Source organism: Ursus arctos, unplaced genomic scaffold, assembly GCF_023065955.2.
Source record: "Ursus arctos isolate Adak ecotype North America unplaced genomic scaffold, UrsArc2.0 scaffold_13, whole genome shotgun sequence".
Taxonomy (NCBI): Eukaryota; Metazoa; Chordata; class Mammalia; order Carnivora; family Ursidae; genus Ursus; species Ursus arctos.
The window spans coordinates 62,486,348-62,558,436 of NW_026622797.1; positions in this window are offsets into that span (position 1 = coordinate 62,486,348).

The following is a 72,089-nucleotide window of genomic DNA, read 5'->3' on the forward strand; positions in this document are numbered from 1 at the left end:
TATACATTTACATATCTTTTGCCTAAATGTTTGGGAATAAGTTGCATATATCATTATACTTTACTCCTAAATTTTTCAGTGCATATTTCCTAAGAACAAGGACATTCTGTTTCCACCCCCAGTATGGTTACCAACTTTGGTAACTTGAACAGTAACACAGAATTTAATCTACTGTCTGTATTTCAATGATGTCAGTTTAGCCAGTAATATCCTTTATTTATTTATTTATTTATTTATTTATTTATTTATTTACTTACTTATTTATTTTATATTATGATATGTTAGTCACCATACAGTACCTCATTAGGTTTTGATGTAGTGTTCCATGATTCATTGTTTGCGTATAACTACCCAGTGCTCCATGCAATACACGCCCTCCTTAATACCCTTCACTGGGCTAGCCCATCTCCCCAACCCCCTCCCCTCTAAAACCCTCAGTTTGTTTCCTGGAGTCCATAGTCTCTCATGGTTCATCTCCCCCTCTGTTCCCCCCCCCTCTATTTTTCCCTTCCTTCTCCTACCGATCACCCTATTCCTTATGTTCCACAAATAACTGAAACTCTCTGATAATTGTCTTTCTCTGCTTGACTTATTTCACTTAGCATAATCTCCTCCAGTTCCATCCATGTTAATGCAAATGTTGGGTAATCATTCTTTCTGATGACTAATATTCCATTGTATATATGGACCACATCTTCTTTATCCATTAGTCTGTTGAAGGGCATCTCAGCTCCTTCCACAATTTGGCTATTGTGGACAATGCTGCTATGAACATTGGGGTGCATATGGCCCTTGTTTTCACTACATCTGTATCTTTGGGGTAAATACCCAGTAGTGCAATTGCTGGGTCATAGGGTAGCTCTATTTTTAATTTTTTAAAGGAACCTCCACACTGTTTTCCAAAGTGGCCAGTAACAGCCTTTAGAGCATTTCTCCAGTTTAGGATCTATTCTAGGATCTGATATCGTATTAAGTTATCATGTCTCCTTAGTCTCCTTGAATCTATAAAAATCCCCGAGCATTTTTATAACTATTATGATATTCACATTTTTTGAAGAACATAGTTGATGGACTATTATTATAGTCCCTTTGTCATCAAAAATTCTCTTTCAGGAGCTGAACTTTGCTCAAACTCCAAAGAATATTTTTACATATGGGAGTCTAAGGATTTTTAGGGTCACTCAGGGCAGAATCAGGACATAAATAACAACACTAGAGATAACAGGATGTGTAGAGGCAATATTCAGGGGGTGAGGGAGACATCCTGCCATGAAGGAAGAGTAGAAAAGGAAAGAGGGGGGCTTGAAGTATAAGTCCTTTGATATGGAGGACTTTGGAGAGCTATTGTTACAAAAGAAAAGAGGAAGGAGCCTGTCACTCCAAGCAAAGCCTCAACATGTAGGTGTGTATCAGTCAGAGTTCAACCGGAGAAGCAAACTAGTAGAAGATATATATTAAGAGACTTATTGCAAACAATTGGCTTACAAAACTGTGGATCTTAGCCAGGCAGTTCTGAAATCTACAGAGCATGCCATCAAAATGGGCAGGCTGGAACTCTTGGACATGAACTTGGAAAGTGCTGTCTACAGGAAGAATTTTTTTTTTAATTTAAATTCAATTAATTAACATATAATGTATTATTGGTTTCAGAGGTAGAGGTCTATGATTCATCAGTCTTATATAATACCCAGTGCTTATTACATCCCATGCCCTCCTTAATGTCCATCACTCAGTTACCCCATCCCTTCACCCCCTCCCCTCCAGCAACCCTCAGTTTGTTTCCTGTGACTAAGAGTCTCCTATGGTTTGTCTCCCTCTTTGGTTTTATCTTGTTTTATTTTTTCCTCTTTCCCTATGATCCTCTGTTTTGTTTCTTAAATTCCACATACCAGTGAGATCATATGATAATTGTCTTTCTCTGACTGACTTATTTCGCTTGGCAGAATACCCTCTAGTTCCATCCACGTCTTTGCAAATGGCAAGATTTCACTTTTTGATGGCTAAGTAATATTCCAGTGTGTGTGTGTATGTGAGTGCGTGTGTGCACCACCTTTTCTTTATCCACTCATCTGTTGATGGACATCTGGGTTCTTTCCATAATTTGGCTATTGTGGACATTGCTGCTATAAACATTGGGCTGCAGGTGCCCCTTCAGATCACTACATTTGTATCTTTGGGATAAATACCCAGTAGCGCAATTGCTGGGTTGTAGGGTAGTTCTATTTTTAACTTTTTGAGGAACCTCCAGACTGTTTTCCAGAGTGGCTACACCAGCTTGCATTCCCACCAACAGTGTAAGAGCTTTCCCCATTCTCCACATCCTCCCCAACATCTGTCGTTTCCTGACTTGTAAATTTTAGCCATTCTGGCTGGTGTGAAGTGGTATCTCATTGTGGTTTTGATTTATGTTTCCCTGATAGCAAGTAATGTTGAGCATTTTTTCATGTGTTTGTTGGCCATTTGGATGTCTTCTTTGGAGAAATGCCTGTTCCTGTCTTCCACCCATTTCTTGATGGGATTATTTGTTCTTTGGGTGTTGAGTTTGATAAGTTCTTTATGGATTTTGGATACTAGCCCTTTATCTGATATGTCATTTGCAAATATCTTCTCTCATTCTGTCAGTTGTCTTTTGTTTTGTTGACTGTTTCCTTTGCTGTGCAAAAGTTTTTTATCTTGATGAAGTCCCAGCGGTTCATTTTTGCCTTTGTTTCCCTTGCCTTTGGGGATGTGTCTAGCAAGAAGTTGCTGCAATCGAGGTTGCTGCCTGTGTTCTCCTCTAGGATTTTGATGGATACCTGTCTCACATTTGGAATGGTTCAATAATCTAAAATGCAAATGGATGATTTTTCTTTCAGCATGTTTCCATTCAAGATACTTTAAAGAATGTTTGATTCCAGCTTTCTAGGGTTATTTCTCACAAGCCTTCACATGTATCCTGTGATTCATAATTAAATTCTAAATTCTCTTGACAGATCCCAAAGTTTCCCTTTCCTGCGTCCTTGCTCATGCCTTTCCTTGGACAGTGTTTTCATGGCCTATACAATTGAAGGTATTACAGAACCTCACCCAATTTTCAAGGCTCATTACACAAGCCTCCTCTTTCCTACTACCATTTTCCTGTTTTAGGCCTTTGTCAAGTCTTGCTTGGACCTAGTTACTGATTCTGATTCCATCTTGGTATTATGTAGAATTATAACTTCTGCTATTGCCTAGGTGTTTTATCAGTATAACAAATTTTACCTTGTAACTCCCTCGATTAAAATGTTCCACCAACTACAGAAAAATTGCAGACTGCTTAGCATGAAATGAAGAACTTCACAATTCAGGCCAAAGCATGTATATAATCTCATGTCCCAAAATGCCCTGAGTAGAAATCTCCTGCTGCATTAATCCTGAATCACTTGTAATTTTACTTTATATATCTTGCTATTCCTTATCTCTTTTCTGTGTAGTGCCTGCTTTCTCCATTTCTGCAACTGGAGAATGTTCTTTTAAATTTTCAAAACACAAACCTGTGTTAGGCAGAATTCTAAGATGGTCTCCAAGATTTCTGCCCCAGTCTACAAATCTTGTATAATCCATTGGATTTAAGAATATAATGAATTTCATTTCCATAATTAAGTTTTGTGATATGGTACAGCTGGCTTTAAGAAAGGGAAGTTATTCAGTATCTAATTAGGTGAATTCTTAAAAGACACTAGGCTCTTCTTGGGGTGGGGGGAGAGGAAAGATAGAAAGATTAAAATCATGAGAAGGGTTCAACGTGAGGGAGATTCTCCTTTGACTTTGAAGTTGGAGGAACCATATGGCAAGGAATATGAGTGATTTCTGAAAGCTGAGAGGCACATGGATGACAGCTGGCAAAGGAATAGGTCCTCAGTCCTACAATTGCAAGGAATTAAATTTTGCCAAACCACATGAGTTCAGAAAGAGAATCTCAAACTCCAGATAAGAACGTACCCTGGTCTTTATATTTAATACCTTTTTGTGAGACCCTGAGCAGAGAACCACTTTAGTTGTGACTGGAGTTCTGATCTGGAGATACTGTGAGATAATAAGTGAGTGTTGTTGTTGTTTTAAGCCACTAAGTTTGTGGTAATTTCTAGACAGCAATAGAAAATTAATAATATTATTTCTTAAGAGACCTTCTTTCCATCCTAAGACTGGGTTAAATGCCTATCCTTGGCTTTCCTTTTAATTAATATCATAGTTAGATATGGCTCCTGTTCCTCACACACTAAAAACACCAAAGAAAAACCAAACCAAACCAAGCAAAAAAACAGACTGGATTCCAACTAAGATTCTTTGTATGGCACATGTAACATTTGTAATTAACTTGAACCAAATAATACAACGAAGAAACAAAATATCACTACAGACATAGATGCATACAGAAAATAATATTATTTTTTGGCTTTCTTTAGCAAAAGGTTTGCTTTCTTGTTGGCAAGAAACCTACTAGCCCCCAAATATTGGTTTCTAATATCTTCCTCCAACAACAGCAAAAAATCATGGCTCCTTGGAGAGATGACTGTTTCTAGGACTAGGGCAGGCAATATACAAGAAGATCATGAAGCATCTTATAGTGCCAAAATTAAAGTACTAAAAAACAAGTAAGCAAACAAACAAACAAACAAGAAAAAAAAACAAAAATACAAAAACAATCGATGTAAGAAAGATGTTAAGGTTCAAAGCCAATGGCCAAGAAAGAATTCTTGAGACGTCTTTGGTGCAAAAAAGGTGGTCTGATTAAAGCACAAGGACAGGACCCTTGGGCAGAAAGAGCTGCAGTATAACTTTCAAGTTGGGAGGGGGTTAGGAATAGTGTAAGCCTCTAAGGAATCTTGGAAGTCAGGTTTCCAGGACTTTGAGGGGGCTAGCTATTGTTGGGAAAAGGTCATTTATTACTGTCCAATAAAACCTTAGTCATAAGATGCTTCAGATGTATAACGGTGGGCCATATGATTGGGGGATGATTGCCAACATGTATCTTGGGAGGTAGATATAAAGGAAGTTTCCAAAGGAATTTTTACATGTTAAAAACGACTTATAGGATCTTGTTAATGGTGTGTAAGTAGTAAGGAAATTTAATTTTTCTTTTGCCTTTGTTTCCCACATTATGTCCTGTGCAAAAGAATTCCAGATAATTCATGTGGATACTCCACAATCAAGGAGGAGAGGCATAATTCTTTATCCTTTAAATGGCATGACTTCCTTCAAAATATCTTCTTCCAAAAAAAAAAAAAAAAACAAGAGTGAGAAAAAGAGTAACTTTATAATGGAGAAACTGCACAAACTTTACCTAAGGCAGCTGAGCAAGGTCAACATCAACAGTGATAGGTTATGTTGATAGTATGTGTCCTTGGTATAATGTGATGAAAATGACGCTTAACCTCTGTGGTCTTCCTCCCCAAAATACATAACCCCAGTCTTACCACGAGGAAAACAGACAATTCCAAATTGAAGGACATTCTACAAAATACCTGAACCGCTTTGGTTGTGACTGGAACTTTAGTTGTGACTGGAACTCTTCAAAACTGCCAACGTCATTAAAAGCAAGAAAAGTGAGAAACTGTCACATCCAAGAGGAGCTTAAAGATCATTATACATAACGTGATATCCTGGACGGGATCCTGGGACAGATTATGAACATTAGGTAAACTAAGGAAATGTGAATAAAGTATGGGCTTTAGTTAATAAAAATATATTAGTATGGTTCATTAATTCTGAAACACTTGAGTTAGAAGTTCATAATAGGGGAATTTGGATGTAGGATATATGGTAATTCTACACACTATCTTTGCAATTTTTCTATAAATTCCAAATCATTCTAAAATTGTAAGCATTATTTTAAAAATTGTAATTTTTTTCATTATGGTATAGTGAAGGGTGAGATCAGAGGAGGAAGTAACTATCTTTAATTATACAGGAAGATACTGTACATAACTAGAATACATTTTTCAGCAGATTAGACTGCCTGTGGATTCTTAAGTGCTCACAAGCTGTGGTTTACAGATGACAATGTGGGTGCAATTTTGTGCCAGAAATTTGGAAAAACCTTTTGCCAATATTTCATTGATATACACGTAAATTTAGTTCAGAAATATTTGGATCAGATATCCTTTATTTTTGCTGTTTTACAAATAGCCACAGAACCAGGCTATGTGCTTTCTATTGATGGAAAACCACTAACTGAGATGCTAATAACAACCTAACAGGTTTAGCACTTATAATCCTAAGTACTTGAGACAATTCAAATGTGAGAAATATACAATTTAAAATGAGCTATTCCTTTTGTTTTGTTAAAAAGAAAATCACAGGCCCAAAATGGCATTGCTTAGGCTGAGTCCTCAAACGGGGACTTTAGTTTCAACCTCTTCCAGAAATGTAGTCTTAACTGGTCAGTCAGGAAATTTTTTGGTCAGTGCCAGAGGAGTAATCTGCCACTTGGGCCCTCTCCATCTCCCCTCAAGGACGATGAATTAATCTGCATAATAAGATCCCTTGTCCCTCCCCCTAGGGGAAAGTTGTCTTGCCCCATCAATCCTTTCATTTGCTAATAACTTTCTTCCCCCACCCTCCTTTTTTTCTTAAAGATTTTATTTATTTTTCAGAGACAGATAAAAAGAGAGAAAGCACAAGCAGGGGGAGCAGGAGGCAGAGGGAGAAGCAGGTTCCCCTCTGAGCAAGGAGCCTGATGTGGGACCCTATCTCAGGAACCTGGGATCATGACCCAGCTGAAGGCAGACACTTAACTGACTGAGCCACCCAGCCATCACCCTGACCCTCCTTCCCCTATAAACCTTCAATTGTGTAAAACTTCTGGAAGCTCCCCTCTACTTGCTAGATGGCGTGCTGCCCAACTGATGGATCATTTAATGAAGCCAATTAGGTCTCCAAGTTTAGTCGACTGAATTTTGTTTTTTAACAGATTATATTTGGATCTATATGCATAGCCAGTTTTCTTAAAATTTCTTTAAAATCTGCTTCTTGAGAAAAAATAACACTTGTTTATATGGCTTCAATAAGTTTTGTATATATATGATAAAGATAAATGCTGGAAACAGTGATCCATTCTGCACTGAGAAAATCAATAATAGTTATTAATAATTATTTGTGAAAAGCATTCAAAAGCTGAAACACTGCTTCTTTTGGATTGTAATGCTTTTAAAACACAATCCAATTTGTTCCAACCTCCACCTCTCAGTATATCTAGTTTCTACCTATTCCCTTGTCATCATTCTCAGAAGATCAGTCAGTTCCATCTACTACCTGTCTACTGTACATAAACTCTAATACTCTAACTGCGATGATGAACTAAATTGATATTCAGCAGCGACAGAGGTCATGTATAATGTACTTCAAAATATCCTGCACATTAAATTGTGAAATAAAGAGAAAAACTTATTTCTGTCCCTGAGAGCAAGGATAAAATAATATATAGCAACACTGAAACTGATAGTTAACATATATTGTCAATAATAGTAAATGTACATTTACAGTTGTATAAAAAGGAAGAATATATACCACAAAAAAATTTTCTTTTCAATTCCCCAAGGTCATATGCTCTTCTGTAATTTTGCCTATGGTAGCACTGCCATCCTCCCCCGCCCCCCACCTTTCTCAGCTGACATATGGTTACTTTAGATGACTCTCTCATCCCACCTCCCAGGTTCTGTTGCTCACTAAACCCAGTTGATTATATTTCTTAAAGGTTAGAAATTAGGAAAAATTGAGGTGGCATTGCATGGCATTTTAATGTGATTTCACAGGGATATCTTAATCTTGTTTTAGCAGAACTACCATCCTGCCCCCCTAGGTTCCTGGAAGGAGATAACAAGGAATAACGGGAAATGGAATAAAAGATACTTTTATTGTTAGGCTTGCTTGTACCAGAAATGCCACTAAGGAATTCTGATGTACTGAGCTAAAACATGTAACTTAGCACAAAAACTTCAATTTGGGCAACAGAATTCTTACTGTGCTTCTTTGCTCAGGCACATAGTATTACAGCTAATCCATTTTGTTTGCAGTTACTGTCCCATGATCCTTCAAGAGCTGTCAATTCCTAATCAGTTGGAACAACTAGGGAATCTAGATGATGCCCACACACCCACAAAGATATCATGGGGTTCTAGGCATTTATACCCAAAAAGGTTGAGCAGGAATCTAGGTGGGAGGCACCCCACTATTCCAGAAGCTGGTGGGCAATGAAAGCAGAAAGATATCAGGGGAAATTATTTGCCATATATTTTAACTGAAAAAGGACAAATATCCGAAATATGTAATGAAGACCCACATGTCAAGGGGACAAAAAAAAAAAAAAAAAAAAAAAAAAGATGAGAAAGAAAAGGAAAAAAAGAATACAAGTGAACAAAAATAATGAACAAAAATGAACAAGCATTTCATAGGAGATGAAACAGGAATAATCTATTAACATAAATAGACTCAACTTCCTTAACAGTTACTGAAATTCAAATTAAGACCATCATGAAAAATTATTTTATAGTCATTAGATATAAAATTTTTAAAGTTTGATATATTTGGCATATATTTGCATACATGTGAGGTTTGATTTAGTCTTCTTAAACACAGACACACACACAGAGGATATTAAAAGCTGCATGAAAGAAGACCAATAAATCAAGCATTACGAAAAAAGTAGAGGCTATAATGTTGGCAGAATGAGGCATTCTATGTCTAGGTGCACTTCACATTAATGTGAAAAGTGTGGATGGGTGTAAAAATAGGTATGTAGAGAATTTAAGGTAAGTTTTGCCAGAAGATGTAGATATTTCCTGGAGAATTTAAAGGAAGGATATTAAGTAAAGGAAGATAGGACTGGGGAAAGAGTTACAGTTTTGGATAGCTGACAATTATTTTCTCCCACAGAGGACATTTTTCAAACACCCATTTGAGTATATAAAATAAAATATGAAATCAAACCCAGCCCATTACTTTCATTATGGGATGTGAACTTATCATAAGTAAATATGTGTAAATTGTATGATGTATATGTCACTTTATAGAGTAGTATGAGCAAGAATAACTTAACTTTTACCTACCAATCATTACTATCATTACTTTAAGGGTATCTGGGATTTGTTTTATTCAGTTATTTTAAGATATGCAGAGTAGAAAAAATTGTTGTGAAGAAGTTGTTTGATTTTTTGTTTTCGTTTTTTTTTGCTTTTGTTTTTGTTTTAATATGCACAGATCCCTGTAAATAAGAGGCACGACATACCAAAGAGGGCCCATTGAGGAAGCACTGGGGCAGGGTGGGTGGACAGAGAGAAACTGTAGGCTGGAACTTTTCTTGTGGCTATAGCAGGAAACGGAGAAAAGCAGGAGTTTCTTACTGGTGTATGCAAGAAATGAAGATAGGTTTAAAGGGGACTGGTTATTTCATAATATCAATTGTGTGCCTCTCTGCAAGGGGCACTAACACAGCTAGACCTAAGGTGGTAAACAAGGCTGATGGCTGGAGTAGGGTCCATGGTAGGTTGCCAAATCATCAAATACGGAAACTAGAAACATGGTTATTACAGTTATCTCCAAAGAGGATCCAATTTCCCCCATTAAGAGTTAAAAATCTATCCCTATCTTATCCTTCAAAAAAAGAAGAGAAAGAAAGAAGTAAGAAAGAAAGAAAAGGAAGCAAGCAAGAAAGGAAGCAAGCAAGAACGCAAGAAAGAAAAAGAAAAGGGAAAAGGGAAAGAAACTAGTAATATACTAATTCTCTTTGTTTATTTTTCTACTACTCATATTTATCCTCTAATCCTCTAATTTTACTCTTTTTTCTTTAGGTATATTGACATTTATATTTGGGTTTTCTCAGTGAAAGTTTTTCCTGGGTCAGGAGTTCAAAATTGGGTCTCTGCAAAATTTACTGTGGTTCCATTCACTTTGCAAAATGGACTTTTCATCTCTTCCTCCTGAATAATACTGAGTTTAGAAACAAAGTCAATATATGCCATTAAAAATAAAGTCATTAATAGGCCAATATTTCTGTACAATATTTAATGTGCATGCTACATAAAAGAGAATTTAACAAGCAGTTCTATTTGGAGTTTATTGATTTTTAAGGGAAAAAAGTTTCATCAGAAGTTGTTGGTATGATTAAGTGTAAACATTAGCACTGTATTAGCAGAATGAATAGTAATCAGAATAGAACATCTCATCATAAAGGTACATTAAATGACAGAGCAAATATAATAATGAACTCTGTACAATAGCTTTGTATGTTTTAGTTTTATGTTCAGGACTGTTCATTCCTAAAAAAGAAATGTACAACATTTCTAACTGGAATTATCAGAAATGTCCAATATCTTTTACTTCTTGGCTGGATGAGTTTCCCCGTGACTGATAAGCTGACTTCCAGGACTCACACCAAGCTTAAACACTTTCTTCCTGTAAGCTGCCTTCCAGGAACTCTCAACTTGGTCTTGGTTTGATCTCTATTTTACATTCTCTGACTCTTACATTCTTGATTTTTTCCAACACTCTGAACTTATCTCATTGCTCACTCTATATTTATTTATTTATATTTATATTTATATTTTTATACTCTTAGCAAGGATAATCTTTTTTTTTTTTAAAGATTTTATTTATTTATTCGACAGAGAAAGAGATAGCCAGCGAGAGAGGGAACACAAGCAGGGGGAGTGGGAGACGAAGAAGCAGGCTCATAGCGGAAGAGCCTGACGTGGGGCTCGATCCCAGAACTCCGGGATCACGCCCTGAGCCGAAGGCAGACGCTTAACCGCTGTGCCACCCAGGCGCCCCAGCAAGGATAATCTTGATCCGCTTGTGTGGAGATATTCTTTGAATGCCTCTCCATCAAATTTTTAATAAATGTCATATTGATCTTTTTTCACCTCACCATTTCTCTTCAAATCTCTTCTCTTTCTCATCCTTGAGGCTTTTCATGTGATATGCTTTAATGTATCTTCTCTTTCTAACCTGTGCCTCCTAAGGAGGTTCATAGAGATGTTAACATAATGACTAAGGACAGAAAGATAAACTGCTGTATGTGATTGTGTTGGGTCTTAGATATATTATCAAGAGGGCTATTTTATTCTCAGTAGGCTTTGGGAGGCATAAAAAGACCTTCTGTATTTCAATGGTACTAATAAACACGTAGTTGAAAATATGTGAATAGTGGGTAACCATCTAAAATACATTCTTAAAGGTCCTCAAAATCATTACCATTACACAACCACTGTTTCGTAGCTGGGAAATCTCTCCTAGGATTCTCTAGTGATCGGTACCATATACTTTATTGTATAAGTCTATCTAATAATAACATTGTACAATATTAGATAACTAATAGTTGGGACACAAGACAAGAATGTATTTAATGAAAATGTAAAGATATGTCAGGCACAAAACTCAGGGTATATGAGGATGTAGAAAGATTGGAGGAGGGTAAGTTTAGGTAGCATGCTGGGATAACAGTGATATGACCTGAGGAATTCCAGACAGAAGCTACAATGGCAGCACCCAGAGATATCAACATCTCATGATTCAAATTGTGTCACAATTTTCCAGTGTTTCAGACCAACTGAGCATGGCCATATAATGCTTTTCCAGGGTATGATATCATAGAATAAATTATTTTATATTACTACTTATAGAATATTTATGTTATTTTCTAATATGAAATATCTCCACTAGATTACAATAACTAAAAATATGCTTCACATTTTAACATTTTATCAAAAATCATATACTAATAAATATTGCACATATTATAAGCATTTATAAGAAGATTGATTTATACATTGTGCATTATCCTCTTAATTTTTACAGTGATTACAAAGTTGAAAAACAAAGTAAAAATGAATGAGAAAAGAGCATGTAAAGGTAAATAAGTGGCCCTGCAATCACTCAATTGAAAACAATTGTAACAGTAAAATAAAATTAAAAGAACATTTAAAAAACACTGAGAAGTATACAAAAGTAGAAAGAAATAGCAGCGTTTGATCTCAAACAACTTAAAATGGAAGGGGTAAGAACTGAATCTTCTTTTCTACACAACATTGATCAGCTCTCAGAGCTACAATGGACTGGAATTTACAGACATCAGCGCTGAAGATGTTGGAAATATAAGTTGAGGGCTGGAAAAGCAACTGGTTACATAAAGGGAAAATGTGGTTGTGCAGCAGTCACAGAAAGAATGAGACCCAATACACTACAAGAGAAGAAAATTACAAGTCCATATCTCTGATGAACATAGATAAAAATACCTTCACCAAAATATTTGCAAACCAATTTCAATTAAAAGGATCACACACCATGGTCAAGTGGGATTTCTTGCTGATAGGCAAGGATGGTTCAGCATACGCAAATCAATAAATGAGATACACTGCATTAACAGTATAAAGGATCAAAATCATAGGATCATCATAATAGATACAGTAAAAGCATTTGGCAAAATTAAATATCCTTTCATGATAAAAACTCTCAATAAACTGAATATAGAAAGAACAAAACATAATAAAGGCCATTTTTTTATAAACAGAATAATAGTTAAGAGACTTGGAAAAGTATACTACACAGAGAACAATTATAAGAAAGCTTGAATTGTTCTGGGAAAATAAGCTTAAAATCAAGAATTACTCTAAGAGTAACTTCACAATGGTAATGAATCAGTATAGTATGGCAATAGAACACGAACCATGTTAAGACTAGTGAGAGAGGTATGTAGATTCTGCTACAGAAATTCAGATACTTCAATTAAGCTGAAATTAAAACAGACTATATAGTACCTCAAATAGTGATATAACAAAATTGTATGTGTGTGTGTAATTACATATGTAATTGTTCTGTGCCTTTTACTGAAATATCATTTCACAAATTGTATGTTAATTCAGTTTGGCAAAGCAAATATAAAAAAGATGAAGAGCACGGCTTTTTGAAGTTGTGTCAATCGTAGTTTTAGGATTTTGTAGAGAGCAACCTTGAGGACATTTCTTAATCTCTCTGCATCTCAGTATCATCAAAGATAAACTGTGAAAAATGACACCCTCCTTACGTGGAAGAGGTGTGAAAAATAAGTAAAACACCTGGCATGGGGCTTGACACATATCATCACTTAATGAATGTCAGGTTTCTTTTCTCTCCATGCCCCTTCCCCCAAATTAAAAATGCTAACATACCTAATCTTTACAATGATTGGTATGTTTCACGTATTTTTCACATATATCAAAATATCTCTACCATTTGCTGTAAAAATTATTTGCTTTCTGGTCTAACCCCAGTTTCTGTAATGCAAATAATTTCAATTGACAATTCCGTAAGAATGGCAGAGTTCCGGTAAAATCAAGTCTTGTTCAAGAGTATAATAATTGCTAAGATCTATTTTTTAACTGGAATTTAAGCAGTGATACAATTAACTTGAGGAAGGAAATATTAATTAATGAGCAAAATAACTTCAGGTCTAAGTCCTCAGATTTAGCTATGGTCAAATAAAGTTACAGGCAAAATCTCTTAGAAATGCTATGAGAAAGCAGAGCATAATTATTCTAATTGGGAAATTGTGGCTGTTCAGGGAAAGAAAATATCACAGTAACTATTTTATCTCAGCACTTAGAAGGTGGATATTATGTTAATTGTTTATGACAGTAAAATAAGCGTAAGGAGAAAAACTTAATTTTTGATGTTTGATCATTGACAGCTTTCAAGCCCCACACTTTCCCCTTCCCCGTTCCCCTTACACCTGAACTAGTCTGCAAGAAAGCTGTCCCATGTCCTAGCCAAAATAAAACCAAAGTAACCAACCTCCAAGTCTCTTATTTCACTCCAAACTTAATCTGTGTGCTTCTCTTTGGAGAATCTTTTTGCTGTTTATTATGCAAGTAATAACTTTTTTTTCATACTCATTGGTGTCTATGTGTCATTTGCCTGACATCTGTATAAATTCTTAGTCTAGGGGCTGTTCAGAGGTCCCAAATACAACAATAAGATAAGCAATATGCCAGCTGGAAAACTGATTCTCAATTTCTTCATATTCTTTGGCCTTTATTTTTCTCCTTTCCTCAAAAGTGTAAGTGTGGCTTCCCTATTTAATATTCATTTTGGTCACTTCAAAAAAAAATCTGAAATCATTATATAGTGCCAATAGGGAGCAAAACACATAATTACTAAGAATAAATAAATAAATGAAGTATGATTATTTTACACATGCTATGTGATATAGTACTTCACAGACCAGTCTCCTCATTTGTGTACTCAGGGAAGAGACTAGTTCCAATGTATACAAAACACAAAAAAAGCTAAATGCTTTGTTACTGTTGTTTCTATCATCTTGAAAGGCAAATCTGTGGACATGTTTGTGTACTGAACTAAAACTGTCCCAGAGGTTTAACAGGAGACATATGGGGGCCAGATTGTACCTGTCAAAAGTCACTATTGAGAAAGCACTGGCGTGGGAGAATGTATTAATGTTCTTAATTGTTAATGTTTGTTTTGTGACCTTCCCATCAGCAGATATGTGTGCCTCTACTTACTGATACATTCTTCCATCTCTCTAATGGCTCTGCCTCTGTAGCTGCTGTTAGCACCAGTTATTCATCACTGCAAGTGGAATATGTTCTACTCCTGACATGGCCTTCAGTTCAGCTAAATGTGGGCTGGAACGCTTATACATCCAGGCAAATTTCTCATTTTTAATTTTCTATGTGGTTTAATACTACCACAAATTTGAAATTAAGAAACAGAGACTTCTTCCCTCTTTGGAATTTAAGAGAAAAAATATTTTCTGAGCTAAAATATAAAGTAAGATGGAAGGCAAACTTACCTTAAGTGACAGATTATTATATATTGGAATCCATTATTATATAACTTAAATCAATGCTTCCTACACTTAGGTGGTATTAGAAATTAAATAAAAATACATTAATAGGGCATTTTTATTCTTAAAAAAAATTAATCATATGGCAATCCTCTTACTTACAACATTCATGTGATTCCAGCCCATACATTTTTATGTTCTTAGAATGAGTTTTTTGCAATATTCTCTTTTCCTCACCATGTATACTTTTATTCCATTTCTCAGGTCTAGGGCTTTATTGTATAAACCCTTTCATTCAATTTCTTAATGATTTCTCTACGACACCTGTTTTAACAAGCCTAAACTGACTAATCTAAGATGCTCAAAAATGTATATATTCATTTCAGTAAAACATATATACAATAATTGATTTTAAGAAACATTCCTTTTTAGAATGTATTTTTTTAAAAGACTGCGTAAAACCATACAAAAAGGATAAGTTTTGAAAAAAAAAGATGGCAATGTTGTGGATATTTTTTTAAAAATGACAATTATCTATGCACAAATATGAAAAGTATGAATTTGCAAGTTCTTTTTTCTTTTAGATTCAAATTATATGTGTGTATTTTAATGGCCTGACTAATATCCATAGTTTGTAAGGATGATTAAATGAGTAGAAGTTTTTTGTTGCCTCTCTGAAACTTCATTTTTTCATTGGTATATATTCTCCACAGTCAATTCTGATCTGGATTTGAGGCATGATGAGAACTCTGTCCCACTGAATAACGAGGATTTGGGTAGGAAATTAAATGAGTGGGCCAGAAACACAGTTTAGTACAGTATATCCCATGCTTAAAAGAATATAGTGTGTCAGTGAAACATGGGAGCAGAATGTTCTAGGCATAAGCAACATATGAGTTCACGTGGATGGCATTGCATTTATTCCATGTCACTAATTTGTTTAGAACAGAACCTTGTTCCATTAGTTCATGTAGAGATAATTCATAACATTGCTTTGTCTCCTACAAGATGGATGGCAAAGTGAACAGGGCTTCAGCAAATTTATAAGCCAGCTTTGGGAACAGGGCATATATAAAAGAAAGAAAAAGCATCCACTTCTAGCAGAATGGCAAAGGTTAAGGGACAGTTGAAGCCTGGGAGAGCACATGTCTAGGGTTCATCTTATACCAATTGGTAATCTGACCAAAACTAGGTCTTCTCAGATGGTGGCCTTGCCTTCCCTGGTACCGAGGACCTGAGCTTATGGATTGAAGACTCTATCTCACCAGCAAGTCCAGTAGCCTGTATTTCAAAGCCATCTGTGTGTTTTTAAAAAGTGATTAAAGCCATAAGTAACTGGAAGAGAAGGAACATATCCCAAAGGATATGGAGGATGTTGGGCAAATACAAACATGGTGCTTTATTGTCAGCTCTTTTATTACCGTATCATCTTTTCAAAAGATTTGGTGCTTTTAGAACAGAAGCTTTTTTTTTTTTCAGTGTACATTTTACTAGCAAATAAAAGACGTTAATATATTCCTATTACTGGCATAGGAACAACTATATTATTAGAAGCCACCTTATCATTTTCCTACTTGACACCAGACCTATCTTTGTCTTTCTCTTATTCTTTTTATTTACTCTTTTAGTCCCCACAAGAACATGGCAAGATAGGAATTATCAACCCACCTCGAACAAGAGAGAAGATATAAAGATGTTATTTACACAAGGTTATCCAACTAATAAGTGGGTGAACAGGAATTCAAACTAAGGACTCTCTTTCTCCAAAGTCTATTTTTCCCACTACATCACTTTTGGTGTTATTTTATAAAATGTAGGTATCAGATGAATATAACTTCACAAAGCTTTTTCTTTTGATATTTTAAAATTCATAATGACCTCACCTGCCAGACATAATTTGTTTCTTAAGATAATTTGATATTTTGCACTGTTTTAGTTAAGAACTGGTCTGCACAATATTCAAGTTTGTACTCCGGATTCCATAGATTCCTGTCAATTAACACTTTCCAGGAACTTCCAGATAGTTTGATGGGCCTATTGCTTGGGCAATGTACTGCAAAACCATTGACTCAAGCATTTTAAAATACAGAATATAACCTATTAAGTGTTTGCTATTTTGATGGGATAGTGAAAGAAATCTGTTTAATAAGTCAGGATGTTTCTCATTCGTGCTGGTTTATAAACTTTGCTTGTATACCTGTTTTAACCAGTCATGCATGTTTAATGGCTCTTTCTATAAAGCCTCTCTGAAGGTTAATCTAATGTCTGTATTAGGTCAATAGATTCTGTAACAGAAATCTATGCAGATGGGCTATTAAATGATACCAAGCTACTCATGCATGTGATAGTGGTAATTTATTTTACCTTAATTCCCTTAGATTATGGGGAAGATCTTGAAAGAGTATACGAAAATGTTATAGAGAATGTTGAAATGTAGGAGCTACTATATCAGTTCATCTCTTTTTTTTTTCCAAATGAGAAAGGAATATAGCTAATTGTAAGTATATAAAATATTGAAAATGAAGCTTTTCTTTTGGTATAATAATTTTTGAAAGAACAGAATTGATCTCCTGCCCTATCTGTCTTTAATTCAAACTATAAGTTTACAGAGAAATATATGTGTGTCTGTGTGTGTGTGTGTGTGTGTGTGTGTATAATCACTGAATAATTTAATACAATAACAAAAAAAGTCACATGTCTTGACTTCAAGAGTCTAACAATCTGGTGAATTGTGAAATGGATGTTTAGTACAAGAGAATTTGGTTTTATAGAGGTACACTTATCAATATATTCAAGAAACATTTATTGAAGGTCCAGTATGTAGGTCCCGTAGGCATTATACTATAAAAAGAGACTTAAATAAGTAAAACAAAACATTCACAGATAGTAAGGAAAAATGAAAAGAAACACAAATAAGGATTCTAATAGTGCTATGCGTCTGGTATTAATAAGATAAGGATTTGGACATAAATCCAGTGGGACTGGAGGGGGAATGGAAGGTTGAAAAAGAAGTCTTCTCATTACCTACCTGATAAGTTCTAAGCTAACTGACCGCCACCGAAAGCCCTCCATGAGAGGAACTATGCCTACCTTTCCAGCCCCAGTAAATGTCAATCCCCTGCCTCATCCTTCATGCATACACACAGGAAAAAAAAAACCCAAAAAACAAAAACCTGCTTGAGGTTCAACAACTCACCCCCCCTCATATTCCTCCCTGTACATGTAGTATTATCCATCACTTGCTTGCGTTTCCTTACATAATTTCCTTTTCCTGGATCAAAACTCCCTTTCTCATATTATCTCAGAATTGAGGTTTGATTTTGGGTCACTTTACTTTGGAAGATTTCCTTGACCTTATCCAAAGTCTGGTTAGCAGTCATTTGGCTCTCATAAAATCCAAAGCACATCCATAATTCTTTTCACATACTTTGTGTTAAGGTTGTTTTCCTATATGGAAAGAAGCCTACATGGTAAGCTTCTTGAACACAAAGATTATATCTCATTATCTTTGTAAGTCTAGCACCTAGCACAGTTTAGGGTTACAGAATAGTTATTTAATAGATGTTTCAAAATTGAATTCAGGTTACACTTATTTGAAACTGCAAGGATGAGTAAAAATTAAGCAGGCAGATAAAGGTAATAAGAACATTCCAGGAAGAAGAAACAGAATGTGAAAAATGCAGAGTTATGAGAAAATATAGTGTTTGATCATCTTATAACATGATTCAGAAATGAGTTTCATTTCTGGAAATTTGCCTAGTTTATTACCTTCCTCACAAAAGATAACAATGGTTTCATGGGAAAGGTATGCAAAATTTCTAAGTCTGAAGTTATGAAATTCAGATACCATGATTTCCCCCTGAATGGCTTTCAGTATCCTCATTTTTTCTGTCATCAGTGTGGGAAAGTACCCCTATGAAGAGATTAGGTTAGAGAGAAAACATAAAGGAAAAGAAACAGTAAATATAAGTTAAAAAGAGCTAGAGATTTTCTAAAGATCTATTCCACCTTGAGCTTAAATATCTTTCCCTAGACCTGATTTTTTTTTAAAGATTTATTTATTTATTTATTTATTTATTTATTTATTTATTTAAGAGAGAGAGTGAGTGCACATGTGAGTGTGGAGACAGGAGGGGCAGGGAGAGAGGGAAAAGAGTTTTAAGCAAGCTCTCAAGCAGGGCTCAACCTCACAACACTGAGATCCACCACCTGAGTCAAAACCAAGAGTCAGACGCTTAGGCGGCTCACTGAGTCACACCTAGACCTGAATTTTTAGTTGTCTACTGAGCAACATCATTTCACAGATCCACAGGCATTTTTATTCATCCTCAAATCCTCTCCTACCTGAATTAATGTCTTCAGTTAATGACACTTTTTTTTTACCTTCACAAATATTTATTCATGACTTAGTTTGTATCTTTCACTGTGCTAGGGATTTGATACATTCTAGTGAACAAAATACACATAATTTTTACATTAGAGGACATATTAAATCTGTGTAGCCCAGAAACCCTCCTAAGCCCTTTCTTATCTCATTTTCCATATCCACTCAACTACTAGGTCACTAGTCCCTTTCTATTCTGCTTGTTAGATACTATGTCCCTTAAGTTGATCTCTTCTTTATTTCTACAATTACTTTGATTTGGACCCCTACTCTATTCTCATTTGAATTATAATAGCCTCTTAACAACAGTGTCTCTGCCTTGCACCCAACATGTATCTTCAACAATGTTTTTTAATACATGTTGATTTAATCATGTCACTAACCTGTTTTAAAAATCTTTCACTGTTTCCACTTTGACTATAGGAGGAAATTATTTACAAAACACCTTTTTCTTCCTTTCTATCCCAACAAAGCACCCATTTTTCAAGTTTTCAACCTAAGTCTATGTGACTTAGGGGAAGATGACCCCAAGGTGAGCTTCTGGGGCTGATGTTGATAATCTAAGCCAATCATGGCAGTCTTGTTTTCCACTGCCACTAATTGTTTTAGGGATAGGAATGTGGTTCAGTTCTGGCAGATGAGAAACAATGAGTGTTTTTTGGGGGAATTCTTGGAAAATTTTTCATTACTCCTAAGAGATTTATGGGAGGAAATGACACCTCTTGATGTAGTGCTTGGAATAGTTGCACCATTCAGCTACCAGCCTGATTCTAAAGTGAACACAAATTGCAGTGAAACTTAACTCAACCCCTGAAATTACCATCTCTATAGGCCACCTTGACTCTGGACATTGAACAAATGTCTTTATTGTTAAATTCCACTGAGTGAGGATTTCTCTTATATACATCTTTATACATGCTGGACAAAGCCTTCCATGACCTGCTCCTGCTTTTCAACCTTAAGCTCTACTTTGGGGATTATGGTTTCAACTAAGTTGACTGAAACAATAAGATGTGTGTGCAATGCATCTGGACCTTGTTAAAATATAGACTCTACTTCAGTAGGTTTGGGGTAGGGCTTGGAATTCTGTTTGAGGTTACAAAATGGTGCTGTTCCATGAATCACACATCTATTAAGGAGGGGCAAGATGACCTGTAAGCACCCTTCTTAAACCATCAAGGCAGGGAAATGACAAAACCAGCACTAAAACTGTGTATATTATGAGATATATTTCCAATTCTCTGTCTTGTCAGTCATTTTTTTATTAAATACTAGCTCCTTTAGAAGTCAGTTAAATTCTCCAATAAAATGAAAAAAAGGAAAGGAGCACACATTGTTAACACTCAGATCAGAAGATATATGTATGTATATGCATCTATGTATGTATGTATGTATATATATATATATATATATATATATATATGTGTATATATATATACACATGCACAATTTTACGTAAATGATTTTTATTTCATGCTTATTGTCATGTTTTCTTGTTTGCCCTGTATGTTTCCTCTGAATTAGCACTAACAATTACCTAACTCAGGGATCTGAATGTGGTCTAAATTGGGTCATTAATTTTTAAATTCTATGCCATTTAGGAAGAACCCTTAAGAAGGACTTCCAGATAAAGTTTAAAGCAATATTAATTACTGAAAACTAGTTTCCTGCAGTTCAGGGAAGCAAATTACCTAGAGTAATTGAAAATAAATACCTAGTGTTATTAGCATAAAATTTTGTTTTCTAAATTACTGTTAAAAGTTGTCTGGCTTTTACAATTTCTCTCTATTCATTGGTTCTAAGATGTTCTTTTTCTCTGGAGCTGGAAAAGTTTGAAATATTGATAATTAGCTTCTACAGGATTCTGACATTTGAAATATTTAAACCATAGGAAAGTTTCTCTGTCTTCTATTATGTACTTTTCTTTTATGTGAGGAAATGTAATTACAGATAAAACATCAGGAAGATCATATATGACAATTGTTACTCAAATCAAGACATTAATAAGTAATCCAGTGTAAATATTTAATAATTTATACTTAGAATAACTACAAAAGAACAAATTACTTAAACTTTAATAAGAATGCTGGTGCTTTTCACTGGGGACAAGAGTCTCAGAAGCATCCTAATCTATATATTTTTGAATTACTTCTTTGTCAGAGGAATATATATTTAGTTTTATGATAGTTTTTTTTACATTAAGTAGACTATAGTTTATTTTTTCTGAAAATATAATTTAAGATTAACCACACAAATATAATTTTAGTTATAAGGGAAAATCTTCATGGGTGAGTCTGGCCACTTTTCCTATTCCATTTGAATTTAATCAAAGACTAACATACTTAAAAAAACAATCATGGGAGAAATCTTTTCATACTTAAATTTGTCCTCAATTCTTGTGCTTACATTATAGTAACTTAACCTGGAAAAATTCTCTTTGTAAAATTCCCTTCTTACTAGGAACATCTTTTTGTTTATTCAGTTATTGTAAGATTGTTTAAAATTATTATATGCAATATACTGTAGGAAATGTTAGCTGCTAGAAGAATTACTAAACTCTTCAACGATTTTAATCAGCCAGATTAACAATTAAAATAATAATGATTACAATAATAATAGGAACATTTATTAAATGTGTGTTTAACTATTCTCTCCACAGCAGGTTTGGTATCATTGTTTTCTCCATAGTGTTCTACTACAGAGTACAATAAATTTACCCAAGAAAACTGTTTTTTAAAATTCCCTTCTTCCTAGAAACATCCTGAGGTCTAATATTCATAGTCATACATGAGTTCGAATAGCATGTTACCTTGCAATAAGAAAATCTATCACATTTGCTTTGTCAATAATGATGTTTGCTCAATTATGATTTAATTATGAAAATATTGCTTTATAATTATATGAAGTAGATTCAAGAAATATTAATGCTTCCTTCAAAGATTAATTTATATAGGGATTTTAATGAATCAGTTTAGCAATTTAAACAATTATAATGGCATGGGGCGCCTGGGTGGCTCAGTCGTTAAGCGGCTGCCTTCAGCTCAGGGCGTGGTCCCAGAGTCCTGGGATTGAGCCCCATATCGGGCTCCTCCCCTGGGAGCCTGCTTCTTCCTCTCCCACTCCCCCTGCTTGTGTTCCCTCTCTCGCTGGCCGTCTCTCTCTCTGTCAAATAAATAAATAAAATCTTAAAAATAAAAAACAATTATAATGGCAGTAATAAAAAATAATAGACACTTTTACTATATGCTAAGCTAACAAGTTTGGTATCATTATTAAACCATGTTTTTCTCCCTACTATTCTACTACACAGCTATTCCCATCCTCTGTAACACAGAGTAACTCATGAAACTATAATTTTACTTCAATATGGTTAAATCTTTAGTTGGTCTCTTCAGATTCAGGTGACTTTTCTCTCTTTACCTGCTATACAAAGAAAATTGGGTTCCATTGTGATTTTTATAGCTCTTTTGTAAGAATGCTCATTTATTTCCTTGTATTTTAAACATGCCCAGAGGTCCATGCTCTGTATCTGTAAATTTACATTTAGGGCTAGTTATTTAGAAATAAATGAGAAAATAAATAAAATATGTAGGGTGGATGCAAGCAGATATATAGCAGAGCACAACACATTTTGATTCTTGACTAGAAAACATGGGAAATTTTGTCATCTTCAATTTACCTTGTTTCATTCTGACCAAAACTTTCTTGACACAAATAATGATGTGTAGGATGGAGATGTGGTTCGTGGAGCAGTTGCGACTCGTGTGTGTGTGTGTGTGTGTGTGTGTGTGTGTGTTCCCCTGAAGCAGGATATAAGCACAGATGCCATTCAGTTGGAACACTGACTATAAGTTGAACACAAAGGGTCCCGACCTCATTGAAACAGTTATTTATGGTGAGACAGTGTCTGCAAATAGCATCCATTAGGACTAAACGCCTAGCGTATGAGATGGGGAAAAGGCACCTTCACACAAAAATGTAATATCCAGATTAGATGCCTGCTTCTGAAATTATTGAGTTTAGTAGGAAAAAAAAATTCCATTTGCTCTCAGTCCTGAGAACTACACAATGCATTCTATCTCCAAAAATCAGCTCTGGGTGGAAAAGATACAATTTTAGTAATAGAAGGAATGCTAATATTGAATGGATTTATTTCAAATTTTTCTCTACAGGGCGTTTTCCTCTGAAATCCTTTCATATTCTAAGACATGCCTTGGCAACACACGTGTACCTTTACATGTGCAAGTAATCCTGATATACAAATGTTAGAATGTGTGGAATCGAAAAATATATTGAGTGATTAATTTTACTAAATCTGCCAAAATGTTAATACAAATGTCAAAATTCAGGCTGAGGAACATATTCCTCTTCAACACCATCAGCTCTTAAAATGTGATAGTGGTGTTAAGCTTTAAATAAGGAGTTCAGTTGAGGAGGAAAAGCATGGATGTTCCAGGCACAATTTAGGGGCATGTTACATGCATTTCTGATTAAATATTTTAAATACATATGTGTTAAATATTAAAGCTGTATTTTGTTCCTAAGGAAATAAAACTCATATAGTCAAAAGTCATGCTCAAAAGAATTTCACCCATGAAAATCTGTAATTTGAAATCAGTTCTATCCTAGGATGCAAACAAAGTTTCAAGAATAGATATATAGATAAGAAAAACATATCATTCATTCAATTAAGAGAAATTTATGGAGCATCTATTATATCCGAGGCCTGTTACTAGGTAAGGTAGAATTTACAAAAAAATTTAAAAAATCAATAAATCCATTGAAATATTGGGACTCAAAATGCTTTTACTCAAATCAGAAAGATAATATATCTTCAATATTATGACTTCCAGAGGAAGGGGTGTGCTTATGTCCATTCTCTCCCTAGCTTGTTCTCTTTTCTATCAATTTATTTATTTATTAAAACCAACTTCTAATATGCAGAATAAATTCAGTCTTGAACCATGGCAATGGAAATTTGTGTCTCTTTCTTGGACCGTTGTTACAATATTTACCCCACTACAATATTTGTCTAATTACCCCCAAACTTATAAAGACTACAAGGGTACAAACTTTAGAGATAGTATTCACCACTGGATTCTTATACAATGCAGAAGAGCAGATGATCATTAGATTAATATATGAATGTAATTTTATACACTGTTCTTTATTATAATTGCTTCTTATGTGCATATACTATTGATAAAATATTTTTAAATATTTTTAAAGACGAGAACTATGTCCTGCATTTCTTTGTCTCCCTTATATGCTTATAGAGTGATTTTCACAAAGTAGGTTCTCAACATACATTTTTTTCTCCCTGTCTTTTTTCTAATCACAAGAGATCTGCGAGTGAATTTAGGTAGATATCTTGCTATATTAGAGAAATAGTCAGATAAACAAAAAAGCGCAAACATTTGCTTATATATGCCCACATTGTCAATTAGTAGTATTTCCTGTGGGGTTTTAAATTACATAGCATCTATCCTAATACATACATATATATATATATATATATATATATATATATATATATATATATATACATATATATATATACACATATACATATATATACATACATATACATATATATATATTTTAGAACACATTTTTTTTTTTTGAGAGAGAGAGTGCACATGAGCAGGGGATGGGGGAGACAGTGAGGAGAGAAAGAATCTTAAGCAGGCTCCATGCTCAGTGTGGAGCATAATGTGCAGCTAGATTTCACAACCTTGAGATCGTGACCGAGCAGAAATCAAGAGCCAGATGCTTAACCTACTGAGCCACTCAAGTGCCCCATATCTTAATATATTTTAAACATAATGAAATGGCTGAATTTCCTAAATTCAGTTACCAAGGCAGGGAAGACAAAACTAATTTCTCTATGTGTTGTAGTTTAGTGTTTATCAATAACTTAATTTTTCATTTCTAATACTGTTGTGTAGAAAGAGGTGCTTCAGATCCTGGAAAAAATTAGAACTGTCATTGCATTGAAAAGCACAATATTTTGCTCTTCATATCCAGTGGCTCAAAACCTGATTCTCTATGCTTCTCTTCTTAAGTTTTATACTGAAAACAGTTGGTTATTCCACTATTGTGCACAACACCTAGCTAGTGCTCTGAAATAGGGATCAATACACTGGTTCAAGTCCCTTCCTTTGGCAATCTGTTACCTGGAAAATCTGTTATATTTCTATGTACCCGGAACAGCAGTACATAAGAAATCCTCTTATATTGGCATGATTTCGTGAAACACTAGCTTGAGCTTTCCCCATTTTTTGTCCCACCTCATTATAATTGAAAATGAGGCACCAGGAAAGAGTGATATATAAATTTTCAAATGCAAAATAAAATTGACTGGTGGAGTTATAAGTAACTTCACATACTGTAGAATATGCAATCAATTATAATATGCTGGAGTATGAGTATTAATAATTTGATGTTAGAATCTATCTTGACTTTATTCATTAAATGCAAAGTCTATGTTTATTATTATTGTTAATTATTTCACTTTTATTTATTTCTCTTTTTCCTTATCTTTTTGAATTGATTCTTAAGAGTTTGAATCTTTTAAGTCTTCATTTTGATATGGACAATTGCACTTGATTTGCTCAGCACTTTAACAGCTTGTCTACTCTGACTTTTGATCAGAAAAATACCTCTAACTTTTGTGACATTTGTGAAGTACCTGTATCACATGCTATCACCAACGTTGACTTAAATATGAAGTTTTAATATATGTCAAGTAAAGGCAATACTTGAAAAATAGTTTCTCTTTCAGAGAAAACAATGTAATCTTTTGAGAGGTTCAAGAGAAAGGAGTTATTAAAATAAAAAAAATACATTGTGGTCCTGCTAGGAAGAGTAAATTTTCACTAGAAATTAAATACAGGTTATTAATACCACATGGCAACTCTCCATCATCCTATGGCTAGGCTAAAACATAACATGTAGCTACCAGAAATAAACAGAGGGGACTTCTTTTAAGGACATTGACATTTAATTCTATTTGAGACTTGTTAAAGGTCATTCAATTTCCTTGCTTGCATTTTGCTTTCATTATCTTGCAAGCTACTTTGGTGAATTAATTCATTTAATACTGTGAAGATGAAAATTGATTTGTATCAGATCATCACATTCTGTAGATAACTTGCTAATTTCAGAAACATTTCATTCTTATATGTAATGAGGAAGAGGGGGATGGAAAAAATCTATGAGAAAGAGAAGATCAAGGAAATTGGATATTATACTAAAGATATTATCTTCTGAGTTTCTTTTAAAAAATGACCATATCTTTATTTTGTTATAATAGTAAATGTAAGAAGGAGATGAGCGCTATAAAAAACTGTTTATCAAAAAGCAGGAGAAAGAAATAAGAGTATAAACACCACTAGAAACATCAGTCTCAGACCCAAATAAAAATATCAGGAGAGATCTAAAGTATGTGTTCAAGCTGAGAGTAGCACAGCAAACATGGAAAAGGTGAAATTATCTCTACAAAACCTTATAGTTACAAATGCAAACAAAAGAGGAGTGCAAAATTGATAAGAGAATAGAATGAGCATGATTAGATCAATTCTATTAAAAGCTATGAAAGACAATAAGTGATTCAATAAAAGTAATCTGCATCCAGGTTTGTTCAGTAATCCACTGGAGGTCTTTGTCAAAATCTTTTGACAAGCTAATTAAAAGCAGACAGTTATGCAGCATTTGGTGTTTACCTTTGTGAAATGAATCAACTCATCTTCAAGTTCCTATATTCATATTTTCTCTATTGCCCTGTCATGGTGACCTTTATGGTACAATACTATGAATAAACTGAATATTCATCAAGGCAGACTCTGAGTCACAGTGAAAATAAAATGGCAGAAAAGAAAAATTTAACCAGCATTTAACTCAATGAAATAAACGTTCACTGAACAATGAATGTGTCCTGGACATTCCACAGAGTGACAGAGGCACACACATAAAAGTCAAAGTAGCTGCCCATGAGGAGCCCCTGGTATATCAAGTAGTTTAAAAATAGGTAGTCCAAAGTTTTCATTCTATTTTGCTCTTTAAATATTTTTTTTTTCTGAGCTAATAAGAAATATTTTCCTCAGGATAATTATGTTCCTTTTATAATACTGAGTTCCTCATAGCAACATATATTTACAACAAACAAATCCCAGAAAGGTTACTAAAATAATGAAAAGATAGGGAAAAGGGCTTATTTTGTTTTGTTGCTGGTTTTAAAACATATTTTGGAATAATTTTGCATTGCTTCCATAGGATAAGCTGGTGCCTTGAGGCTAATACAGTTTATATTTTCCCTGGTGCCTGACAAATAAGTGGAAACTGGAATGAACTATTCTTTACACCAGTAATGTCCTTCAGGGCCATTTTCACTTTAGCAAACTCCTCCTATCTAAAGATTCAAAGTAGGCCAACTTTTCTTCTGATAATCCATCTCCGACTCAGGCTCACAACTAGGCCAGGAAGCTTGGCCAGGCCAGCTGTTTCTCCACACTGCTGTTTTTGAAAAATTGTATTGCAGGGTTTTGAGTCCTTTGAAAAAAAATCTTGAATGAATATATTTTGAATAAAACGGGCAATCAGAATCTGAGTAATGTGCAAGTAGAAAAATTTTTAAGCAGATCTAAGAGCATCAAAAATAACTTTTCTTTAATCTTTGAATATTTTAAATCTAGAAAGAATCAGTGAAAATGTTTAAGGTAGAGTGATATTTTCATGTTCTTGGCATTGATTCTTTAGTAAAGATTTTAAAATGAAACCTAGGTAACATTTCTACAGCATCAATGTTCGTGTTTTGGTTCGTTTTTGCTATAACAGACCACAAGATAGCACTTACTATGTGCCAGCCTCAATACTAAGCACTTCACAAATGTTACCTTATTGGATTCCCTTAACAGTCATCCGAGGCCAATATAGCTAGTACTTCCATTTTGCAGATCACCAAATTGAGGCATCAATAGGTGAAGTAACACATTCAAATGTAACTCAATCATTGGAGGATCTGAGATTCTAAACCAGGCAGTCTGTCTACAGGTTCTTAGCTCTTAACCAGAGACATTGAAGCTGCTAAGTGTAAGTTTTGGTATTGAGATAACTTTCGTTATGATTTATTTTTACTTTCACCAATGTAATACATGTGTGGTGACCTACAAACAATAATAATAACCAGCAGCCTTATGGTCACTACTATTCATCTGATTCTTAATGACTCAAAGCAACCTCTTTTAATTTTCTTCTTTTTCCTGTCATTTATCTTTGTAATTCTAAAAATAAAACAAAGCCTACCCGTACTGTTCTTTCTTGACTTTTAAGTACGTGGTATTTCTTACCTGCTACAAAGAGAGGAGAATCAGTGCTTTCATATCATAGACGCACATGCATGTATCTGCTCCTGCCCTCCCAACCAATGATATTTCATTTTTTGGTAGATTGGTATTCATAATGACATCATACTATGTAAATCTTTGGTGTTATTAAGTGACCACAGAGATTACATTTTCATTCCTGTACAACTTTTAATTTTCCCTGAAGTTGTTAATTGACTCATTCCATTTGCTTAGATTTCTGAGTACCTACCATTAATTCATTCCCAAGTATCCTGACAAACTATAAATTTCCTTATAATCCAGTAAAACACATAGTTAATCTGTCAAGTGCCTTTATTTCCTATCCCTGGTGACCTCCCTTTCTTGTCCATCCGGACACCAGCCACAGGAGGTCCTTTCACTCTGATTCTGAGCATCTGTCTCTTGTTTGTCTGGGTTTGATCCTCGTTCTTCATAAGAATTTTCAATGAATTCTCCAGTTTTAACAATACCCTCCAAAGCAACTCACCTTCAAAAGCATCATTTCAACAAATCCCTAACGTTTCTAGAAACAATAATGTAAGCAAGTGATAATAGCCCTGATTGTCTCTCACATATACCTACTCCCATTTTCATAAGCATAGACTTCAGCTTTCTCTCTTCTGCTAAATTTTACACACACACACACACACACACACACACACACACACACACTCCAGAGAGGTTGAAACCAGATGAACCAGGTGGACCTCTGAGTTTTGAAGACAGAGCTGAGATTTTGAGGAGACCAAAGTAGCTAAAATTCATAGAAGAGAGTAATAAATTCAGCTATATAGAAATGCAAGGTCAATACAAAAATAAGCAGTTTTCTATATACTACCAATGATCAAAAAAAAATTGAAAAGAAAACAATAATACATGCATAATAGAATCAGAAACATGAAGTACAGACAAATCTGGCAAAAGACATGAAAAACCGGTACTCTGAAAATTACCAAATCTAAACATGACTAAATGCATGGAGAGCTCTACCTTGTTCATGATCAGAAGATCCAGTACTGTTAAGATGGGAAGTCTCCCAAATTGATCTATTCATTAGACATATATCTCAAGTTAAAACTCATTAGACTTTTTTGTTTTTGTGTTGGTTTTAAAAGAAATTGACTTGCTGATTCTAAAATTCATACAGAAAAGCAAAGGGTTTAGAATAGCCGAACATCTCTGAAAAAGCACAGAGTTGAAGGGCTAACAATAACTGATTTCAAGTCTTATTATAAAGCTACTGATAATGAAAACTTCATGGTAAAGACAAAAGGAGAGACACTAAGTCAATGGAACAAAACAGAGAGTCTAGAAATGGACCCACACACACATAAACGACTGATTTTTGATACAATGACAAAGATGATCAGTGGAGAGAGAATAGTTTCAACACTTGATGCTGGGATTTTTAAATATACATATGCAAAAAAGATTAACTTTTTTCCTTACCTTGTACCATATGAAACAGTCAAAATAGATATTAGACCTAAAGGTAAAATATAATACTATAAAAATAATGGAAGATTACATAGAGACTTGGGTTAAACAAAGAGTGTTTGCAGATAACACCAAAAGCATGATCCTTAAAAGAAAAATATTGATAAAATGTATCAGATATAATAAGAGATACATAAATAAAAATATATATGGAGAGAGAGAAAGAAAAGAGAGAGAATCTCAAACTCAGTTATAACACAAGCAAAAACTGGGGGAAATTTTGAGCCAACACTTCACAAAAAAAACCCCGAAACATATATATGTATATGTATATATATATATGGAAGGCAAATAACCACATGAAATGATACTTGACATCATTAGTCACTAGGAAAATGCAAGTTAAAATCATAATCGTATTCCACTATATATTTATTAAAATTAGTAAAATGTAAACGTCTGATTCTGCCAAGTACTGTCAAGGATGGGAAACAACTTGAGCTCTCATACTACTGATGAAAATGAAAATGGTCCAATCACTTTAGAAAAGTTTGGCATCTTCTTAAATTGTTTAACATTCATCTGCCAGAGAACCCAGCCATTCTATCCCTAGGTACCTATTCAGGAGAAATGAAAGCACATGTCTATATGAAATCTCATGCATCAATGTTCATAGCTACTTAATTTGTAAAAGCCTGAATTTAGAAACAACTGAAATATCTTTCAAATAGTTAAGGGATAAATTGTGTTATATCCACACATTGCATTACTACTTAGCAATTAAAAGAATTAATTATTGACACAGCAACAACATGGGTGAATCTGTTATGCTGAGTAAAAAAAAAAAATGTAAAAACCAATATATTATATGATTCAATTTATATAAATTTCTAGAAAATGTAAACTAATGACAGAAAACAGAACAATGGTTGCCTAAAGATAGGCAGAGACTGTTAGTAGCAGGGAGATTAGGAAGAAAGGGATTACAAAGGCATACAAAGGGGTAGAATTCACTATCTAGATTGTGTTTATGATGTCAGAATGTTTCAAATTATACACACATTGCTAAACAGGCCAACAAAAAGTAAGGGATAAAAAGGGAAAAAATTTACTATTTTATTCTCTTGTTTTTGTAGGATTATGCCTTTTAAAATTCCAACATTTTAGTGTTTTTTTTTTTGGTTTTTGTTTGTTTTTGGTTTGGTTTTTGGTTTGGTTTTGTTCTGTTTGCAAGGAGGTGTGAAGAAAGGAGAAAGCCTAAGTGATGAGATAGTAAGGTGCATAAGATAGACATTGTGACCTGTCATTAGGCTACTACTGACCTTCTGATGATTTGATTCATCATAAGGAAGATCATCTCCTTGTACACCGTCATTAGGTGTGAGTGACTGAAACCACGGAAGGCAAACCCTGGATAAGGGGTAACTACTCTATAGCCTATCTCTTAGTGAGAAATGCTATGAGGACATGGGAAATTGAAGAAGAGTCGCTTTCTGATACCCTCTAAATTACTTTCCCCCACATCTTCAAAACTTGTAGATATGGTAGGAAATGGGATTGTGAAAAAAAATTATAATTTTCAATGCATTGTACAAAAGCAGGGTGACCTTGTCATTTAGCCAACTGAAGGAAGGATATGAATTAGAACCAGGTTGTTATGGTAAGATTCAGCGATAAGCATTCTACATAACCAACAGCAGAAGGATTCCTGGAAAAGAGGCTTAGTTTTATAGTGCATTCTTAGATGTTTGACAGGAGCAGAAAGGGGCCCTCAATGCCACTAGCCCTAACTCCTCAAAGTATAGAGGACAATGATGAAACCGTATGAGCTGGGGTCATTGGTCCATGGTATCCAGTCACAAAGAAATTACCAAGTTACTGTCAGGAGGTCAATACCTACTGAGTCCTTGCTTGAATCTCATTTCCCTATACCCAATGCCTGTGCTTAGTGGTTAAAAGACCTAACTTTGCAGCCAGACCACCTGGGTTTGCATCCTTGCCTCCACTACTGACTAGCTGTAGCCATTAAATAGTAAGATCATTCATAAGAATTCATGTTTCTTCCTTTTAGTTATGTGGTAGTGTCACACCTCTTTAAAAGTCGGTGTGACCTTGCGACATGCTTTAATCCAAAATGTGAAAAGAGCAACATACGTCACTTCTGGAAAGAAGCTTTAGGATCCAGGGCCTGATGTGCCACGTTCGTTTCCTCTTGTCAAAGTAAGAGGGGGAACTATTATCTAATGGAGGACTGGGTCAGCTTAGGTCCTTGAACAACAATAGTAAGCATGGATTCCTCCCTGCAAACCTACTAATGTGTAGTCCTAGGAAGAAACTTGTTTTGTCAAGCCCCCGAAATATCTGTTTGTTTACTGCAGCATAAATGAGTTCATCCTCACAAATATTGTGTGTGACCTTGGGTAAATTGCTTAACCTCTTAGCTACTCTGTTACCTTGTCTGTAAAATGGGAGTGATAATAGTATTTACCCTGAGGATTGTTTGTGAATTAAATGAGAAAATGCCTGTAAAGTTCTAAGAATATGCCAAGCTAACATAGTAATTTTTATTAGTAATAAATTATTATTATCAGTATATCCTTTGAATGGTTGAAAAACCCAATGATTCCCATTCATATTAAGCCACTATTTAATGAATACTAACTATAAGCCTGGCAACAAATGATACTTTACATAAAATAGGAAAAATCATCATCATGACAACATTGTAAAACTTTATTAGCATTATAGGAATTATTCGGATTCCATTTAAGAGTACTGAAAAATATTTGTGTGGCTTTGTTAGCAGCAAATGCCCTATTTCGATTGTAGCAAATGTTTTAATTTTCAAGTGTTCATTAGAAGGACTTAAGTGTATCAAAATATATGGAAGTAGGTTATTCTGAACATGATTAGAGTAGATTTCAAGCTTGGTTAGACTTATTCTGGCTGCACTAACAAATTAACTCAAATCCGTGTAAGGACTTACATGCAATAGAAGTTAATTTTTTCCTCATACGTCAATAATGCATCTCTCCTCCTTGTAGTCATTCATGGACCCATGCAGACAGAGACTTTGCTGCTTTGGACAAAGAGGGCCCAGGATCACCTTGCCATTTTTCTCCATTTCAGCATTTTGAAGAAAAAACAACAAACAAACAAACTAACAAAAACCAAATACACCATAGAGGAGTCTACATGGAAGGTTTTTACGAGCCAAGTCTAGGAGTCAAATATATCATTTGCTCATATGCTCCTAATTATGACTTAGTCACTCCATCACAATTAAGGGAGACCTAGAAAAGTATTCTAACAATGTGCCCAACAAAAGCAGCAAACATAGATTTGTGTGACATATATACCAATCTTTGCCTCCACTTTTTAGACCCTGAAATCTCTGAGTAAAGAAACTATCCACTCAAGGTAGCTCCTAACAGAATAATCCTAACATATTTATTTCAACATTTTCAGCTTGTTAATGTTCTTTCACTTTCATTCATTCTCATTTTCCTCCTCACAACAACCCTCTGCGGGGTAAGAGCAGTGTTATTATTATTCTCCACTTAAAGTGGGAAGAATTGAAATAAGGGTTAAGAGTCCCTGGGTCAAATGGAGCAGAACCACTTAATAGAGAAATTAAGTGGATGTAGTTAAAAGGGATAAAGTGAAGCTATGCTCGATTCCCAAGCCTCAAGAGAGGGCTCAGACAAGACCTATTTTTAATAAGCCTTCATTCTTAGGGACGTTTTGTTATGTATATCCTCACTTCATATTAAACTTAAACTATATTTTCTGTTTTTTTCCCCTAAGAAAAATGGTTGTATGACATTGATGTGGTACACATATAAAATTACTGTACTTAAAAAAAAATCATGCATATATACAACCGGACACAGTCTTTGATTGCCCATGTGTTCTCCAACGGTTGATTCATCCTAGAAGGATGAAAATAGGAAGGAAATTATCATTTAATGAGCAGGTATATATGTATGAAACATTCTGTTGGTAGTCTGCATATATTATCTCATTTAAAGAAAGCTTTAATACAATAACATTACTACATTTTACACATATGAACCATGAAGGTAGAAAAATTAATGTTTCTCATGAATTACAAAGTCAGGAATGAAATTCTGAAAGATTAAATTTTTCCTGAGATAAATGTGATAGAAAGCTATGGAGATTTTTCTGGAGATTGTGAAGGCAATTTTCCACAATAATTATCACATAAATGGGGGGGAAAATAGTTTACATAAATCTATACCAGGTACAGTTGCCAATATTGGCCTTAGCAAAACTAGATGCTGAAGGTTAAAACATTAAAGGAGTCCTGTTGTGTTGATTGGCTGAGAAGTCAAATGATAAAATCCAATTTCAAACGGACTCAATTATTAAAAATAAGCTGTAAGACAATGGAGAAGTTAATTCTTGAGTAACTTGCATCCTTAAGCATGGTTGGTCCCTCCAGTCCAGCTGGGTGATTCCTGTACCAAGTAATGCATGCACCCCAAGTACCCACCTGAGACTATGGCAGAAGGAGGAGTCATTCTTCAGAGAATGGGTGGACCGCTTGTGGATGCAGAATCCCAAATAGCACATCTAGAGGTACTCTCCAATTGCTTGCCTTTTATCTACATATGTTTTGAACAAACCATTACATTTGTAAGAAAAACCAACTAATCTGTGTTATCATTCCAGTCACCCTGTGATTCCAGATGAGACCCTGTATGCTTTGGAATTGTATTTTAGTCTCTGTCATTCACTGGCTGTGTGGTGCTCCTCAAACCACCCTCATTGAGCCTGTTACCTCACCTGCTAAAGTGAGAGAATAATACCCACCTTTCAAGTCAAGAAGATTAGAGATATTTTTCAAATATCAGATACCATTTATAGCACATAGCTATCCTCACTCAGTACTTATTGTTGTTATTGTTAACATCAGAATGGTAACAATAGTAATAATGATGATGTTGATGATGGTATTTGGTCTCCAAAGCCCAACTCATTTAACATATCAGAATATCTTTGCAGTGGTTATTTGCATTTAGGCATAGTAAGTTTAAAATTAACTTATATTTACTGAAACCTTTATTTTTGGGAAAACATTTCTAAACATGTCATCTTATTTGATCCACAAATGATAATTCTCATTTTAGAAATGAAGACTAATGCTGATGTCTCATAGCCAACATTATGACTGTTCCAATGCTATTTCCATTCTACCTCAACATTTCTGTGACAAACATTTTCAGTACTTAACATAAATATGACATTGAAATAAAACTGATCCATCAAGCTCAATTATATAATTTTACTCAAAACTGTGTCACTATTCTCTATTTATTCAAAGCTGGGCACTGCATACATGTGGCACAAATGGATCACTGTGAATTATTTCCCCAGAATAGATTCAACGCTGAAGTGAATTTATTCTCAGTTAGGATGGATTGAATAAAAGGCCTAATGAGGCCTCCAAATCCTAGAGCAGGAAAAAGTAGGAACACGTTTTGGATATTGCATTTGCCCACAAAGATCAAAGACTATAATCTTGGTGTGGGGGGGGGGGGAGAGTGAACATTTAAAAATCAATCACAAAGAATGCTCTAATGTAGGTAAAAAGCAACACTAAGAGAGCTGCATGTCCACCGTGATGACATGGGTCAGTAGTAGAAACAGACTAATAAGATACCAAACAGATACTAACAGAGAAATCAAACTTGTTTTGGTGTTTGCTTGACTAGTTGGTCAGTTGATTACATCTAAAAGATACAAGAGAAAGTCAGCATTTTCATGTTACCCATTCTGGAGATCAGCAACATTGTTTAAACACAGACTAACGGAGTTATAAGAGCCTTTCCAATAGTTACACAATTGCATAGGGCAGCCTGTCCCAAATACTTTAAAGAACAGGGAGTTATATAGAGCTTGAAAAGCGTGTGCTATATAGGCATCCACAGATCATTCTTTATGCCACCTGTGGGGTCTCCACTCTGGGAGCACAAGCAGAAAGGCAGTGCTCTAGAGCATAAAACCCTAAGTATCTTAACACTTTGGAGACTAGGGGGAGAAGTGATGTTCATATTTAGAAATTATTGATAATAACTAGGCTGGACTTTTCAGCCAAAAGCAATGATCTGGAATTTGGGGGAAGGATTCAATCTGAGAACAGTGAGGTAGAAATTACCATACTGGCTACAACTAGAGGGTCCAATACTCATGTCTGTAGCATTCATCAGGGTATAGATATGTAACTCAATTCCAAGCTCCATTATTTGGGGAGTAGTCATGGAATACAGAAACTGCTATTATGCTGTTCCATTGAGTCAGAAGAAGGGAAAACCTTGAGTTTGTCAATTTTTCTGAAACCAATTGCTCAAAGTTGAGAAAGTCTAAAACAAAATGGGAAGACCACCAAAAAGCTAGTAGATAAGAACACATGGTCAAATTAGTAGATAAGTAGATCTAGTTAAGGAAGAACTATAATTTTCCGATGTTACCCTGAACCACAATTTTTTTTTCCCACTAGGAATCATGTTATATTGTTTCTTTAGGCTAAACAGAGAGCCATTCTTAGGATTTGAATTCATTTTCATAAATATATTTCATGTATGCTATTTAATTTGATTTACACAGTAATCATACGAAGTGAATGTTATTACTATACATTTCTTAGTAAATAAAGAATTTGAGGGTTATGTAGGTGAATGACAGTCATTAAAAAGTGACACCAGAACTAGATTTTATATTCCAGATGCTTCCAATTCCACCTCCCATGCTACGTCTCTTGCTGTTTTATCACCTTCCCTCTCTTTTTCTTCTTTAAGGTTTATTTTTATTGGCTTTAATTCCCATTACAAAATGATATATGTTAATTTGTAGTAAAATAATAAAGCATATTTTAGCAAAAAGAATATTGAAACTATACATAATTTCATCACCCACAGATAATTATAACTAATATTTTGATGTACTGCCAACATTTTACCTGTGAATGTGGGTATGTGTGTGGGTATATGTGTAGGCTTAAGAGTGCAAAAATGTCATTATAAATGCATACCAATTTGGAAACCTACTTTTTAAACAATATATTTCAAATATTTTCCACATAATTATATGTTTCAGTTTTCAGAATATTTTTATAAAAAATAATATATTGTCTTGTTAAAATTGCAAATAATGGGGACACCTGGGTGGTTCAGTCAGTTGAGCATCTCCCTTTGGCTCAGGTCATGACCCCAGGGTCCTGGAATCAAGTCCCACATCAGGCTCCCTGCTCAGCAAGGAGCCTGCTTTTCCCTCTGCCTGCTGCACCCCCTCCTCCCCGTTTGTGCTCTCGTGAGCTCTCTCTCTCCCCCTCTCTCTTTTACTCTCTCTCTGGTAAATAAATAAATAAAATATTCAAAATAATTGCAAATAATGTGAAAGATATGCACAATGAAAACCAAAAAATCCCCCAAATCTTCCATCATAAACACTGTTAACATTTTCATAAACATCCCCTGACTTTCAATGTGTGTACGTATCCATACATATATATACATTATATATAATATACTTTATATATAATAATTATATACTCTATCTCTCTATATAATAATCTATGTAAAATGACAGAATGAAAGAAAGGGAAAAAATGTGAACTCCTTTAATAATGAATGGAGTAATGTGAAGTCCTGTTTTGTTTTGTTTTGTTTTTTAGGGCAGAGGGGCAGAAGGAGAGGGAGAGAGAGAATCTTAAGCAGGCTCCACACCCAGCCCAGGCTGGAGCTATAACATAGGGCCCAATCAGAACCCTGAGATCATGACCTGGGCCAAAATCAAAAGTCAGATGCCTAATTGACTGAGCCACACAGGCACCTCTGAGAAGTCCTGGTTTTAAAGTCAGGTTACACGGAATCAAATCTGGTTGGCTTCAAACACTGTAAAACAGGGTTAGTTACAATGCTAACTTCAAGATTTCCCATTTTCCATAAGGATTCAATGTCATTGTATGTAAAACCCTTAAAAGAGTACATTCACATGGTCATAAAATGAATGTTCAATAAATATTAACCGTTATTATTGTCATCATTATCGTTTTCATAGCTATCATGACTGTAATTGTTATATTTTTAAACAATGCTAAGCTGATATTGTTTACTTTTTTCTTTTTAACATTTTCATGTATACCTGATACACTACCATAGAGGACTGCTTTTATGTCCCTTAGGAAAAATAAACACTTTGACAAATAAGTCTTTTGTAAGTAACGGTTATCTGCAAGAGCTGGAAAGATTCATTGTAATTAAAAAAAAAAAAAAAAGCTTGCATAATCAATCAGGACTCTTCTGTTTCTCAAGGTCCTCATGAGAGAGAAGCTGAGATCAGTGGTGATTAGCTTAAAGTTGTCACCAGGTGATTAAAGATTGAATTTCTACAAGGTATGGGAAACCCTAAGTGTGGCTTTCCAACATCTCGGCCTCCAAACCAGGTAATGATAAAATTCTGGGATAATTATCTTTTATAATAACCTTTTATAATGCCTTTAGCAACCCATGTTTAACATCTGGGTTCTGGATATAATTTCTTATTAAGCCATGGAATAATCTTGCTATTTTTCCACAATTTATAAGAAGAAATAACCACACATTACACATGATCATTATGTAACGGTAATGAAATGATATTCTACAAGATGGAAGAGAGACAGAACTCCAGTTCTGGGTTAGACCTATCACAACATGTATTTGTGTCTTCTTTACTGCTATGCTTCCCTAATTTATTTGCTTGGATAAATTCCTAAAGGGTGATTTCTAGGTGAAGGATTATATATATAGTATGTGTTGGTACCATTGGTAAACTGTACTATGAAAAAAATTAAACAAATTTGTATTACTATGAAAAGTTCAGGGAGGAAGATGTCTACATTTCTGCTAGAATGGGTACCATGCTACGCTTCCCTCCTACATTTCAGTGGTACATAGTTCTCCCTCAGGGTGGTTTCTCTAACCCCAAACCATCACCGTATGACAGTTACTGTCTATGCCTTGGTTCTGGCTCTCGTCTACTCTCCCTCAAAATCTCAGAAATTTCCAGACAGTCCTTTCTGGCACCCTGTAGACTCTAATTCACCTTTTCTTATTCCCAGAATTATCTAACAAAAAACACAGGATTTTACAGCAAGAAAATAATTTTCTTAAATCCTTCTGAAAATGTTGTCTAAGAAACAAAATGTCCAATTGTATTGTCTCTAAATAAAGCTTAAAAGAAAATTTGCCCTGCAGTAACTGATATCTATGCTATCTAAAAGAGAACTGAAGGGCATGCATTTATCATAAAGTAACAATCAAGACTCTACCTTAAATCTTGCTATACTGCTTAGTACAGCTTGTAATTATGAAAATTGCACCCTGTTGAGTTTTATTGATTAATATTTTTGGCTTAGACCCATATATTCATACATTTTATAATTTGCATACCAAAGCAAATTCTTCTGTGATAAGAAATGTAACACAATGTCCTAAATTTATCAAAGTATATATTTAGTCTTTGGGGGTAATACCATTAGTTTGAATCTATGCTTCTTCACAAGATTTAGGGAGAGCTATATACATTAAGTGCAAAAATATGATACAAGGGATTTTTTTTTCTTTGTTAAAGAGAACTGACCTCTTGAATTTTTCTTTAGAGGACGGTTCTCAGAGGACAGAGGCTCCCCACTTGGAAGGAAGCACCCTCTCCTTTATCCCCTTTGCTTTATATCTTTAGAGAGACAAAAGGAATAATAGTAAGTTTCAAAAGAAAAAAAAAAAAAACAGGCAGGGGTGAATTAAGCCTGCTGCAGTAGACCTTATTTCCCAGAGTTCAAAGGAGTCTATAGCTCCCTCCAATTATCGCCCCTCTCACCAGAACTTTAATTTATATTCTGGAATCTAATGAATAGCTTTTGTGCCAATAAATCAAGTTATTTAGCTACAGACTCTTCGTTTCTCCCTCAAAAATCTGTGGCATCCGTACACAGCTGGTTTAAGGAAAACGAGACTTGCTGCTTTTGTTTTCTCTTCTTTCCCAAATATCAAAACTTTTATATGATTAAAGAATAAATTGGGATATAATTTAGAATTATATACCACTACAAAGTCACCATTCATATTTCTCTTTTACACACACACACACACACACACACACACACACACACACACACACACTTACTTGGTCCCAAACCCTATCTAGCAGCTAACTGAATTCAACCTTGCAGCAAAGCTGCCTCGGCCTCAGATAGAGCCTGGACCTACACTCGGTAGCAGAAGGAGGCTGTTTGGCCCCACTGCTTAGTCCTGATTCAGTATCAGCACTGCACCTGCTCTGATAATTCTGGGACAATAGTTTTTGTGTAGTGATTTCACTAACCTTTTTGTCTGTGTTAATATAACTGCTCTGCATTGCTCTTTAACCACAATTTAACTAACTTCCTTATGATGAGATAATCATATTTCTCCACACCTTTAACTTTAAATTCCTTCATAAAATTCCCTTGAGGGCTTTTGTCTTCTACACCAAATAATTATACAGTCATTTCTGTTTCTCCAAGTAACGCCAGGAACCATGTACTTAAGGTAGATAACCACACTATGATATAATCACAACATCAAAATTGAGACAGGGCGGTTTAAGAGATAAATAGAGAGTTGTAATCCGAAACGTGCTATTATTTCCCTTAGTTGGGAGGTGCTGGAAAGGCACAAATAAGACATATGTGCTCGCTATTAACTCTAGGCTACACCAAAAGCTGGCAATACAGCATCACTCATCATTTTTCAGTCTATTCTTCAGGTATTTTCAGTCACTAATAGCCATTCTTGTAGTGAGACAGCCAACACTGATTATATAGATGAGAGACTAGTATTGCTTTATACAGTCATAAATTCATACCAATGATAAACATAGACTGTTGGAATTTTCCTATCACTCAGTGATTCCATTTCTTTGAGGCGCTCACTATTTTGGTAGAAACAAAAAACATTAATTCGTTTCCTGTGCAGTTTCTCAGTGTTACTCTATTGATAGAATAGCCAGATGGTGAACAGTCACTATTAGACCTACTCTGTGAGACTCATCTTCATCCTTGTCCTTAACTTTGTATTAAGAGGACTTCTCTGGGACATACTTTGGAGTGCATCAAAAGTTCAAGTGCAAATCTGGCAAACATCACCTCTTTTCCCCCAAATTACAGATCCTGCTAAGCTACCACTTTATGCTCTGTTTCTCAGTTTGATTTTTTTTAGATTCCACACATAAGTGATATCATACATTATTTGTCTTTTTCTATCTGGCATATTTCATTTAGCATAATGCCCTCAGGGTCCATCCATGTTACTGTAAATGACAGGATTTCTTTCTTTTTTATAGCTTATTTATACATACATAATTTCTTCACTCATTCATCTGTTCATGGACATTTTGGTTACTTCCATGGTCTTAGCTTTTGTAAATAATGCTGCAATGAACACTGAATGCAGATATCTTCAAGATAGTGATTGTCTCCTTTGGACATATACATAGTAGTAGTATTTCTGGATCATGTGGTAGTTACATTTTTAATTTTTTGAGAAACCTCCATACTGTTTTCCATAGTGGCTGCTCCAATTTACATTCCCACCAACAGTGCACAAATGTTCCATTTTCTCCACATCTTCACCAATATTTATTACATCTTGCTTTTTGATGATAACTATTTTAACAGCATGAGGTGGTATCTCATTGTGGTTTTGATGATTAGTGATCTTGAGAACCTTTCCATGTACTTGTTAGCCTATGTATTCCTCTTTTGGGAAAATATCTATTCAAGTCCTCTGTCCATTTTTACATTTGATGTTTGTTTTTTGCTTGAGTTGTATGAGTTCCCTGTACATTTTGGGTAATAAACTTTTATCAGACATATGTTTTAAAAATATTTTTCCCATTCTGTAGGTTGCCTTTACATTTTGTTGATAGTTTCTTTTGCTATGCAGAAGCTTTTTGGTAGTCTCACTTGTTGACTTGTGTGTGTGTGTGTGTTTTGTTGCTGTTTTTTAACTTGTGCTTTTGGTGTCATATCCTCCAAAAATAATTGACAAAGAACTTTTTCCTTATGATTTCTCTTAGAAATTTTACAGTGTCAGGTCTTACTTTTTAAGTCTTTAATACATTTGTAATTAATTTATGTGAGTGGCATAAAATATAAGCCTAATTGCATTCTTTTGCATGTGAATATCCAGTTTTAAATAAACACTATTTATTGAGGAGACGATCCTTTCCTCATTGAGCATTCTTGGCTCCCTTGTCACATTTTAGTTAAATATATATATGCATTGGTTTATTTCTGGGCTCTTGATTCTATTCCATTGGTATATGTGTCTGTTTTTATGCCAGTACTATACTATTTTGATTACTATAACTTTGTAATATAGTTTGAAATCAGGAAGTGTGATGCTTTTATCCATGTTCTTTTTCAAGGTTCTTTCAGTTATTCAGGGTATTTGTGGTTCTATATGGATTTTAGGTTTTTTTTTTTTCTATTTTTGTGAAAAATGACACTGGAATTTTTAAAGTCTTTTTTAGAATTCCAGTTAGTTAACATACAGTATAATATTAGTTTCAGGTATACAACATAATGACTCAACACTTCCATACAACACCCGTGCTCATCACAGCAAGTGTGCTCCTTAGTCCCCATCACCTATTTTACTCATCTCCCCATCACCTATTTTACTCATCTCCCCACCTACTCCCCTCTGGTAACCATCAGTTTGTTCTTTGTAGTTAAGAGTCTGTTTTTGGTTTGCCTCCCTCTTTCTTTCTCTCCCTCTCTTTTATTCCCCCTTTGCTCATTTGTTTTGTTTCTTAAATTCCACATATGAGTGAAATCATATGGTATGTGTCTTTGATTGACTTATTTCACTTACCATAACACTCTCTAGCTCCATCCATGTCATTACAAATGGCAAGATTTCATTCTTTTTTGTGGCTAATATTCCATATTCTTCCTGTTTATCCATTCATCAGTCCATGGACACTTAGGCCATTTCCACAATTTGTGTATTGTGGATAATGCTGCTATAAACATCGGGATGCATGTATCCCTTTTAATTAGTATTTTTGTATCCTTTGGGTAAATATCTAGTAATATAATTGTTAGATCCTAGGGTAGTTCTATTTTTAACTTTTTGAGGAACCTCTGTACTATTTTCCAGACTGGCCACACCAGTTTGCATTCCCACCAACAGTGCAAGAGTGTTCCCCTTTCTCTGCATCCTTGCCAACACCTGTTATTTCTGTGCTATTGATTTTAGACATTCTGGCAGGTGTGAGGTGATATCTCATTGAGGTCATATCTCTTTATTTCTTCTCAGATACTTTGTTGTTCGTGTATAGTTTTCATTCTCATTTCCCTGATGATGACTGATGCTGAGCAGCTTTTCATATGTCTATTAGACATCTGTATGTCTTCTTTGGAAAAAATGTCTATTCATGTCTTCTGCCCATTTTTAATTGGATTATGCATTTTTGGGGTGTTGTGTTTCATATGTTCTTTATATATTTTGGATACTAACCCTTTATCAGATATGTCATTTGCAAATATCTTCTCCCATTCCCTAGGCTGCCTTTTAGTTTTGTTGATTGTTTCCTTCCCTGTGCAGAAGCTTTTTATTTTGATGAAGTCCTAATAGTTTATTTTTGCTTCTGTTTCCTTTGCCTCTAGATACATATCTAGAAAGAAGCTGCTATGGCCAATGTCAAATTCTTACTGCCTGTGTACTGCCTGTGTTCTCCTCTAGGATTCTTATGTTTTCAAGTCTCACATATAGGGGTTTAATTCATTTTGAATTTATTTTTGTTTATGATATAAGAAAGTGGTCCAGTTTCACGCTTTTGCAATATTGCTATCCAGTTATTTCCAACACCATTTGCTGAAGAGACTGTCTTTTTTCCAATGGATATTCTTTGCTTTGTTGAAGATAAATTGACCATATGGTTGTGGGTTTATTTGTGGGTTTTCTATTTTGTTCCATTGATCTATATGCCTATTTTTTATGCCTCCACAATACTGTTTTGATCACTGCTGCTTTATAATATAACTTGAAGTCTGGAATTGCGATGCCTCCAGCTTTCTTTTCTTTTTTAAGGTTACTTTGGCTATTCAGGTGCTTTGTCTTTTCATACAGATTTTAGGATTGTTTGTTCTAGCTCTGTGAAAAATGATGTTGGTATTTTGATAAGAATTACATTAAATGTGTAGATTGCTTTGGGTGGTATAGGCATTTTAACAATATTTGTTCTTCCAATCCATGAGGATAGAATGTCTTTCCATTTCTTTGTGTCATCTTCAATTTCTTTCATCAGTGTTTTAGTTTTCAGAATACAGGTCTTTCACCTCTTTGATTAGATTTATCCCCAGGTAACTTGTTTTGCAATTGTAAATGGGATTGATTCCTTAATTTCCCTTTCTGCTGCTTCATTGCATTGAATCCATAGCTGGCTTTGGGCAGTACAAACATTTTGACAATGTACTTCTGATCCATGAACACAGACTATTGTTCCCTTTATTTATATCTCCTTCAATTTATTTCATCAGTCTTGTAGTTTTCATTATACAGATTTTTCACTTTCTTGGCTAATTTATTCCTAAGTATTTCACTGTTTTTGAGGGTATTTTAAATGGGATTGTTGTGTTTATTTCTTCTCAGATACTTTGTTGTTCGTGTATAGAAACAAGACTAATTTTTGTATGTTGATTTTGTATCTTGCTACTTTAATGAATTTGTTGACTAGTTCTAACAGTGTTTTTGGTGGAATATTTATCCTTATACAAGATAATATCATCAGGAAAAAGGGACAATTTTACATCTTTCTTTCTGATTTGGATGTTTTTTATCTCTTTTTCTTGCCTAATTCCTCTGGCTAGGAATTATGTGGAATAAGAGTGGTGAAAGTGAGCATACTTGTCTAATTACTGATTTAGTGAGAAAGTTTTCAACCTGTTACCATTGAGTATGATGTTAGCTGTGGGTCCAACTGAAATTCACAAACAATGTAGGAACTAAAGTGTTTAAAGATTGGTGTGGGTTCAGGTCAGGCTTGAAAACTGCTGAACACCATCATCAAAGTCCAGTTACTTTGCATTTTTGTACCCTGTTTTCCTCACAAATAACTGGTTTCATCCTAAGGCTGGCTTTGCTCAAATTTCCAATATGGTGTCAGACTCTTTCATGGATGCTTACAGCAGGAAAAGCATGTATCTTTGTTGTAATATTCCCAGTGAAATGGAGGGCTTAAAAATGACTCAAGTTTCTGACTTATACAAGTATATGACAAAGTATATGGCAGTACTATTTTGCCAAATAAAGGAAATTATATGAAGGGGGAATTGCTCAATGGGAAACAGTTCTCCATGGGTCTCACAGTTCTGCATATCTTAGAGTAACACACAGACTAACCTTTCTTCAGAAGTATCTTTTTGAGTATTTTTATGTAGTGAACAGCCTTGGAAGATAAAATTATGTATCCATTCTCCAGTGACTCTCCATTTCATTGAGCAATTTCCAAAGTCTTTAGAGCAGCCTACAAAACCCAACATGATCTGCACCCTCCCATTCTCATTACCTCTCTAACCTTATTCCTTACTACTCTCCTCTCCTTCATCTAGCTTCACTGCCTCCCATGCTGATCCTAAGGCATGCCTGACATACATCTTCTTTAGGGCCTCTGCAATGTCTCTTTCTTCTTCCTGAAATGTTCTTCCAGCTATCCATGGTTAACTCCCTCACTTTTTTAAACTATTTGCTTATCTATCACCTTGACTCCTGACCATCTTACATTTACAATTTCCCTTCACTCCCACTCCATCCTTTATCCTTTCCTATCTCTTTTTTTTCTTGTTTCCACATTATTGATCACTTTCTAACATGCTATATAATTTGCTAAATAGACTCTTTATTCTTTTGCTATAATTTGAAGTCAACAGGACATGTTTTTGTCTATGTTTTCACTGATGTTTCCAAGCACCTGGAACAGTACTGCACATATAATCAGTGCTCAATAAATAATAATTTAATGAATGATTAATGTACCCTCCTCAAATTTTCTGTGGAAGAAGGCAAAACATAGTTATATACACACACACATAATTCCTGGTCATAATTGTGCTCCTCCTTTGCTTTTCTTAATAGAAGCATATTTTAACACTGTTTCAGAGTGCTCCCAGCAACATAAAACCCTTCTTGGTATGATTTAAGTTTTGAATATACTATTGGCCATGACCTAGGCATATTTTGGGTCTCAGATAGAAATGACCTTTGTTCTAAAAATGATGTTGGGCTGATTAGTAACACTCTCACATTGAACACAGAAAATATAAGCCCCTTGTGGAATTTAGAGTAAATATGTATTCTCTGTTTGCTGCACATTTTCTTGTTCCTTTTATAAAAATATCTAGCAAGCTTCAGGTTACAGCTTTCTATTTTTCTCTTAAACAACCTTGTCTCCATTTTGATTATATGATTATATCATAGTCTTCTATTTGCTTTAAGTAGGAAGATTCTGTACAAGTTTGAGAAATTGCAAAAATGTATAATTATTTAGACTGGAAAAAGCGCAAAAGTGATTTGACTAAGGCAGTAAACATTAGGAAAATATAGAAGTATGATTAGCTCTTCATTGTTCTGTTCTGCTAAAAGAGGAACTAAACAAATAGCAGTGTAGAAATTAAATTTCATGTTATTATTTAAAAAAATAAAAGTTAAATTAATAAACTTTACGAGTAATATGTGAAATTCAGTACATAGTGTTCATGTGTTAATCAAAGAACCATAAATCTAGGGTTTAAAACAGCAAGCACATCTAAAAGTTTAAAAAAAAAGAGCAATTGTTGACTCTATAAAGCAATATGAGGTGATAAGATAATTAAATTATACTGTATAAGATTTTTGTTTTTGGTTTTAGTTTTTTGGTAGTAATGTACAGTCTTACCAAACACGTGAAATTTCCTGGCTCAAAGCAAATGCTCAGTAAATATAAACTCCTTTTATTAACTTACTTCTATGCACTCTTGCCAACATTTCGTATTAAAATAAAAAGTTCCAATGTGAAAAGTAAAATAAGGTATTTTATTATTGATTTAATGTGCATTTCTTTGTGATTAAACACTTTTTCCACAAGTTTATTGGCCATTAGTACTTCTTATGTTCCTTACTAGGTCTGCCTTTTATTTTTCTAATAGAGTGTTTATCTTTTGCTTATTGATGTCTTAAAACTTTTATAGAACAAGAATCTAAAGCTTTGATTTACATACATGGCAAACATTTTCCATTTGTTTATGACGTCTTTTTCTCTTTCCTTTAGGATAATTACACTTTTATATACCCAAGTCTATCAATCTTTCCTTTGCTGAAATACTTAGTAAGACCTTCCCCAGCTTGAGATTAGATATATATTCTCCTACACTTCTTAAAAGCTATTTTCTGGTTTCATTTGTTATATTCAATCTATCTGAAATTTATTTTAGAAGAAGCTACAAGGTAAGAATCTATCTTGGTTCTTCTCTAAATAGACAAGCAAACTGTATGAACTTAATGACATGATATTTATCTTATAGAACTAAAACTAAGCTGTAATTGTCATTATTCGGACTTATTGCAAATAACACAATTCTTAATTCTTAAATGTCTAAAATAAAGATGTGTGCAATAAAAATTTATTTTAAGGTTTAATTACTCAATGCATTTATTTAAGTTCTGGATGAAGAAATCCAAAATGTGCACATTAAATGCATTCCATGAATGTATTGATGTGAGAATATTACTGTTCTAGAAATTGATAATAAAAATGATACTTTATAGAAATAACCTCCTAGAATATAAAATAAAATTCAATGGGGTAAGAATAGACAGGTCAATCAATGGAACATTATACAGAGCCCAAATATAGACCTACACATAGAGTGAGCTGATCTTTAACAAAAGAACAAAGGCAATTCAGTGGAGAAAGGGTAGTTTTTTAAACAAATGTGCTGGAACAACTAGAAATCCTCGTGCAAAAACCGAATCTATGAATGCATACTACTAGATGAAAGAAACCAATATGAAAAGGCTATACACTGAATGATTCTGAGACAGGGAAACTGAAGGGACCACAGGAGAGAAAAATCTGTTTTTTTTTTCCTTTGCTTCTTTCCCAACTTCTATTCTTGCTTCTACCTGCACCCCTACCCCATTGTACACATATCTTGTAATGCAAATAGCATATGTTTTCCTTGTAAGGGACAAGTATTAAATGATTCCCTAGAATAAATAACATTTAAGGAAGGAACAGGTGAGGTGAACCTATCATATGTGCATTCCAGACCACTGGAGCCGGTCATCTCAATGCCAAGACCCCCTGGCTCCAAGGAATAAAACCTGGGCCTTCATCTTTGTTCTAGCCTGTTTCTGGATGCCTGAGAGGACATATACACCAGACCTCTATCCTCAATAAAAAACAAAAACAACAAAACAAAACAAAACAAAAAAACCCAGACCCTGAACAAAGACGGGACTTCCTCCTTTCTTTTCTGAGTCTCCCGGACACTCACTCCATCTGTTATCTGCTCTCTCCCTCTATCTTTAGTAAACTCTGCTTTCACCTCCTGCTGGCTCACACTTCATTTTCATCCTTTGTATGGCCGAGGACCCTCTTGGCAGGTCCTGGAGGATCTCCTCTGAGCATTCATTCCAACTATATGACATTCTGGAAAGGGCAAAACTATGCATATAATAAAAAAAATCAGTAGTTGCCAGGGGTCAGTGGGTGGGGTGGGGTGGAGCAGGGGGTAAGGATATATAATCAGAGCACAGAGAATTTTTAGGGCAGTGAAAATACTTTATGTGATACTATAATGATGGATGAATGTCATTATATATCTGTTCAAACCTGTAAACGTACAATACCAAGAGTGAACCCTAATGTGAATTATGGACTTCAGATGATTATGATTTTGTCAGTATAGAGTCATTTATTGCAATAAAAATGCCACTTTGGAGGGGGATATTGGTAATGTGTGAGCTGTGCATGGGTAGAGGAAGTGGGTAAATAGGAACTCTTTGTACCTTCCTCTCAATTTTTATGTGAACTTAAATCTGCTCAAAAAAATAAAGTCTTCATCTAAAAGGGGAAAAATGTATCTAAACACATACATCTTTCAGAAAAACTAACTTAAAATGGATCACAGATTAAAATATAAAAGGTAAAACTATTATTAAAGTAAATATAAAAGGTAAAACTATTATTATTAAAGTCCTAGAAGATAACTAGGAGAAAATCAAGATGATCTTGGATTTTGGCAGTGGATTTTAAGGAACACCAAAGAGACTATCCATGAAAAAAAATATGATAAGTCGAACTTCATTAAAATTAAAAACTTCTGCTCTGCAAAGACACTGTCAAGAGAATGAGAGAATAAGCCACAGACAGGGAGAAAATACTTGCAAGTTAAAATTTAACTACAAAATGATCGAATATGTAGAACCATTAAAAAAATCATAAATTTCTAAGGTCTAGAAATAAAGTGTTGGAAAACATTCCCTATGGGTTTCTCACATTAGGGCATGTCTTGTGAGGAAGAAACTGTCATTTTGTTCCTATATTTGAAGGATAGCTGTACGGCAAACAGCGTTGGAAGACAGAGACGGTATTCCCTCTGTAGGAAAGGGCAGATTTGGTTAAAGTCTTGGAAGATAAAGATAGTGCCTTTGAGAAAAAGTCAAGTATGCTATTGCTCATTATGAAAGATTCAGGATTCATAAGCTCATGGTCTCTCTCCTATAATATACCTACTGAGTGTTCAGGTTTCACCTGGACCTTTGCATTTTCTTGTTGGATTTGAGGGGTGGTAATTCAGCACAAGAAAATACTGATACACTGTTTACTGCTATTGTTGTGAACAGTAGACTATCCTTTACCTCTGATCCATGAGTCTTATGTCTTTTGCCAGCATCCATGAAATTGTGGCAAGCTGCCTTGATAATTTGAAAGTAGGGTAAATTCTCTAATCTTTCACAGTTCTTGACAGAGGGCAGTCACTATCTGAGCAATTATTGTGTGAATTAGTGCTCTGGAAAGCCCAGAGAAATACTGTATACTGATAAAGTCTTTAGAAGCTAGAAATTGGAGTTGTCACTTCACAAAGTCCACAGTCCAGCTGAATTGACAGAGCTATACAAACAAAGAAAAGCTATAATCTGTTTTCTGGTGTAGGAAAGCTTAGCTCTATATGGAGTTGTGAATGAGGAAAACACTTCCACTAATAGAAACTCCATGCCAACATCAGGCATGTATATATGGACAGACCTTTCAGAGTCCACATAGTGTTGGAATCTAGGACATGAAATAATATCACAGAAACAAGTAAAACCCCTGGGGCAAAAACAAGGGCAAAACCACTCTCTAGAGATATCCCCTTATTTTAGGAATATATTGGAATCTCATAAAATACAACCTCCCACTGAGAGTAAACTCAACAATAAAAATGTACAACTGCATAAAGAAACAATTCTCCACAAGGAGGGATAGCAGATTAACCAAATAAGACCATTACAATTCCAAGACTAAGAGATAATTATCTGTAAGATAATATAAAATAAATATGTTTAAATGATTACAAATATAAAAGAAAAAAACAACAACAAAATAAAGCAAAAGAACAGAAACACAAATACAAACAACATATAAACATATACTGAATTGAAAAGGAGCTGTATTGAAATTCCAAACATAAAATAATCACTGATATAAAACAACTCCTAGATTAATTAAAATATCAGATATGGCAGATGAGATTGGTAAACTGATAAATCTGAAGAAATTATACAAAATGCAATACATAAAAAAAATCAAAGAGAGTCAAAAACAGTAGAATGAAAAAGCCCAACATATATGTAATAGTTCATTTATTCCATAATTTATTCACATATTCATACATGTAACTGTGTGTGTTTTTGCATGTTCAATTTATTTATAGTTCTTATAAAATGACTTAGAGTTGAAGAAATGCTTTCTTAAACATGCACAAATACGAGAGGTAGAAATATTGTTGCCGTTTAAAGATTTTTGAGACAATTGTACTTTAAAGATAAACTAAAATCCTCTAAGTTAGACACCTTGAAAAAAATACTGTGGTCAATTATATTTTGTGTTTGAGTTCTAAACCATCAAATTAGGAAGATAATTTTGTTTATGCTATTGTTTTGAGTGGCAATCACAGAATTTTCAATGAATGCACATAGGAGAGCATGTGATTAGAAGTAGTTTAACAGATTCAGACACATTGCTAGAACAGGGAGAGAATGGTTGATCATCAAAGCTAGGATGGAAATGGGAAACCAACCAGTCTGTTCACAGTAAACAGCATTGAGAGCATGACATGGAGTCGAGGGAAAAACAGGGTCAGGACAGCAGCTCCTGACTGACATCGAACTGCAATTGCACTACAGGGAAGTGGTTCCACATGGTACCTCGCAACTTACTTCCTCGTATACTGATAAATATTGTCATCAGGTAGCCTACATATTTTTTAATGAATATGTATAGCACCTTACCATTTTATATATAGATATAGATATACAGATATATATTCTATAATAGATATAGCCTATAAATTCTTAAACATGCTTTTAAAAATTTACCCATGATTATTGACTATTGTTGTCTAATAGTGTTGAATGAAATATGTATGCAATTCAAAACATAGCTCCTCTTAACTGTAGAAATAATAGAGTGAATTACAAGTATTAGATGGGGAGGCGCAAACCCAGTAACAAGAGTAATTTGCATACGTGTATATGGCAGAGAATGATAAATAAGCATGTGAACAATAAAATTATTTCAATATAGAGGAATATATATGTATATAACTGTCAGAATTTACTTACATTAAGTTACACTTTCAGACTTTGAGACTATTCTATCCTGATCACGCTGAGTAGCAAAAGGAAGTAATAAAATGATCAAATAGAAAAACATATTTTACTTTCTTTTTAGAAAGGTTCCAATTTGCCTGTAGATTTTCTTGATTTTTGTTCATTAAAGGAAAACAGTATATAGTAAATAATATATTAAGTAGGGTTTCCAATGTCCAGAAACTAGTTGCAATGTTTGTACATTTGGTTTCAAATTTTATGTGTTCCTACCAAACTAGTCGTACTTTCATCTGTTTACCATAAGTGTGCATCTTTCCTTCAATGCTGTAACAGTCAAGAAAACATTTGTTTCCAGTAGAATGTTGAAGTTGATTGGGCCTTAAGAAACATATATTTCAATTCTAGCAGTTTCATATGGAAGAAATGAATTATTTTCCCAATGTCATATATCTAGTTAGAAGCCGAATTGTTTACTTTAAAAAATCATTGGAGTTGAAACAGAGTTCTCTATGTACAGCCTCAAGGAAATGCAATATTTATACAAGTGAGGTGAAAATTATAATATTTTTACCCCTCCATATGCTTTAAAGATTTCATCTCCTGGGGTGCCTGGGTGCATAGCGGTTAAGCGTCTGCCTTCGGCTCAGGGCGTGATCCCAGCGTTCTGGGATCAAGCCCCACATCAGGCTCCTCCGCTATGAGCCTGCTTCTTCCTCTCCCACTCCCCCTGCTTGTGTTCCCTCTCTCGCTGGCTGTCTCTATCTCTGTTAAATAAATAAATAAAATCTTTAAAAAAAAAATTTCATCTCCTTTTGCTTTTTTTTTTTTACAAATCTTTGAAATACTTTATAATTTGGTTTACAAATTGACATTGGGTAAAAAGGAACATTTAAGATGATCTCTATTAATTCCCTATAGAAAGGACCATCATTATTCTGTAGTAAAGCTGGAGAAAATGGAGATCCCGTAAGACATGCACTGAATGCTTTTCTACTATTTCTTCTCAAAATAGAAGATCAGGTTTAAGCATTCCTGTTTGAATCAACTATTATCTTCTTTTTAATATGTGTGTTCATTTAAAATAACTTCCATGTTTCCTCTTATTTTTCATAGACCCATGCTAAGTATGTTACACAGCGCCCTTATGGCATAAGTACACGGGTCAGACTTTGAACATTTAATTACACTGAATTTGGTTTTGTTCTCATATTTACTCTTATTTTCTTCGAGTTTGACAAAAAGTTACTTAAGTTCATAAACTGATCAGGAATTCCCTAAAGTTACACATATCCAGGTAAAAAGTGAATAACAAATTAGATTTACATGTATCACTGCAGACCTATCTTGATAAAAAGGCTGGCTGGTTCTGAAATGATGCCCGAAGTTCGCCTATCAGCACAAGATCCAGAAATATTGCTTTCTTCTGTTTATAAGAATAGATTGCTTGTGGTGCCTGGGTGGCTCAGTCAGTTAGCATCGGACTCCCGGTTTTGGCTCAGGTCATGATCTCGGGTTCTTGAGATAAAACCCCTCGAGGGTTCCCCACTCATCAGGGAGTCCACTTCTCTCCCTCTCTCCTTCTGCCCCACTCTCTGCTCCAGTGCTCTCTCTCTCTAAAATAAATCAATAAAACTTAAAAAAAAATAGATTGATTAAATTGTTTAAAAAAATGGTCTCTACCGTGACTCAAAGGAAGTTATATTAACTTATCCTTCAAAAGGAGATGCTGCTGTTTACCTTGAATAATTTTTGTAGGGATTAGATAACAGTGCACGTAAAGTGTATAACCACATGTTTGACACCTGGTAACCATCCCTCCTTGTTTATTTACTCTCTTTACTTATATATTCTTGTGCCATCCTCTACTTATTGAAACACTGCTACTTTTATTTGACATCTCTTCACAGAAATTCCTAGTGCTTCTGGTGAAGTGATTACATCTCCAAGTATGTACTATTTACACATGGCTTGCATTTCTTTCGTAGTGTTTCCCTTTCCTTCAGTATTAAATTGTGTTACATCTGTGTCCCTTTGGAAAGTAATTGCTCCTGGAGTGCTATCTCTGCTACAAACCTCAGTCTTACGTACGAAATGTACTCATAATTTTTTGGGAACTATATATTTTTCACTGAGTTAAAATAATTAAACACTACAAAAAAATTAACCCTATCGAGAAGAGTATTATCATGTCTAGGTAATGTTTTATATCTGATTTGCTAGGGGTTTTGTTTATTACCTCAATACATAGCTAGAATATACCTCTCTGTGTTGTCAAAACATTGTCAAAGAAGTTTGTTAATGATTTGGGTATGTCTACATTGAATTTAGCCTTCAAGTTTGCATCTACATTATCACAATTACTCAATTTGTCTACTTTGCAAAAATTTTATTAGTGTCTATAGTAATTTTGTTCAAAGCATTACATTTAAATTTAGTAGCATAGCCAATATGTTGTTAATGAGTTAAAATTTGTTGTAGACTAATTCTGGACATAACTTCCTGTATAACTTATATATAAATCCATTATAATTTCCAAGAGGCTAAGGAGAAAATTATCCTTTGGATCACATGTAATAATGGCTAGAAGCATGTGTTTTGATACTTAAGAGGAAAATCATACATATGCTTTATATTAAAAAGTTAATTCTCGCAGTTTCACTTGTTCTATCTTAACTTTTACTGGAATCTTGTAACATCTAGTGACGGAAAAAAAACAAAGACTGATTTGTTTTAGTTTAAACTTAGTTCATAGGCATTCAAAAATGTAATTAACATAAATATCTGAAAAAGAAAGAATTAGAAGTTTTATTTAAATCCTTAATGTTTAAATATGTGGCTTACAATACAGGAAAATATGAAAAAGCATTAGACCTGGCCTCAGTATCTATTGACTTTAATGTAAAATTTAGGATTAGTTTTCTTTCGATTAGTTTGTTTTTCAATTATACCAGTTTCTGCACTTTCCTAAGTGTTAGATGGAATCTACTACTACTGGGGTATACAAATATATAGTTTAATAATGCCTGAAGTGTTTAAAAAGAAAGTAAATAATGATTGTTATTTGTGATAAGTTTATTGTAGAGTCTCAACCTTATCTCCTCGGTAGGTTAAATGTAGGTGTTTTAAAATTAAATACTCCAAATGAATAGGACATCTTAGGTCATCAATCTGCCTTTTGCCTTTATCCTTGCAGAACAAAATTTGTTTGCAATCTGAAACAGATATTTAAGTTACTTTTGTGAGACCAGTTAGAACTGAACCAGTTGAAAATATCTTTAAAAATAATTTAGGAATCCTTTTCATGGTGTAATTCTGTAATAACCAAGATGGGTTAATTCGGGGAATTTTCATAGCGGCAAGAAGAGTAGTTTTCTTGCATATCTTTATTTTCATCACCTGATACTGTCTTTCAAAGGACATAAACAAAATCCTTAGTGACTGTTATGAAATTAACCTTTATTTTCTCAACTTTTTGACCTTCTGAAATTGGCTATGTTATCCTCTACAAGTCAGAAAAATCAAAAGTACACCATTGACCAGAATTATCTACAAAGAGGAATAGTTTATAGTAATGGATAGATACTATAGGGAGTGTTAAAAATCATGGATTAATCTTAGAAATTTAAGACAATTTCCTAACAGTAACTTTAAAAACACTGTGAAATCAGGGACAGAGAAAGTTCACTAACATTGCATACTTGGTTGCTAAAATCTATTCAACTTAATGTTTTATACATCCTTTTTAAATTTTTTTTTGAAGATTTTGTTTATTTATTCGACAGAGATAGAGACAGCCAGCGAGAGAGGGAACACAAGCAGGGGGAGTGGGAGAGGAAGAAGCAGGCTCATAGCGGAGGAGCCTAATGTGGGGCTCGATCCCATAACGCCGGGATCACACCCTGAGCCAAAGGCAGACGCTTAACCGCTGTGCCACCCAGGCGCCAGACTTTTTTAATTTTTAAAATGTTTGTTCTGTTCATCATAGATGTTTCATTCTAATATTTCCCTCACTTTAACTGATGAGTCTATGTAATTCTTTGCTATTTTAACTGAGCATTTGCAAAATGCGAAATATGCATATGTATGCAAATATATATATTTACAAATATATATATGCAAATACACACACACACACAATACCTCTAACCTTAAACCCTTATGCACATATATATAATTTCCAATTTTATATTATTTTTCACATAGGTACATATATACAAAGAATACATTATGAAAAAGAGAAAATTAGCAAAATAATATCATGTACATTTACAATGTGAAAAACATGGCAAAATCTTAAATGTAATTATTTATGAGTATTTGAGATAAAAGTAAAGAGAAGAAAATTGCTTTTGTACAATGACAGACTTGTTAGGACAAATCAAATGCCACACAAGATTCAGAAACAGGAAATGCTACTCTTGTTGACTCAACTCTTAAAGTGCTGTAAAAAATATAATTTTAATTTCAGAGCAAATGTATATACGTGCAATTACCATACAATGACAATTACTAGGTATGGGATGTCATTTTTTAATTTCATAATGAACACCCAATACAAATTTGATTTGTTATAAATAGAAGTACAATTAATTTTGGTACTTTGATTTTTCTCATATACATGTAGTAACAGCTGTAAATAATTTTTTTACATTTACATAGCAAAGCAATGAAGTACTGCATTAAACTGTTCAACTACATTATCTTGGTTGTTTGGATTACTGGTAATTTGAAATTTATTTTTCTGCATTTTCCAAATGTTACATAAGAAATATATATGACTTTTATAATCAGAACAGAACTTTTTCACTAAAGAAAACATTTTCACTTAACAACTTTTTAAAAAAGACTGACGTCCCATTCAGTGTCTGACTGGAAAGGCCTGAATGGCAGGACATCAGCGCCTCGTCTCAGCCTTCATATTTCATCTCGCCAGCATATGCTCTGTTCTAACTCTCGGTTAGAGAATAGGTTATGTATTTGGAGTGATTTTGAGTTAATGTGATTTTGTGCTGATTTGAGGTTGTGAACTACTCCTCTTTGTGGATAATTCTGGTCAGTGCTGTACTTTTGACTTCTAATCTAGTCCACTGAACAAGAAAATTAGTATATAAGGATGTTCTGGACAAAATGAAGAGAGCTAAAATATCCGTACCTTCGAGATCATCAACTGTATTGTATTATTTTAATTCAAAGCACTATCACTTTATAAATATAAATGACATCATTGACTATGACTGTTAATACGAACCTCAAGTTTCATATTATTTTTTATCAGCAAACAAAACAATGAACCCAATTTTGTGTCCACATAGCTCTATGTAATTGTGATGAAGGGTTGCCAGCACCACGCATGATATTTGTGGAATCATTCTTCTAAGTCATATGCAACAAGAAGATTTGGAATGAGTGGCATTTGGCCACTCATCATGTAAATTTACATGTAAATCTTGTTAGAAACAACCCAAAACAAACTTCATAGTATTCTTTTCCGAAATACAATAAATTGCCTAGTGTGTGAATCACCTAATCTGACTAAAAGTTATTTAAATGTTCTTTTAGCTTTTTTACAGTATGTACCACACAAAAGTAATATTTTTTTCCAATCCCTGTTATTTGTATTCTTATCCCCAGTGTTGAAGTGCATTTATTCAGTCTTTGGCTTATACTTTCTGTTTTAAGTAAAACATCTGTGTGTTACCACCCGCCTACAAACCACCCCTGCAAAAATGTGGATTCTGGCAAGCTAACAAGAACAAACTGACACACCAGATACACATAGCTGTAGGTGGGCTGAGGTCTTCCATCTGTGGTGTACGCCACTTGCGGTCATTTGACGAAGGTTAGATAGGATGGAATAATAGGTGCAAGGCAAAATTATATAAAACTAAAAATCTAACTTTACGACATTGACATTTTTTCCCTTCTTTTAACCTTTGATTATGTTGCTAAATAAGGTAAAATAAAATTTGGTTATGTGCTACAAAATTGTCTTCAAGTAATTTCACCAAATAAATAGCATCACCACAATTTTAGCAACAGAATTATAAGATTATTCCATTTATTTAAAAATAATATAGTATTCTTCAAGGGGTTAAGTTATTGTTCTCTATTTTTTTGAAACGTTACTATCAATATGGTATAGTTTTAAGTGCTAGATTCTAATTATAAGCTTTACAAATTTTACGGTGTATAGTTTAACTATATGAGAATCTCCCTATTCTATGGCACTGATTCAGGCACCCCCAGGTTACTATCAGAATGGTTTAATTTGATTGTAATAATCTAAAGTCTATCCATGAATTATAATGTCTTTCTAATTATGTTTTTGTTTAAAGAAAATCTTAGTAATGGGAAATTAAGTACTCTTATTATGTATAAATAAGCAAGCCTTTCTAAGCCATATTATATAGCTTAATTTCAAATATTTATCTCCATCTTATTCAAGAAATAAATGTTCAAATGACATTCATTTCTCCATTTTTATGTATGTGATTAAAATGTGTAAATTAAATAATATTGGAACCTTATTTTTTCACATTTATAAAGTAGATCTGTTTCTCATTTTTTAAAAGATTTTATTTATTTATTAGAGAGACATAGAGAGCATAAGTGGGGGAGAGGGAGAAGCAGGCTCCCTGCTCAGTGGGGAGCCCAACTCGGGCCTCGATCCCAGGAGTCTGGGATCATGACCTGACGCTTAATGAACTGAGCCACCCAGGAGCCACTGTTCCTTGTTTTGTAATAAAAGTTTTAAAATACAAAATAATTTTAAAATGTGAGAAGCTAGACCTAATGTCAGTATATATTTTTTCTGGGCCAAGAAATCATGAAAGTATTTTCTATGGCAACCTGCAGCAATATTAGCATCACAGTTCAGATCCCTGTTCTTTAATTCAACTTTATTGAGGTATAATCTGCAGTTAGTAAAATGCATGCATATTAACTGAACAATCTGACAATTTTTTTAAAGACTTTTTTTTTTTCTGAGAGAGAGAGAGAAAGAGAATGAACATGCTCATGGGGGGAGAGGTGCAAAGGGAGAGAATCTTCAAGCAGATTCCCTGCTGAAAACAGGTTCAATCTCACAATCCATGAGATCATGACCTAAGCCAAAACCAAGAGTCTGGCGCTTAACTGACTGAGCCACTCAGCCACCCCAACAATCTCAGGATTTTTAATAAATGCATATTTCCAAGTATTTACTACCAAATAATCATGATACGGAATATTTCTATCACCACAAAATACTGTCTGATGCAACTTTGAGGTTAGTCACTCCCCCACCACTCCCAATCTCTGACCTAGCCAACAATGAACTATTTTCTAGAAACATACACTACTTGTATCTGTTCTAGACTTTCAAATAAATGTCTGTTGTTTTGGTGTCTGTTTGGTGTCTGTTTTGTTTTGTCATGTGTTTTGCCCTAGCATTTGAAAATGTATTTTCTAAGCATTCATATGTATGTATCTTGTGTGTATTATGAGTATATTTTTAGTGAATGTTTTAAGATATATCAATAATTTGTTCCTAAAAGTATTGAATAATATTCCATTGTATGAATACAAGGCAATTTTTAATTAATTTACTTTTTGGTAATCATTTTTTCTCTAGTTTTTGTTATTATGGATAAAATTGTTGTGAATATGACCTATTTATAGGTGTTTGTGTAGATTCGTGTTTTCATTTCTTTTGGGTAACTACCTGGGAAGGAGTAAAATTGTTGGATTGTACAATAAATTTGTGTTTATCTTTTTAAAAAGTGCTAAATTGTTTTCAGAAATGTATATACCATTTTCCACCCCTACCAGCAATGCTAAGTGTTCCAGTTTCTCCTGATCCTCATCAACACCTGGTATTGTTAGTTTTTTTACTTTTAGCCATTTTAGGTCTGCAGTGAATCTTTTGTGGTTCTAATTTGCATTTTGTGGATGACTAATGGTTTTAAGCAAGTTTTCATGTAGTTTTAGGGTATGTATATTTATACGTTTTCATTCATGATATGTCTCCAATTATGTCTATTGTTCATTTTAATACATTTTTATCTTATTTAATTGTAAATGTTCTTTTTATGTCTTCTAGAATGCAAATCTTTGTATTTATGCATCTAGATTGTAATCTTTTGTACTGTGCACATTTTTGCACAGTTAGGGATGGCAATGTCTTAAAAAGAGTGATTTTTTTTGTTTTAATTTTTTTTCAAGTCCAATTTATTGTTTATTCTATACTTAGTGTTCTTTGGGGATTTGTCAAAGCAAAGTTGTCTACCCAAGTTCACAAAGATCTCTCTTTTGCTTTCTTCTCAATATTTCATAGCTTGAGCTTTTACATTTAGTTATATGCTATATTTTGAATTAATTTTTGTCCATGGTGAGGAGTAAGAGTTAAAGCGTTTACCTCCAGCTCTCAAGCATCTATTTGGTTGAACTAGTGCCACGTGTTGAAAAAAATAATCTTTTTCCTTTTAATTTAATCTTATATCTTCATTGAAAATAAATTAACCTTATGTGTAGGCATTTATAGGACCTTCGTTTTGTTTCATTGGTATATATGTCTATCTTAACATCAATTTCTCATTATATGATTCCAGTGGTTTTATAGTAATACTTGAGAAAGTAAATTCTCCATATTTTTTCTTCATTTTCAAAAAAAGTTTGGTCACCATTATCCCTCAGATTTCCATGTATGTTTTAGAATCATCTCTATTTCTGGGGGGGGGGGGGAAGGGAGAAAGAAATTCTTCAAGAATGTGATTGGAATTACATTGAGTCTATACGTAAATTTGGAGAGAATCAACATGTAAACAATATTGGCTCTTCAAACCCATGGATATTGTTTTCAAAATCCGTATCTTGCTCATAGTTTGTTAAGTTTGCCCTTCAATTCATGTTTTTGATGGTTTTGCAAATGATATTATCCTTTAAAATTCACTTTCACTTGCTTATTGCTAGTATATAGAAATATTATTGGCTTTTATATAGACATAATGTCTTGTGTCCTTGCTATAGTTATTCATCAGTCATAGTAGTTTTAGTTAGACTTCTTCAATTCTTTCTACCTGTGCTATCATAACTTATGCAAGAAACAAAAACAAGAAATACCATTTTTTGCTGTATCCTGTTTTGTATTAATCTCTAAATTTCAAGTATTTTATAATTGACATGATTTCCATGATTCACCCACTAATTTAAGGATAGTGTTTCATTTTAAACAATGAGAGGATTTTCCAGACAAATTTCTGTTCTTGATTTTTAATATAATTTTGCTGTGGTCAGAGAAAACACTTTGTGCATATTAATCCTTTTATATTTAATGAGCCTTGCTTTATAGCAGCATATGGATTATCTTAGGTACCTTCATACTTGAAAAAATAATTTCTTTCTATCATTATCACATATAGTGTTCTTAGAAGATAAATTCATTAAATTGGTCGATAATGTTATTTGAGTACTTATGGAATAAGAATGTTGAAATTTTGAACTAAAATAATACATTTGTCTATTTCTCTTTTCAGGTCTGTCAGTTTTGTTTCATATACTGTGAGGCATTGCTATTAGGTAGGTGAACATTTATGATTGTTTTTTCTTCTTAATTATTTGACCTATTTATTTTGATATGTCCCCTTTATCTCTGGTAATATTCATTGTCCAAAAGTCTCCTTTAATCTGATAATAATAAGCTATTCCAGTGTTCTTCTAATGCATGTATACTTTTGATTCATAAATGAATATCTTTGCATTATATTTCTCTTTCATCTTCTTACTTTTTACCTGTCTCTCTAATGTATTTCTGTTGAAAATGCATATATAGTTCTGTTTTGATTTTTTATCCATCCAGATAATCTTAATCTTAAAGTGTACTGCTTTTTTACTGAAGTGCTCAGACAACTAAAATAAAACACATTTATCTATAGGACTGATTTTAAATATATCATCTTGTTTTGTTTTTGTTTTTGCTTTTTTTACTTGTTTCATCTGTTCTTTTCCCCATTGTGGTTGTTTCCTATATCTTTTTAGAATACTTGACTATTTTTAGTATTCTATTTTATCTACACTATTGACATAAAATGTACCTCCTTCATTTATAGTTACTTTAACATTTTCAACATATAGCTTTAACTTATTACAAAATACCATAAAATAATATTCTAAAATTTCAAATGCTATGTAGGAAACAGAATAGTATGTTCCCATCTTTTGGCTTCCACCTTTTGATATTGTTTTCATACATTTTACTTCTAAATATTATATTATAAAATGCAAAATGTATTGATATTTTTATCTAAACAACATTTTTTACAGAAATTTTAAGAGTTAGAAAAGTTACTATTTATCAACATATTTATCATATCCAGAACTCTTCTTTGACAGTTTATTTCTTTCAGCACTTAAAAATATTATTAATGTGGCTTTTGGCTAGATTCACTTTTTCATGAGAAGTCAGCACTCATTCCATTCTTTGTAAGGTGTTAACTTTTTCTGCATGTTTTCAGTATTTTCTTCTTATGTTGGAATTTCAATAATTTGATTTGACGCAGTTTGTTATAGTTTCCTTCATGTTTATCCCACATGGCTCATTTAGCCATTTGGATCTTAAGTTAATGGTTTACATTAAATTTTGAAATTTTCCAAGCATTTAAATATTCCCCATTCCCCTTCTGGGAATACAATTATACATGTTAGACCATTGACTATTGATCCACAGTTCACTAAAATTCTATGCATTGTTATGTTTACATCTATTTCTCTCTACTTCTGTTTAAATAGTGCCTATTGTGTCTTCAAGTTAATGTTTTCTTTTTCCTATAGTGTCTAATTTGATACTAAGCTATACAGTAATTTTTTATTTCAGATCACATATTTTTAATCTCTAGCTTCTCCTTTTTTTAACATCTTTTTTTCCCTCATTATGTCCATGTTTTCTTTAGTTCTTTCAACATATTTATAATTAGCGTTTTGAAGGCTTTCTTGTTTTCAGGTTTGCTTCTATTGACTAGTTGTTCTCATGGTATCAGTAGTATTTATTCTCTCTCCCTCTCTTTCTCTCTCTCCACAAGCCTCATCTTTTGATTAGATGCTAAAAAATTGTGATTGTTACATTGTTGAGAATCCTTCACACTTTGCCTACATACTATGTTGAGATTAGAATAGACTCAAGGTAATCTCCATCTTCCTGCCACCACAAATGACATTGAAATTAATACTCTTACACATATCCCCCTATGATTCACTGTGATGATTTATCTGGAAAATCACCAGAAGTATTATTTCTGGGTTTAAGTAGTTATATCCCCAATTTGTCTAAGTAGTACCAGATTGCTCTGTGGAAGAGCTTCTTGAGTAAACATCCACTATCAATGTTATGTTCATTCTCCCCAACAAATTATATTTTTATCATCTAGCTATGTAAATTTTCCCATTCTTACAGGCATGTAATACTACGTCATTGATTTAAGTTGCATTCCCACAATTGCTGATGATTTTGGACAACTATTTCTTTCTGAGAGTCTTCACTTATTGGATGACTTCTGCAAATATCCTTCTTATATTATTTCCCCATTTCTCTCTGTTTTATAGGTGTTCACAGGATCATTCTGCATGTCTAAGGACATATTTAGAAGAGGAATTTAGGCACCTGACAACTGGTTGAAAGTATTTAATAGTATAGTCATGTTTTTGGCTAACTTGGCTTTGTCTTCAATTTGGGCAAAATGACTTGGGGATGGGAGGAACAGATCAAAATACATTGGGTAACAATGATAATATGGAGAATAAATTTAAAAGGAGAAAAGAAAATAAGTATAAGTAAGAGCAGAGATAGCACCAACCCTCTCATCCAGAATTAATCTGATGTCTCCCCCACAACACAACATTTAACTTGAATGTAGATTGAATTCTATTATTATTGGAGTTAAAAGTGATTAGTCAAAGAAAATAGGGGAGAAAACTGGAGGGGGTATAAAATTGTCTACAAAACACAAATAATACAGAACAAATCTGTAGGAAACTAATTTTAAAAAGTGATTGATATATGGGGCACCAGGGTGGTTCAGTTGGTTAAGCAACAGACTCTTGGTTTTGGCTCAGGTCCTGATCTCAGGGTCATGAGATTGAGCCCCACATCAGGCTTCCCACTCAGCGTGGAGTCTGCTTGTTCCTCTCCCTCTACTCCTCCTCCTACTCACTCATGTGCACTCTCTCTCTCTAAAATAAATAATAAAATCTTTTTAAAAAAGTGGTTGATATATGAGGTCTTTACTCATTTATATTGTACAGATTTTGAAGTCTAAGCTTTTTAATAAATAGCTCTGTCTGTTTCATTTAACATTCTCCAGATGCTGTAGTTTTTATTTTTCCCATTCCTTATATGGAAAAAAAAAAGAATGCTGAAATCAGTTGTGTTTACTACTTTTTTAAGGATTTATTTATTTTAGAGAGTGACAGAGAGCAGGAGCAGGGGGAAGGGCAGAGGAAGAGAGAGAGAATCCCAAGAAGATTCTGTGCTGAGCATGGAGTCCAATGTGGGGCTCACTTTCATGACCCTGAGATTATGACCCGAGCCAAAATCAAGAGTCAGACGCTTAACCAGCTGAGCTACCCAGGCACTCTGTGTCTACTACTTTGAAAAGCACTGCTTAGAAGAGTTAAAGTTTGTTAATATTCATGAAAATAAGAAAGGAATAAGAAAACTGATCTTGATTGTAGCTAATCTTTCTTGTTACTTTTGAATTTGTGGATCTGACCCATACCTCACATAATGGGCAAGTTTAAGCAATTTTACTATAGTCACAATTAAATACAATTATACTGAAACATCATATTTTCTTAAATCTATTTAGGGTCACAGTGGGCTAACCATTTACTACATCATCTCTTCTAAGCTCACAGTCTAAACCCTGAAAGACTCTTCCTGTCCTTTTTTTTCTTCTTTCTAAATAATCAGGTTATGCCCTATTATCTAATAGAGGGAATCTTTCAAAAGACCTCTTGCTCCATTATTGCCTCCATTCTTTATTGCAATCTATCATTTGAAAACTTCTAGATTATGACTCTAAATCAAAATTTTCACCAAGACATTTACCTTCTCGAACATGTTCAATATTCAGTAGGTTTGAACCTACATTGTTTCATTTGATTAGAAAAAAACAACCCTGCAAGGTATTAGGTAGAGATTTTTACAGATGAAGACAGTGAGGCTTTAGAAATGTAAATTTCTTTTTCTCAAACTTGTTTGTCCTGTACATGTGAGTAAAAACTTAAAACCTGAACTTACACTGTAAAGTTCATAATCTTAATAACAATAGACTCCACAGTTATCTTTCATTTATGTTTTAATCTTCATCTTTTGTGATACCCTACAAATTCTGATTTAACTGCAATGATCTTCTCAACAGAATTTTCTTTACCATTATTTTCATGGTTCATGAAAATGTTTTTTCTTTCCTTTTTCTCTACCAACATCAATTTCCTTCCTTCTTTTCCAGATGTGTAAAAATCCTTTCTGGAATTCAGGGCCCAAATTAATGCCAGTATTCTATAAAATTATTAAAACTGTGTAAATGATTTCTACATACTCATAAGTACAATTATATTTTACTTATGTAATTGATTTATTCATATGATGTTTAGAGTTTCTAAAGATGTATGTGTCTGGGGGGCCTGGGGGGCTCAGTAGGTTAAATGTCTGCCTTCTTCTCAGGTCATGATCCCAGGGTCCTGGGATCCAGCCCCACGTTGGGCTCCCTGCTCAGTGGGGAGCCCACTTCTCCCTCTCCCTCTACCACTCCCCCTGCTTGAGTTCTCTCTCTCTCTGTCAAATAAATAAAATCTTTAAAAACAAAAAAGATGTAAGTATTTGCTTACCAGGTCTCCTCCCTCCACATTGGACAATGAGTGTCCAAGAACAAGAGTTATCTGTAATTCTTTGCTTTCTATAAGTTGGTAATAAATAAATACCTCATGGATCTACTATTAATTGACATAATACATGACCTAGTTGCCAATCCCCAGCTTTTTATGGCATTTTAAAGGTCAGGTATTTAATCTGCTGGTAACCTAATATTGTGTATGGTTTCCTTTGAAGAAACCAAGTCACTAAGGATGGACCCATGAAATTTATTAAGCTAAGATTAGATGAATTATTGTAGATTAGTTAATATGCCATAATTTTGTACTAGTTTGCAATTTTGCAGCATGCTGGAAAGCATTTTACACTTACAATTTGGAGTTTTTCTTTTGTATATGAAAAGTTAGAGTTTTGATAATTGACAATAACTAAGCAGAAAGGAAAAACAATCCAAACTTACTTCTTACTCCCACTTTTGGCCAGAATGGAAGAAATGGTACTGTAATTACCTTCCTATGATAGAAAATTGAAAAAAAAATATGAAATGACTGTTTTCAGAAATTGAAAACAGGCAGTGACAAAGGGACAGATTTCAAATTTTAGGAAGCTCAACAGCTGGAATCTGTGAACTAGAGAGGAGGACACTATACAAGAAAGAGCTCCAGAAATCTATGCAGGGGTAATCCTGATTTTTGAGTAAATACTTAGAGATATATGCATAAGATAATAATCCATAAGACCTGAAAAAGAACAAAATCAGGGGAAAGAACAGTAACAGGGTGATTTAAGATAAAATGCTGCCCAAATTCAAACGGAGCTTGAAGATGTTCAAGTTCCACCTGCCAGATCAAAGAGAATTAATTTAACAAATACGATATTCTGTACAGACCTCAAAAGGATCACACCTTGTAGTAAGGCTGCACTGATCCTAAGGTAAAGGTTACACAAATCTACCCTAAAAATATCAAACTGATACGCAAGTAGCTTAATTGCCTGCCTTCACAAATCAAACTCATTTCACTTTAAAAGATGCTACTCTTAGAAGCATTACATTAGAAATCCACTAAGCCAACACATGGATCTTAAAAATCATAGTTCTCAGTGAATTAAACATAAGCAACAAGATAAGTTTAATAACATAATGCCATAGTAGATTTTCATAAGAACACAAAGAAAACAACAAAGACAATAATAAGAAAGACTGTGTATAGCAGAACGGGAAGTAGGTAGGAAGATGAGTGGGGTACATGAGTTAAAGGGAATACAGGAAACAAGAAAAAAGTCTTCCTGTGGACCAAGGATGATAATGTGACATAGTGCTATTAACTCAGCCCTCTCTAAGTGTGGTTAAAAACGAACAGTTTGATAATATCATATTTGCAAGAGTTTGTTAGTGAAAGTCCATAAAACCAAAGTAAAACATGTTATGGACAGTGTTTAATTTGGTTGATGTAAATCATCAATGTGTCACTTCTCTTGCATATTGACTTATTGTTAATTTGTCTAAATAATCTGTATACTTGCTTCAGTTCATCATGGTTTTATTGCAGTTTACTGGCTGCCACATTCCTTAGGTGACTTTCTTTTTTATCAGTTAAGTGACCCAAGCAGAACTCCACAGTCAAGAGAAAGAAGAAAGCAGAGGAGAATAAAAGAGAGAATGAAAAAAAAATAGAAGAAAGAAAAATTAAAGATGAGGGACTCAACTGAAAGAAGAAGCAGCAGAAAAGTCATCAATAAGCTGGACATCGTAAATCCATCCCTTTTTCCATTCCTCCCTCTCTTTTCTTTTTGCAAATAAAAAAATTTATTTTACTAATCACACCCTCCCTGTATGTGAAGACTTGCTTTGTTTCCACTAAAGGAAATTTTATAGAGGAGTTTTAATTTGGCTGGAGGTGAAAACCAAGAAGTAACAGCAAAGGAGGCAAATTAACTGCACCTTCTTGGCAGGGTCTTACCTTCTGACCATCCACATGCTGTCATAGGTAGCAACACAACTGCTGATGTTAGGAAGCCCAGACAACCCACACACACTGTCTTGGAAAAACTGACAATAAAAGTGCATGACTATAAGTTAATTTGAGTATAATTAGTAAGATAACACATTGCCAGAGATGGTCAGTAAAATGAAAAATACAGGTGAAGAGAAATACTGTTAATCTCTCCGGCACCAAAGTGAGGAAGAACAAGCTCTATTAGGCTTGGAGGAACAGAAGAGGAGAAGATGTAATTTTCACAAAGACATGTATTTCTGATACTTGCTGTCTTTATCATCTCTCCCTTCTTTTCTTATAATATTATATGTCCATCTTTACCGAGAAACAAATGTGCAGTAACACATGTACATAAAAGCAAGCTTGGTTGAAAGGAAGGGAATTTATAGGCTTAGGGGAAGCTGGTAAAGGCAAGAAATTGACAGCAATAAAACAAAACAAAAAATCTCATAGTCCTCCTTCTTCTTTCACAGATATGGGAGTGTTAAATATATATGTATATGTATATACACACATATGTACATTTTATCTATATAATATATACATACATATACATACTACTAATGTATAGCTTATAATATAATAAAATATATAATTACCCCTTACTTTAAAAATAATACCTGCAATTTCTTTTCCCTTCTCACTCTGCTTCTAATAAATGGCCCCTCTAGCAGCTGTCTTCCCTGAGTTCTGCACCAACCACCACTGATAATTGCTGTGTTAAGCATAATGTTTTCACAGCTGCAAGCAGGATTTTTAAATAGCAAAGGTGCACTGAAGCCATCCTCAGTAATTAATAAATACAATACTAACAATATTTGCACTTGTGACTTTTTTACTCTGAGCATACCAAAGCACTTTACAAATAAACGTGTTATTAACCTAATTTTTTACAGATGGAAGGAAAAACCCACTAGATTTAGGTTAAGGCCATATAAGTGACTATGTTGAAGATTGCCCAACAAATCAGATCCATGACCTTGAATAGAACCCAGGACTCCAGTAAGGCCTCTGCTTGGCTTTGTGAAAACCCAGCATCTATTAGCATTTGAACTTTAAATGAGCACCACTTAATGAACTTTACACGTCATCATATTTGTAATAACATTTGCCATGAAAACCACTGTTAGTTCTAATTTTCATTCATTTTGTTCCATAAAGAAGTAAACATTACAGTTTAGAGAGATTTTTACAGAGAAAGAAAGCCTTAAATCAAACCACTCAGACACTGAGTGATGTGTCTTCTCAGGAGTGAAACCCACTGGAGCAAAGGAGGCACAGTGGCGGACATAAGGGAAGTGACCGCTGGGCCCTGGATGACTTTCAGAGGGTGAACAGCAGGAAGAGACTAACAGAAATGCCAGGATGTTGTTTGTTCAACAGATGTGTTCCTAGCCAGCTACCAAAACCCATGAGCCATTTTTATTTGTCAACATAGAGAGATTAGATATTTGTAATCTCTTATTACAAGCTCACACCAAATGCACAAAGGCTAATTTGTCCACTGTTTAGTAAAGTGTGCTCTACTTCTAACTTGTCTATGACTCTGCAGAAACATGAATTTTGTGATATACAACTATATCCATAGGTCTTCATTGTTTTAAAGACTGCAAAAGTTATTTTTAATTCAGTATCTTAATCTTCATGAACATATATGCCCTCTGGATTGGACATTTTGATCCTTACACAGATGGCTATTATCTGCTAGGACATTCTCCCACTGCTCTTTTCCAAGTCATTTGTCAAACATGTTAAATGAAAATATATAAAATACAATTAGATATGTTTATATTTTAAATAATATCTATCTACTTGTCATTATATTTTACAGCATATTTTTTATTAAAAACTTACATTCAAGGGCATAAAAAATTAGAATAGTCTGATATTTAACTGAAATGTAGCTCTTGCCTAATAAGATTATACAAAGGATATTCTTCTACTTATTTTTTCAAAAACTATTAAGTTACTTTTTTGAGAGTTAAAGAGCAACTGAAACATAACTAAGATGATATAGAGGTTTGCAAGCAGAATTTTTCTGACCATAAATTAGCTTTCAGAATAAATAAGAGTTAAATGATTATAAAAGAGGGACCATAAGCTTATATCATAAATATGTATGTTACAAAAGGACACTATGTAATATGTGAACAATCCTACATTTAAGAGTTGTGCTGTGGAAAACACGAAGGATGCTAGATTACAAAGGTCTAATATGCACACCATATTTAAATCCTATAATAATCCTTTAAAATAGCATTTATTATTTTCTTTAAAATTCTTCTTTTGCTTTTTTCATTAACAGCATTTCTTAATTTATTAAAATAATAAACATACTTAAAATATAAAATAATAATGAAATACATAAACTCAAAAATATAACATGTCTTCTTGCTACACAATCCTCCAGTTACATAGACCTGAATTAAACAAATTAATACAGAGACACACATATATTTTTTATAAAAACTTCACATATATTCATATTTACATCTTATTGTCATTATGTATATAAATGGAAAATAATATGCATACAAAAACTTGCTTTACATTTACAATAGAAATTTGAATTTATATACTATTACAAGTATATAAATCTTTCTATACAAGATATGTTTAATATTTAAGCAACCCCCAATTGACAAATATTTTTCCAGGTTTGTTTCAATTTTAAGTAATGCTACAAAGACCAATGAACACCTAACTATCATGCACTGTTTTGAAAATCTCTCTATAAAATTTGGACAGCAAATATATAAAATTTAGAATGAAGTAGATATCACCAAATTGATCTCTAAAAGTTTCCGCTAATTTATAATTATTCTAACAGTTTATGAGAATATACAAACAAATGTATTTCTCTGATAAAATAAGTATCCATTCAATTCAAAATAATATGAGTAGGAGGAGAGGGGAGCAGGGGGATGGGTGAAATAGGTGATAGGGATTAAGTAAGGCACTTGTTATGATGAGCACTGGATGTTGTATGTAAGTTATGAATCACTAAGTTCTACATCCAAAACTAACATTTTACTGTATGTTAACTTCAATTTAAGTAAAAACTTGGGAAAAAAAGTAATATGGCTAGAAGCCCACAATATTGTCATAAAAAATTTTGTTAAAATAACCATGAACACATTGGTGTACTCTCTATACCAGATTCTCAGACAACTGAATACCTAAATCATGGATATATTAACAGTATCTAAAGACAGATGGAGCCAGATTAAAAAAAAAAAGCATTTAGGCTTCAACTTTCTGTCTGACATGTCCAGATTCTTAAATATAATATAGACTACCTCAAAAAAGTCAAAACAAGAACTATGCAGTCCCCTCCACCATATGTTTTTAGTGTTAGAGATTCAGAGCATGTAACAATTAGAAAACTGGACAACTTTCAACCTGCAATTTAGGATTTTGTCCTGGGGGTTTTTATAAGCCATCAGCAGCCATCAGTACTTCTTGGATACCATCTTTTGATATCTTTTCAGAGTGAGTTAATCACAGCATATATTATGTGCATAAAGAAAGGACTAAGACTAAGGAGGAAGTTCTAAAAAGGAATTGGGGGGAAATCATTGTTCCTATAGTTGTTGGAATAGTTTCTCAAAAGCAATGCTAACACTTGTGCATTCTCAAGAACTTTAGTTTACATATTATTTAAAAGTAGTAGCATTGCTTTTGTCTTCAACTCTTTCTCCCAGTTATATTAGAGAAACTATTTCTCTAACCATAGAACAATGAGTGCATAACACTACAATCACTTCAATATATCCAAAATGGCATTTGATAGCTTAGGCATGTGTTTATGAAAAAAATTCCATAAATCATGGATAAAAAGTTATTTATTACACCAAAAGATTTTAAAATTATATTTATATTAAAATATGAATGGATGGTGTCCAGTACTGAGTTATAAATCATTGTAACAAAACATTTGCCTAACACATCTGCATAAATTCTTGGTTATGCACGCTACATGACAGACCTAAGCACATACACATATACTTCAACACACATATAATTAAGCAAAATTAATCTTTTTTCTAGATTTACCATAGTCTTTAATATTCTAAGATGCTTTTAAAATTTGTTTCTCTGTTATTTCTTCAATGAAGACATATTATGTATATCACGGAAAAGCGTTAACATTGTGCTTATCTCTAAGTAGTTTGATCATGCATGCTTATCCTCTTCCTCTGGTCTAATCTGTATTTTCTAATTGCTCTACAATGAATATGTATTGGTAATCAAAAATAACGTTTTCCTAAAAAAAAGCATTTAACTAGAATAAATCTTTTAAAATCTTAGAGTGGGGGAAATTTTCTTATGATGTTAAAACCTAAAAGCAATGAAAAGTGATC